Genomic DNA, 55403 nt, shown 5'->3' on the forward strand with positions numbered 1-55403 from the left:
AATTTGAAAGAAAATGATCTATTTGATTGGCATGATTGATGAAGACCTTGCTTTATGTCGATGTTTCATAGTTTATGTTTATATTTGAATAAGCTTAACTGAAGATGATCTAGCTTCTAGCTGATCGAAACCAATTTTTAGCTATATATGATTGAACTGACTCGTGTGAAAATAATTTCCTTTGCATTAGTTTTATGTTGTTGGCCTATCCGTGTCTTTGCCAAAAAGTTAGAAAAGTTGCAAAAAGTCCAAAGCACCAAATCACAGCTGAAAATGATTATCTAGATTCTAGAAAAAGGTTGAAGAAGTCAAAAAAATAATACTCACCAATAACAACATAATCTACAATAATCTTTACTATTTGACCATTTATCAAACACAAGCAGGTTTACTTTCAGGAGCAGACCAATGTAATGCAAATCTTTTGAACATTTATCATTCCCTCTTAGTGGGGTTCGATTCTCCAAGGTATTACGTCATAATTACAATTAAATTAACGATACGCTTGCAACATGTTTACAGTATCTCCTCTTGCAATATTTTTCACTACATGTTGTAACATCATATTTTTATATTAATTTACCGTATTTCTAACATAAAAAAATCTCCATCTGCTTGCAAAGGGAACTCCAATACACTTGGGAATTCAGGCTGCTATTTTGTTTTAAAGACTTTGCAGTTAATGGGAAAGCCAAGTCCAGTTGCATTAATTCTTGCAACACTGTATCGCAATGCATCCAGTCAACTTTGCCATTGGTGCTTTAAAATATGGACTTACACTGATAGTAAACAAATTGAAATAACATACTTTATTTCAAACAACGATTTGTTAGGCCTCAGTCGCTAGGCTATTGCTCGCCGTCGCTGCGTGACTGCGACGCTGCTGTTGAAAGTCTCTGATTTGTTTGTAAAATGTAATCTTCATGTTGAAAAAAATTGTAAGAACAGATCAAAACGTGATTTAGTTGGCTATTCGAAGTTGAAAGGTCAAAGCTTTCAGTCTAGACAGGGATTTGCGCTTTTGTTACCATAACTCTAAAGTCATGAAGTTGCTGCAGCTTTTTCACATCCTGTGTACTGTGTAGTGTGTATTTATGATGTTATCATTTTTCGCACAGGCAAGAAGCAATTCTTAGACAAGGCCGTGTTAACCCCCTGGCCGGAGATCGACTGCTGTCTAAGGGGCCACTCATTTCTAGTCTTCCTAGCATTTTTGGTTATTTAAAAAAAAATAAAAATACTGCTTCAAAATCTCGTAATTTAACAATTTTACATCATATCAATGGGGTTTTTATTGTCGGTAATCATTTGGTATGATTATTTCAAATCAACAAAGTATTGTTATATATATTGTTAGAGTTCATTGAAAAAATAATGTTATACTTTAAACGCTCGTGGAACGATATTTTTTGGACTGTTGAACGACTCCGATCACAATTCTTCACTAGCAAGACACAAAACAACGAATTCCTTGTTCGAGGAAAATAATTTTATTATTTTTTAAATGTTGATTCTCTGCAGTTTGTAACAGCCTTTAAATTTACTTTTATTTGTATAAATTTTTTTGTAAGCTTTTAATTATCACCACTTTGTAACAACTTGGCCTACAACAGCAATATAATAACAAATCCCAACACAGAGCAAACAAATTCCAGACATTAACTGTTTGAAGGTTGGGGGGGGGCTGTCAATTCAACTTTTTTGCATCAACAGTTGTATCTCTAAAACCACTGAGGCTGCGACTATGAGATTTCTTGACTTTTCCTAACTTTCATTCACCTCTATTGAGCTGAAATTTTGAGCGAATAAAGGTTATAAATTGAGAGATATAAGGCATTTCTCAGCACATCCTCTGAAATATTTCATATTCTATTGTTCAAAATTTTCCCACCAGCTGGATGAAAGTAATTAATTTGGCCCATGTCTCGTTAATCCTAACTGCTTCACAGCGTGAAGGAAATTGACAGTATGCGTGGACCTTTTGTTCTCACCACGGCTTATAAGCGACGTCGATACAAGAAAAGCTTCAACTTTGATACGATGAGTTACCGTCGCTTGCGGTTGAAATTGCGTAAAATTAAACATAAGACTTGGTGCCAATGCATCTAGAGCGAGAATAGTTTTTCGCAGACAATGATGTCCTTTCAATCAAACAAAGCATAGGCTACAACGTTATTGCCTACTATAGAAGCTGCTCTGTAACATATTATGATTTTGGTTTCAAATCTTTCCTTTTGTCCGACACACTATCAAAAGCAGAAAAGGCGTCGATGTTCCCAAAGCTTCTCACATATACTTGTAAACATTTATTTCCAAGTCGACATGTAAAGATTTGAAATGCAATACGCTTCTCATTTGTGTAGGATAAACCAGAACATCACGCTTTTGTGAAAAGGACGATCGTTCCACCACGTTTATACGTGATGCAGCTTAGTTGAATCAATATATTCGAGGCTTCTTGTACCAGGTTCACTGTCACTGATAAACTAAACCGCGATGCAGTACCTCGCAAAGCAATTGTAGCGTAACATTTCCATGTGCTATAACTCGTCATAAATTGTGAAAACTTGTGTATTTACTTGTCAAGTTGTCTCATGTGAAGTGATAATTACAACTTGCCTGAGTAGGCCTACAGCAAGGGACAATCAAAATAGATGAAACCGCATTCATGGTAATATAGACGTTTTGCAAACTGCTCTTTTCGTTTTCAATATAATAACAAGAATGACAGCTTATTTTCACTAAACATATAAACAAATATCAAAAATTATGAATGAACAGCGCATCTATATTTTTCGGTTTAGGTTCAACAATGCATTCTAGCCGTCAAAATGATGGAATATTTGGTAATTTTGTTGAGACATACCATTGCCCAATCGTTGAATTTACATCAGAGATAATTTTATTAGATAGATTATCAGTTTCATGCACATGGTTTCATTCAGCGTTATAATGTTGTTTTTCAAGCCACGTGGCGTTCATGGTCATAACGCAACATTGCAGAAACAGCCAATATTGATACCAGGTAGGCCTACTAATTATTACGCCGCTTTCGTCGAATCTACGTCGCTAAACGACGATATTGTGCAAACGCCTGTTGGATTTCCCTTCTACGTGTAGTTTATCATAAACGTGAAGCATTGCTCAAAAAGCTAATCTGAATCACCATAGATAACCATAGCATTCATATAGTTTCATCATCAGTAAATATGTAAAGTGCACTTCACAATTTTTAACAACGGTCTGACAATTTATTATATTGCAAAGTTTTGATTTATTCTCGATTTTTATAATTCTGTGTAACAGTTTTTTTCTAACTAGTTTCTATGGGACTAACAATTTGTTTCATTATACATTTTCTTTAGTATTTCAACGCCATTATTAAAAAAATTACGTCCTTTTCACTTTTAAATAAAACATGGCAAGGCAAGGATTCAGTGCTGAAGAAATATTGCAACATGTTTTACTGGATTCTGACGACGAAAGCCAGGTGTATGATTTGGAGGATTTATGGCACTCCGATTCAGATGAAGAAGCGGATTCTTCTCCGTCAACTTCCGCAACAGCGATTCCGATCGAGATTGACGACCAGTTACCTTCCATGGGCGATGTTCAACCGGAGTTTGCGCCATCAGGACGGATTATAACATCGAAAAGACTGGTGAACAGCATAGATTCCTATCTCGACATGAACAACTACGATGCTGTTGAGTTTTCCTGACACACTGAAGTCTTATACAACTTTTGTAGAAAAGCCAAAGAACAGACAAGAGGGCGGCGTCAGCATTACTTGGTCTAATGCGAGACCGGTGCACAATGGGAGAAGGGGCCGGGCTAACATTATATCTGGCCCGATTGGTGTTAGAGGAGAAGCCAAAGAAGCCAAGACCCCTCGGCAAGCATGGGAACTATTTTTTTCTTTAAACATTTTGAACATTATTGTTCAAGAAACAAATAGAAAAATTGCCACACTCATTTCTCAATTGCCAGAGAGAATTTTAGATGACAGCAGGTACTGCTATTTTGGCCCAACCAACAACGAGGAGATGCTGGCCTTTGTTGAATTGGAGTATTTTCGGGGGCTTTTAGGACAGGCTGGTCATTCCACGGATGTATTGTTCAATCAACTGCAAGGACATCCCGTGTTTAGTGCAACAATGAGCAAGAACCGCTTTAAATTTTTATTTTCGAACATTTCGTTCGACGACCAAAATACTAGGCCGCATCGTTGGAAGAATGACCGGTTGGCCGCATTTCGAGTCGTTTTCGAAATGTTTAACGAAAACTGCGGCAAACATGTCATTCCAGGTGACTACTTGTCGTTGGACAAAACGCTATACCCCATGAGAACACAAATTGCCTTCAAGCAATATAATCCAAACAAGCCTGCGAAATATGGCCTTCTGTTCAAGTCGGTAAACGCCAGCAGATTCCCATACACATTTGCGGCATCGGTCTATTCAGGTAAACCGAAGGAAGAGCCATTTAATTTTTACGTTTGTGGAACAGAAGAACTGGTAAAAGGAATGGTGATGAGCCTGGAACAACACGGTGACCTTCAAGGTCGGAATATTTTGTATGACCGCTTTTACACCTCTATACCACTCGCGCAGTGGTTGCTTGACAGGGGTATAACGTCAGCTGGAACTCTCAACGCTATACGTAGAGGAATACCCCTGGAAGTGAAGCAAGTGAGTGGTAGGGAGAAATCTTCGTACGAAATTTATTGGCAGACGAGTGAGGCTGATCTCAGCCTACATTCTTATGTAGTAAAAACGAAGAACTCTGGCATGCGGAATGTGTTGATGTTGACGACCATGCAACCTCTATTGGGGATTACCAAGGATGACGGCAAAAAGAAGCCAGGCTTGTATAAGCTTTACGACTTCACAAAGGGTGGCACCCATATCATCGACCAAAGGATGGGTTGGTTCATTCACGTGCAAAGCGAAGTCCCCACGGTGGACAACTACTGCGTTTGCTTATTGAGAAGGTGCCAAAGCCACAAAAAATAAACTACCAAAAAACCGTGGCCAATGTCAATGCTGTGAAAAGCCTTTATGCCCTGCACATTCCATACGAGTATGTCAAGTTTGCTTTTGCGCAGAATAAACTATTTGAATGATTGCGGTTTTATAAACTTTGGCTTCAACCACAGCCTAAATAAAACGCGGAGCTCAATGAGAGATTTTCATTTTTTCCTTTTATTAGACAGATAGCTATTTTTACGTTGATTCAACATATCAAGACGTTGAATACTTGTAAACATGTGCGGTTTTGCAATTAGATTGCTTATCAAAATCATCTATCCTTTTTTGTATAAAAAGTGGGTCATAAAACTAATCGTAATACTCGATGTAAAATTCAGCATTTTTATATGCTGAAACAGTATTGTATTCATATTTTATAAATCCATTTTCTATTTAGAAAATATCAATATAATGCGGTTTGAGCATAGCTGAATTTTAGCACGGATACAACGACTGATTTTATGACTTTTATACAAACAAGGACAGAAGAGAAGTAATCTAATTGCAAACCCGCGCATGTTTACATCGTCTTGCAATGTTGAATCCACGTCGAAATGATTGTATTAGCTTGTATTCAATTTCTCGTATTATCGAACTGTAAATGTGCAGCCACTTGTAATTTCAATGTGCCTCATTGCATATTCTTAAATATTTCTGAATTTGTGTGTACATAACCTGACAGAACACAGGTTGCTTTACCATTGAATCAAGTTGAAAAACGTTGGTGCAAGAGCCTTGTGCCAATTGCTGCAGTCCGGTATTGCTGTAACCAAATCAAAATACTTATCAATATTTTGCTGCCAAACTGACATTTTTATCGCATAAACGCCCATTAGGCAAAAAAAAAAAGGCAGCTAATTCTTTGTAAAGTATTTCTCCAGGTTCACAATGATTTGACGCATAATAAATACTACTTCGAATAAATCTAAATATTGTTTGGATTTTAGTGTGTGGCATATGAATCTTAGAGAGCTTATTGAATCCACAAGAAAATGACCCGAGGCATTACAGATTTTCCTTTTGATGAAAAGCGTTGTGACGTTCTGTTAATTAATGAACCGTAACTGTTTTATTTTGAATTTCTTTCTGACTTCTGTTTATGTAAAGCATCATCGACTTTATCGGGTAATCTTACTCCTAGTACTAGCCTTGTATGTAGCCGAGTTCACATTGAACTTACATTGAGAGACGCTGTTGCAACTACAATACATTGCATTTAAACCGCTTTTTTTGTTGCATGATCTTCCATTCGTTTCGTGGATTACATAATAGTATTTGATAAACGCCACCCTGCTTCTTCAGCTGGTCTACATTTGTTAATAAAGCGTAGGAGTTGCTGTTCTTGGAACCGAGGTCACAAGATCATAATCCAAATTGGTGTGACACGCGTTCAGAAATCTCATTACTGCATGTAATTGATGAAGCATTGTTCTTTTAGTCAAGAAGCCAGCTTTATTTTGAGCGTGGGAAAAGTTATTATTTTGCATGAAAAATATAGATTCAAATTGAGATTATGTAAAAAAAATTTAATCACAACATGGCAATGCATGTTCTTCATTACTCTACCAAAAAATAATGTGTAAACTCACGCTACAATTGCTTTAATCGCAAAATAATCCAAAAGTCATAAGTCACCTCAACATTTCAACGTCTATGAGCAGTTCTAAAATTCACATAGGTTTAATTTTCGGATATGCTCAGCGTGAATAATTTTACAAAGTGAATCCCAAAGTTTGAAGCCGTACCTTAAAAAATAACAGAGATATCACTCCTAAAGCATAAGAAGAATCGACAGCCCCCCCCCCAAACTGAGCAAGACTCTAGAGAGCCCAACCTCGTAAGGGTTAAGGCTTGGCACGTCAAGTGAGTTGCACTTGTGACGTAACAATGAATGCGGAAGAACTGAATGCGTGGGGTGAATGAGCCGCTAAATTGCGACATCATGAACAATTGTTGATACAGTAGTTTTATTAAGTTTTCGAATACTTTTGCATTTCAAATTTCTGGAAAACTTTAAGACATATTTTTCAATTTAGACAGTATCTTTTTCAAATCTTTCAACATTTTTGTATATTTGAAAACTTAAAAAGCGATAAATTTATCTGAGCTTGCATGAGGTTGGTGAAGCAGCCTACTACTTCGCTATAAAAGAATAAAATTTAAAGTTGACTCGTTATCTGCAGTATGTGTTCTTCAGCTATATTCCAATAAAAACTGGGTTAAAATAGGTATGTAAAAATAAGTCAGCTTGAAAGTTATCTAGAATATTTTGTTTGTGATGTCATAAAAAGTATTTTTCTATGTATTGTCATTGATGTCACATGACCAATGGACACGCTTGGATAAACTTGATACAACAAAACTGGGATAGGTTTTTATCCGGTCAAGCTTATTTTGTGAAAGCTGTTAAAATTATGAACACTTCTTGTCAACGTCTATAAACGTCAAAATAACTCGGAAATTGCTTTGTCGCATTAGTACTTCAAGCCTAACTTGATCTATAAAAAAAAATTCAAGTCTTTCTTTGTTATTCATCAGTACAATATTTTTGAATTCCCTCTTACTTATGGTTTGTAGGCTCTCTGACCTTTCAATAAATAAACATTTTCGGAGGCGAAGTGAACCAACAATAGTTCTGAAGCTAGTTCCGCTGTCAACATTGAAATACATCGGGGATAATTGCAACATATTTTTAATGTTTTTTGTAACATTTTAAAGCTCTTATCAAAAACTTTGTGAAAAATTAAAAAAAGGTTTGTATTATTGAAAGTAGTTCTCGAAAAGTTATAGATTTAACTTCATCAACCTTCATTCGTCTGCTATTTGAAGAGTGTACTGTAAGTTTTTTCATAATGAAACAGGTTTTGAATCTAGCTACGGACTTTCAGAGAGGTTAGCATGCTGATTGCAGGTTCAGTAGAAGACCCAAGGGGAAGAGCCGATTGGAGCAACCGCTCCAGCGCTCCCTCCCCAAAACACAGAAAAAATAACTTTATTTACAGTGTGGTGCAAGGTTAGATTAATGTGGACCTACACATCTATATGTTTTGTTAAAATTGTCCCCTTCAAGATACTTGTTGAATCTTCTCCTGAGCAGGTTTAGACAGTATACAGGATGCAAGTAATGATGGCTTGCGATTTGCATGAAAAGCTGTAGAATTGACCTTGATTGTCAGCAAAGCATTTTTTAGTTGTTTATATTAAAAGACTAAACGTTTTATTAAACGAAAAAGGTTCAACTTTGTTATTTCAATTCCTTCGTTTACAGAAAAATTCTATGCAGATGAAACTAATTTTAACAAGTGTCTAAAAAGCAAATGGCGATAATTTGTTTTTGATCTTCAATATTAAACCAAACCAGAAATGACAAAAGACCTGAGTGAATGGTTTTTGTTGTGACTGACCTTCTGAATAATAAAGTACAGACTCCGTCTCTTTCAAAGCAACACAATAAAGTGGTCTTTTCCTATTATGTTCGTCAGCAAGGATAAAACGCGACATCGATTATTTTGTCATAATCAAGTTCTATCGTACTGGAGCCTACACAGCGAAAATCTTTCATGGATGACGATTATTACATTATCGAGGAGATTAGTTATGACTAAAAATTGTGCAAAAATCTTTAAGTTTTGGTGACTTTGCAGACAAAGACCTAGTGATTTTGTTTTAGTTCAATTTGTGTAGCATATAACTTTTTTCAAATACAAGGTCTTGAAATTCATTTCGCTTTTTTCTACAAGCATAAGGCAACACGTTGGAACTTCATTAGAAAATATAATTTCTTGTAAGGTCAAATATCTAGCTATTTTTAGATGTCAAATAGTTCCCTATTCTGCCGCTCCCATGAGTAATGTAATCACTGGATCTGAAAGATTAAATGCTTTCAAACGTGAAGCCAGAGATTTATTTCTGACATTGGCTTTCAAGTATAGAAGGCTTACGCAGGAAAGCCACCGAAGGGCACAATGCTACAAAGATCATCATTCAATAAGAGTAGGGTCCACTGAATACGGTCTGAAAGAAAAAAATGAAGCAATGCAACAAAAAGTCTAGATATTAGATATGTAAGATTTAGATATAAGGAGCAAGGCAGGATATTCTTGAATTAAAATTTACTTCCAGTCAAGAGCCCAGTTGCTTCACGTTGTTAGAAAAAGTTAAATTTTAATGATTGTTGATTTTTGGTGCTGCATGGTCTTGTTCACTTAGAGCAGTATTTTAACCTGAGATAAATAATCCTTGAGGTAGATTTATAACCTTTTCTCACATACCAAAACCTTATACTTTACCATCTTTACCGCATTATGTGGCACATAAATGATGTTAGAACTAGCACACACCAAACATGCAGTTGCAAGTTGCAAGTTATGTTAGTCGCATGTTTTGTTTTTTTTTCTTTTGATTTGCTATGTCAGTCGTACGCACATGCGAGCACATGCACTATTGACACCTCGCTCGTACAAATGTAGACCTGATAATTACGTCATAATTGGTCAGACAGGCAGAAGTTTGGAGAAAGTAACCCAAGTAATTAACCTAATTTTAACCTCAGCGATTATGCATTGATAAGCAAAAGATAAGAGAAGTGCAAAAAAGTTATGGCATATAAGATTAAAGTGTGATGCCTTTGATTGTCCAGGATGCTAAACCAGTACAAGTTTCAAGTACTGGTAGCTGTATCTTTGCGGTTGGCGACATTTTGTAAGGATGATGGAAACATTTTCTCATATATATTTGCAAGCATTCAAAATTTAATTACAAAAATAAAACTCTATTGAAGTTTTTAAACTCGACAGAAAAAAATGTATCAAAACAATCATTTATACTTATACATTTATCAAAAATGGACTAGAAAGTTTAATCCTCAACACTCGACTCTTTAACAAGCTTTGTAAAGACGCGTGCCGAAAGTACCGAACACACTGCACTTTCATACAATACGAAAGTTCGTCAGCTATCAAAGGGATCCATGCTACCTCGTGGTGTTAATCTACAAGTTTACAAGAGGAAATGACATTGATTTTGATTGGGCAACAAAAAAGTAACCTTTCATAAGCATTTGGTGGGAACAGATTCGATACATAGCCTACTTAGCTTATTTTGCTGACATGTTCGAAGCATTAAATCATCTAAACAAGAAACTATAAAGTACAAGAAGCAAGATAATTGTGCATAGTGATACCATTAAATGTAATTACTATACAAAGCTAACGCTTTGGAGCCAATGAGCAAAAAATGATACTTTTGCATCACCCCACCATCCACTTTCCTGGTGGGACTGGAGGTAAGTTTAAACGAATACTAAAACAGGACATTATCAGCCACCAACAAAACTTGCAGGAGGAAGCTCATTGATATTTTTTCGAGATAAATGCTTTCAGTGTTTTAAATGAACTTAACAAGAAGACCTTTTATACAATAGGCTATATATGGTGGAGGATAATCTTGAACCAAATCGAGAAGAATTTATAGCATTAAAAAATGATTCTTTTGCCAGAGATGAGATTTTAGTTGCAATGCAGAGGAGTTTTGAAACAGAGTTATCTAGAATTGGCTCAAATATAACTGTAATTGTAATTTAATTTAATTAATTACATATTTTCTTAGAATTGTAATTGAGACTTTTGTTATTTAACGTAATCGGAATTTCAAAAAAATGGTCCAAATTACAATTACATTTCAACAACTGGAAACTTTTACTCCGCAAAAAGGAACTTACTGAGTGCAGACTAATTCGCAACCAAAATATTATATTATCAGATGCAATTCTACTGTCATGATAAAATCAAACTCTAAAAATTATTGATGAACATAAATGTTGAAAAATTTAATTTTTTGGTATTTGAAACGGGTAACTAATTTTATTTGGAAGTAGTTTTGGTCTAACTTGAAAATTTGAAAACAATGTAATCGTAATGTAATTAAAAATTTTGATGGTGTAATTGTAATGTAGGCCTAATTGAGCTGAAACTATGTAATTGAATCAACTCTGATGTTCTCCCCATTCAGGTACCAATCTTCAGAATATTCTTGGTCTTTTCTCGCCTCATTTGTTAAAGTGCGCTTTTCTTGATATGAAATCTGATATACGTTACGCAATTTGTGCTATTTCATTAGACATTGAAGAGCTGGCTGCCAAAACCAAGGGCAACCATCACATTCAATACAGCACGTTTTTTGTTGTTGTTTAGAAAGGAAATATATCTAATTTTCTGCTTAATCTTTTCTGATTAATTTCGGTTAATGTGTTAGCTTTGTTTCAATGAGTTATCACCATTGAAGTCTAGGGGAAAACCTGGTAATCTTGTTTGGAAAAAGAATAAAAATAGAACAAAAGCTTAGGAACCATTGAATTAGGGTTTTTCTTAGAATGGAAGTTTAAATTTACATTATAGTATAGACCAGGGCTTCTCAAACCTTTTTGTTCTGCAACCCCATTTTGAAAAGTATATTTTTATGCCACCCCATTATGCCCATTGCCCAGTAAACATTTTTCCTTGGCCCAACGTTGGCTGACGGTTGTTCGGGTTGGCTGAGGGTAGTGTAGTTTTGCCAACTTTTGAAATATTTTAATTGAAGATACCTTCGAAGAATTGTTTAAGTTTGCTTCATGGTATTCCTTTTACAATTGTAATGGGACAATAAAAATGCAAAAAAAACTTAGAATTAGGAAGTCGTTCTTGCCAATGTTGGTGTGCAGTTGTACAGAACGTTGGGCCAACGTCATTATTTGCGGGCGAACTACGGTAACCCCTCAATTTTTTGACGTTGGCCCAAAGATTTTAAAATAAGTTGGCCCAACTGCGACGAATGGTGCAAGATACGTTGGGTCAACGAAGGAGCACTATTTTACCAACTGTCACACTAGGTTGGGCCCAGCTACAATGTTTGCTGGGTGGGGACATCCACGTTAATGACATTAAAACGGGGTTAGTTTTTTTGTTTCAATTTGCTTTCTTAGTGCTTCCATTGTTAGCACATGAATCTACGAAACCTAACCACTGATCCATAGTCAATTAATCTTGTAACTGCTTTAAGCTTTAGTCTAGGTTCCTTCAGAAACTAGTTGCTAAGCTACTCTGAAATCATAATGCGAGCGGTAAGGTTACTTTTGGTCAGGACGTTACAGCAATGATAGCGTAACAATGCATCAATTGTTACGATTGGTTATATTTTATCGTTCGACATTTCACACCGACTGTTGCGGTCAATTGATATCATGGCAAGACTACAACCTACCGGCACTAGACTAAATTAAACTATTTCATTACGACCCCAAAATGTCATTACGTGACCCATAGTTTGAGAAGCCCTGGTATAGACGTAGGTAGCACGATCGAAAACGCATTCCAAAGTAGTTTCACAAGATTGCGATTAAGTACAAAATCAACGCTCAGTTTAGAAGCGATTACGTTCAAATGTTGTAGAAGCAAACAGAAAATGCATAGAACAAATTCAGCTAAAATATCGGAAGATCAGAGTAAGAATGTAAGATCTCGTAACGTTTCTGTTTTCACAATGCAGCGCTGAAGAACACGGAAGTCGCAGCTTTGGTGTTGTTAGATTTTTTCCAAGTTAGAAGTAAAGCGTGTTGTGGCGAGTAAAGAAATTGAAAGCTCAACAACTTTCACTTTATTTCCCTTTCATTTAATTTGTTTGTTAGTAACGATACCACAAGAAAAGCTGACATTAACTTTGTATTAAATTCACAGCTAGGTAAACGTGATAACTGTAAAGTCCTTTGCTTTTAACAAACGGTCTGTTGTGTTGCATTATGGTTGCATCTATAATACATTATACTTATGTTGTCACAATAGAGACAAACTGCCATGATTGCTGTTCTTGAAAAAAACTTTCGAGTGTTTGCAAGTGAGGCGCCTTCACTTTTCAATTATTCCGCAGTCATAGCCATTCCTTGACAGAACAAGCACCAGTAACTAAGCAGAGTATCCAGATCAGTGGCCAAGGGGTTCCGCCTTAGGCTCTAGTCCTGTCAGGTCTGGGATCGATTCTAGGTTGGGCCAAAACGGTACCGATTGTGTTCGTTCTTGCACAACTCAGTGAGGATAAGTCGAGTAATAATGTGATGACATCGTAAACCTGTTATAGAAATTAAAAATGAGCCCTGTGACTATAAAACTCTAGTAGTTGTACAGCAAGAATATTTGATGTCATTTTGAGCACATGTGGAGAGTTTGTATTTGCATACCCGAAGTGCAAATGCCAAAGAATCAATAATTTTTCAAATTTCTATGCCAGGGTTTTTCAGCCGTGCGCCTTTACAAATGTGATCAAATTGAACAAAATATTAAACTTTTGAGTGAGCTGATAGGTTCTTACTTTGTATTGAGGTGTAACTTCTTTGTTTCAAAAACAATACTTAGGGTGAATTTTTATTTTGTCATTTTTACATTGATTTCGAATCTTTGCTGTCTGGGAGAGAGTAACAGTCAGGTCGCTTATAATACAAGGAACTGCTCTCCAAAAGTGCATCAATGGTGCTTTTTAGTTGAAATTGCAAATAGAGAGCATACCAATACAACCAATGGAGATCTGCTGGTCTAAGAATGTAAGATTTAGTTGAAGGTTTAAGCAAAGTCAAAATTGAACCCCTTTAAGCCATAAGATTAAGTTGTGACGTATTTGGTACAGCCAGGTATGTGCCGCACAGGCCGATGCACTTTTGTTGGATTCAGCAATGATAGTTATACAACATCAGCAACCAGCAACGTTGAAAACATGTATGAAAGACGTACTTAAACTATTTTTGTAATCCTTGTCTAGAACCAAAGCTTCAACGACCTTACATCGTTGCTGAAGCAGAATATTCACTGTAGGTTGAAGAAATCTGTTTCGCACCTTGATATGGAAACGAAAATAGCCATGACGCAAATAGAAACAAAAGTCCAGCCAAAAGGTGAGAGGGGTTTAGGAAGAGATTGTATTCTTTCTCATTTGCTTGCTAGTTAGAAATGTACAACGACGAGGGTATAAATATTCTTATTTGTTTTGCCTGCTAAATTGATATACGACGATATACAGTGGCAAATACTGTACAATCCCTGCAAATACACTCTGGTTGATCCATTCAAAAATCCTAGGCTGCTTGAGAAGTTCCGTCCAAAGAACGACACACTTGAAAATGACTTTAGTTTAGTCATCAAGCGCTTGACTCAAGATCACGCGGCGCTGGTGCTACTCCCAGGGTGTGCGCTTGACTGCATTTCACGACTGCTCTCCATTCAGCGGCAGCTAGTCGATGGATTAATTCTCCGGCAACAACATTTCAATAAAACTACCATACCGGTCAATTGACCGGTCTCGTATTTGGCTCAGTGGTAACCATGGGCGCCGATCCCTATAGGACAGTGGGGACATGTCCCCACCATCTTTTTACATGTCCCCACCATCTTTTTAAATTATTTTTTTATAACGTAATGGTTTCTTTGAAATTCAAGCATCTGTAGCCTACTGGAATCTTTATTCTGAAGAGTCTTTGCCTCAGGCGGCATCAAAACTGAAACCAATTAGTCCCAACAAGATGGCTCACACGTGCAGCTTCTGTAAAAGCAGTGATTGATAATTATAAGTCAGTATTGGAAGTAGCCGTGAGTCAATTTTATTTAAATGTAGCAACAGCTACTAGTTGGCTTTTGAAATCTTTTTCTCGTGGGTCGAGTGTGATTAGGTTATTAGCGGCAGTGTCTGGAACGTTTTAACAAAGACTTGCAAGGTTGCACGGTGATTGTGGCTGGCATGCTTAAAGGTGCTGCACTTTGTAGTGCTAAACTCCACCATCTACGCAGTGAAGAAGAATTTCATCGTGTCTTTGTAAATGCTGAAAGGCTTGGGTTATTGAACCTGTCACGTCCCAAAAAGATCCCAAATCTTCTCCAGCATGGACATGGTCAACCTCCTCAACTTCAAACACCTGAGACGAAATATCGGTTAGAGTATTTTGCAGTCATTCACAGTGCGCAGCAAAATCTTACTGACTATTTCAATTCAACCAATCTTGAGCACTACAATATTTCTGAATTCTACAAAAATCTCCCTTTAGTGGAAAGCTACGATCACATATGGTAGACGATTATCCTGAGTTCTTTCATCCGCCGTTCGACAAATGTTTCCGCAAATGGAACTTGTTGTGCGACTTTTGCTCATTTCACCAGCCAGCTCGTGTTCAACTGAACGGTCATTTTCAACTTTGCGACGTGTCAAAACTTGGTTACGATCTACCATCACACAGAAACGGCTAAATCATGCAATGGTCTGCCATGTGCACAACACAGTTTTCAATTCGATCAACATCCATGGTCTCTCTGAGGACTTCGTTTTTAATTCGCCGGAGACTCGTTGAGGAGTGTTTGGACGTCTGCTGCCCAATGCTGACACTGACAATTAAAATATACTGTATTTGTCCGGCCGACGAACTCAGTTGTTACGCGCCCTGCTCAAGTTCGACTCTCGGGGTGTGCGCTTGAGCAACGCATTTTCATGACTGCTCTCCATTCCGCGGCACCTAGTGAATGGAATAATTCCTCGGCAACAACACTTCAACAATCGGAAAACTTCACTCTGCCAATCTCGGTAACTGGCCTGTGTCAAGAGCCTCTACAAGTATGCGAAACTACAGTACCAGGAATAACCAATCAAGGCTTTGTCAGTTCGAGGATAAAGATTCAAAACCAACCAACCAAATACAGCAGGTGTGGCCAACACGTCAATCGCAATCGATCGGTCGATCGCCAAGTCTCAATTGGTCGATCGCGTCGGGTTTTGTGTTGAAGTTACAAGATTCCTAAAAAGCACATTTTTCAAGCAAAGTGAGAAATATTGTCGATCAACTCAGACAAAATTCGATCAGTTTTTTTTTTTAAGTATGAAAACAGAATACCTGTCAGTCATACTCATACACACTTATACAACACACTTTCTTCCCACACATCTTATGGTGTCACAAAAATTGCTCAGTGACTTCATCACCGACCGGTCGATCGCTAGTAAATAAGAATTTTTTTAGTCGATCCCATTCGACGAGAAGTTGGCCACCCCTGAATACAGTATAGGCTACATCGCATTAGACTTGTACTTACTGTATTTGTTTGTTTGTCAGAACAGACCCCCAATTTTTCTAGCACGCTTCGCTCGTCGCCCCTTCCTACCTTTCCTAGTAAATGTCCCCACCAATTTTACAGAGCGATCGGCGCCCATGGTGGTAACGTGCCGGTCTCAAGATCACGCGGCGCTGGTTCGACTCTCGGAGTGTGCGCTTGAGCAACGCATTGCAGGACGGCTTTCCATTCAGCTGCACGTAGTGAATGGAATAATTCCACGACAACAACACTTCAACAGTAGGAAAACTTCACTCCACCAATCTCGGTAACCGGCCCTTCGTCAAAAGCCTGTACAAGTAGCCTATGCGAAACTGCTAGGAATAACCTATCAAGGCTTTGTCAGTCCGAGGATAAAGATTCAAAAACCAAAACAAGCCAACGGATATCACTTATTGTAGAACAACTGAACAGGCATTACGCAAAACTTCTTCTAATTAAAAAATAAAGAGTTCAAAGTGTAGATACTGAATTCTTGTTTAGCAAATGTCTTTGGTGTATTGATCTTCTCCAGCTAAAAACGTGTTATTTTTACGTATTTTAACGTCGGTAAACGTTGAAACGTTGTAAAAAGACACCTTAGTTGATCATTGGTCAGAGTAGGATAGGGTACGATTAATGTAACAGCGTTGCTTTGTGAAGGTTACACACTTCATACTTTGTATGATTAGACTGCATAAGCTCGCTGTTCTGTTGGAATCTCAATTGATCATAAATTGTGTTTTGTTTCGTTCAGGCAACATTCTAAACGATAATGATAGCGGAGTCGATCATCTCGGACACTCAATCTACGCAGAAGCCTTGTCTGAGAAGATCGATCACGTCAGCACTCCCATCACCATCGGGGTGTTCGCGAGGTGGGGGAGTGGGAAGTCCTTCCTGCTTAAACACGTCAGAAGTAAGTGAAGCGTCATAATGTAATGATGTCGTCACGATATAGGTTGTTTGTGTTCAGTACTACAAAATCATTATTGGACTATATTCAATTCGGTTTGTTTTTACCAAAAACAGTATATGCCAAACATAATAGAGGTCTAGAAATAGAAATATTTGGCATAAAAATAATAATAATCCTGCTTTTATTTGCACCCATTGCAATAACATACACTGCGATACAACAGACGACAGGAAGCAGCGAAGTTACATATAGTCTTTTAGTCAGCTGCTTCCTTTATTTTGGCTTGCCATAAAGTGTCTTTCGCCGAGACACTGCCACGTGCTCTGGAGCGGTGTCGAACCCACGTCCTTTTGAACGTCGCGCAGACGTTCTCACCACTCAGCTACGCAGCCGACAAAACGCGGACGTTATAAATTGCATGACACCAAAACAGGACAATCAGTTTAAATGTGACACACTCGCAACACCTTGTCACTCCCAACATTGTGGCGAGTGACAATAGCTTCCAAGTAGTGGTAAGCAAAAGACATGTAAGTCAGATTGAGGATTCACCTTACTGCGCGAGATGATTGCTTCGTGTCCCGTAATTTACCATACCCAGCATAGGGGCATTCCAAAGCAATTCCAATAGCAGTGCCGCGTGACAACTCGGTGACACATCCCAGCAGGCAACTTACTCGTTATTACATTGTTAGATCTCCTTGAAAGAAGACAAAAACAAGCAGAAATCGAGGAATTTCCACCTTCCGACCGATGCGAGTATTGGCCGATGAGATGCACGTTTAGATTGTTCGTGTTTCTCAGCATCAGTGCAACCATCATTATTGCGTCACTGTGGGCAGTGTCACCTCACATGTTTGTTTCGTCATCAAGATTTCAAAATGACCTCATCATACGCAACGAAACGTCATTTGATGTCACTGAACAGCAAAAAATATCATCCGCTGCACACTTTTGGTTTGATTTCTCAAGATTTGCTGCTCTAGCTATTTTACTCTTCTGTCTCATATTCGTCTGCATTGTTGTATGCGGTAACAATGACTGGTGGTCTTCGCAATTCTTCGCAAATTTTCGCCTGATTTCGTACGTGGCGTTCACCAAACTACCAATCAAAACACCTGAAAGTTCAATCATGAAGCAAGCAAGCGACAATGACGTCAAATTAAAAATGGATGTTCAGAATAATACCGAAGAAGGTTTCAGTACAAGGTAATCACATTCATCTTTCTCAACGAATGTCTTTTCTAATTGGATCACATTTGTTGCTTTTCAAAATTCTTAATGTCCTCTACTGATCTTATTCTATTGTTTCGAGACCTTCGTTTTTGCGTGCAGCTGGCAACACTCACCTTCATCTCTGAAGTGTAAACCACGAAGTGCTTTTCGTAATTCCAATCTTTTCTAAGTTACTTTACTTATGATTCTGGAGAGATGTGACGGCAAATTGTAAAAGTTTGGAGTTTCGTGTGTGTGTGTGTGTGTGTTAAAAAGTCGCTGGGCTTGAACAATTTTCATTCCAACAATCTCGAAATGAAAAGAGGAAAATAAAATAGGAAGAGCATTGTTCCCAGCTTAGATTTCAAAGACATTTACAAACTCTACTGCATCTATATGTATTTTATTGTTAATTGTTATTTTCCAGATACATTTTTGTCAATTTCAACGCTTGGGAATACGCTGGTAGCGACACCTTATGGGCTGGAATTGTTACCAACCTGTCGAACGCGATTGAAGAAGAATTTGGAAGTGTTGCGTCACGTGTCTTTCGTATGTTGAAAGTTGACGCAATATCCCGCGACGTCATCACTGATGACGTCAATTCCACGAAAACAACAATATTTGTGAAGTTTCCAAATTGTTCAAAGGATATTTCTAACGTTAAAGATTCCATGATGGAATTTGGCGTCGTTAGGTATTGTAAGACACTCGAAGACTGGAAAAATTCAAAGTCAAAGCAAAAATCTGAAAGTAATAGTTACAAGAGCTGGTGGGTGATTGACTATTCAAACTACAGAGAAGCTCAAAGAGCTCATCAAGTTCTCGAATTGAAGGGACTAGAAGTCTCTTTTGACTCCCCGAGTATTTCAGATCAACCAAAACTCAAAAATAATTTATATGATAAGCGAAATATAAAAGATGAAGAGCGTTTGATTGGAGGTGACATACCACGGACGTCATCTGGCGTGACGTCATACGACGCGTGCAAAGATCAGTACGGAAACACTCGACACAGCTTTTTCTATCATGCCATGAAACACCCGAAAACAACGTGTAATTTTCCGAATCTGCTTTGGTGGTTTCTGATCATATGCGCGATCATCACCCTGCCTGTGATAACCTATTCCCTGGCTGAAGCTTTGAATTTAGATGTATTTCGGGTACAGAGTATTCTTATTACTTCTTTTTATAATTTTTGAAATTTTTACTTGTAATTAATTTAAAACTGCCAACCTCTTATTGATCAACAAGTGCTTTCCATTTGATTTAATTTTTAGAATTGATGTCTTGGAACTTAGAAAACTTTTTGGGAAGTTCAATCTTGGCCGTTTTGCTTCTAGGTTAGAATTGTAATTTAGACTTGTAGTTTAACCATTCGCATTTGAAAGCCTCTGATTCTGTTTGTAAATACTGTGGCGCGCTCTAAACAACGTTTGTAAGTTAACTACCTGTTCATTGTTTTATCATAATCTCAATTTTGGAGGAGTTTCTTTTGCTTTTGTTTGATCTTCTCTTCATATTTTTCAGCTAAAAAAAATAAGCTATTGCTGTAATAGCCTGGTATTTTTATTAAATTTTTCAGAAAACAAATCCGTCATTTCTATATATAAAATGTAAAAATGACATATTTTGCTTTCTGGGTTTGCTGAGTTGCTTTTTGGTTGGATAAATTCCCAACTGAGCAATTGTGGTTTGTTTTCATTCCAGACTGGCAGGGCAGTCCCAGTGCTTGTACAAGCCGTATCTTGGATGCCAGCCATTGGGGCGGCCTCCTTCGTAATGCTCAACTTTGCCTGGGCTATGCTGCACTCGCAAAGGAGCCGTATACATTCGGCGCTAGATGGCACCAAAGGCAACATGGCTGCTCAGCTTGGTTTTATGGACAAAGTCAAAACAGAGGTAAAAGAAATTTGTTATTAAAAGATCTTAGATCAGGATTTTTTAACTAGGGGTGCACGCACCACTGAGGGGTGCGAGATCTGTGCCGAGGCGATGCGAGGATGCTGAATTATCAAGGTTTGTTATAATATGACGTAAGCAGCAAAGTTGTTTTTACCAGGTTCAACAAAAATTTCGAACTGTAGGCGACTATTACTTTTCAGCCAATCCTAGGATGGGTGCTAGAAGTGATTGGTAATTTCAAGTTGGGGTCGACAAGGCAAAAGGTTAAAAACCGCTGTCGTAGATCAGTTTGTGAAACATCAGCACATTCAAACCATTCATTATTCTTCAATATTGCAGGTAAAGTGCACCACAAAACTACTGAAATGCGCTGAATTCTCTCACAACAAAAAATACAAAGTTATTATTTCAATCGATGACCTCGATAGAGTCGCCTTAGAAAACGTAAGCTACCTTTGAAAGCCATTTGTTATATGGTGAAAAGTAATTTATTGACATTTCACCATTTTTAGGCTCAGAAAATACATTTTTCAACATAGTCATTAACGATTTCGTTGTTTTCAATCATAGCCTAAGTTCAATAGGCGCTACTCGTTTCAGTTGATGTTGCGACAGTTTATTGCGAAATTCAGGAAGGAATTGACATGGTGTATAATATTAATATGTAAAGTAGGCTAGTAACAATGCAAAGCAATTAAACTGCAATGAATTTGAACCAGTAGCCTCTTTTGACAATTAATCATTTAATTTAAACCATTTTTTTACGTTAATTGTTAAAACAGCTTAATACAGTTGAGCCTACAGGTAACGAAACATGCCGGCTGTGTGGCCGAGTAGTAAGTAACTTGCATGACTCTTGAAAGGGCGTTTAAGTTTTCAACCACGACAACAACAATAATCACCAGATAATCACTGTTGAAGAAACTACGCCACTTTTAAAAACATTTTTGTATAACAGGCAAGATACAACAATGCAATAGGGTTGAGCATCATAACAATATATTTTACACATTTACAAATAGTTTTGAAGTCGAACGTTTTGCCTGTCTTTGGTACAATAAAACAAACTCTCTTCGGAAACTATACAGAATTTTTTTTCATAAATCTCTTTGATTATTGGTTTGCAGATAAAGTCAGTATTAGAAGCTGTCAGTATACTTCTGAGCGACCCTTCATCTCCATTTGTTTGCCTCATCGCTGTGGATTCTCGAATTGCTGTGAAGTGCATCGAAGAAACAATAGGAGCAACTCTAGTGAAGAATCATGTTAACGGGCACGAATACTTAAAGAAAATAATCAACCTACCATTCTGTTTACCCGAGGTTGGATTTTTAACTTTAAATCTCCTTAACTTGACAGAAGTATCCCAGACAGCAAAATCCATCATTTTTACATTAATTCAACGTCTGTAGACGTTGAATCGATGTAAAAATGATGGATTTTGCTGTTTGGGATAGAACCAACCATCAAGTAATTTTCCAGATCGCTCGTCCTTGCAAAGAAACCGTTTTTGATGTTTCCTGACATTTCCCTACAAGTAATTTATATCTTTCGTTAGTATCATCATTCTTACTTGTTCACGTAAAATCAAAATGAAAGTCTCTCTGTCTCAGTTTTGACGATGCAGACGCTTAAAAACGGCCTCACACAAAGAGAAAAAATAATTACCAACGAATTTAAATAACCAAGCCGATTATTAAATTTCGTTACATCCATGTTATAAATTATGCATATGGAGAAAATATGATGAAGCAGACACTTACTATGACGCCCTGAACTTTTTAGCATATATACGGCACAATGTACATAATTGAAAGATATGTTGACAAAAAACTGTTCTCTTGCCTCATGAATACTTCCCACCGCATGGTAACGCTAGTGAGTAGTTTTCAAATTGTGCCATTTCAACAGGTGAATCATACAATGAAGAAACACTACATTGCTGGCCTCATTTCGTCAGCTGATAAAACAAACACAAAGAAAATACGAGTATATGCAGAGAAAGGCGACGTCATTGATGGTAATTGGCTCGTTGTTTGTCTTTTTCACTGTTTTAAAATATTGTTTCTTTTCAGCGGTTCCAAGGCTGTGGGTTCGAATAGCCGACTAGCACAACGTTTCGTTTTTACCTTTCAACACTAGGTTTTACTCAATCGTAGGCCTACTCGAGATGTACTGTAAAGTACTTTTTTGTTGTGCAAAGAACACTCCTCGAAACACGACAAGAAAACACATTTTTTAAGTTAGACTTCATGTGACATCACTCAGTATCGAACCCGGGCCAGTGAAGTGAGGTGCCACTCCACTAACCGCTACGCCACTCCTTGTCCAATGCGATTGTAGCCTTTTATGAGTTAAGTTAGACTTCCCGTGTCAGCACCAAGTATCGAACCTGCGCTACGCCACTCCTTGTCCAATGCGATTATAGCCTTTTACGAGTTAAGTTAGACTTCCTATGACAGCATCAAGTATCGAACCCTGGCCGGTAGAATGAGGTGCCACTCCACTAACCGCTGCGCCACTACCTGCCCAATGCAATTGTAGCCTTTTATGAGTTATGTTAGACAAAACCTCGGCTCCAGAACGAAGAAAGAAGCCAGAAGTCCCAACATCCTACAGTTTAGTGAGACTTCCTGTGACATCACTCAGTATCGAACCCTGGCCGGTGGTGTGAGGTGCCACTCCCGCTACGCCACTTCTTGCCCAATGCGGTGGTAGCCTTTTATGAGTTAATTCGTCCATTTGTTTATTTGCCAAGAAACACAGTCATACCTTGTGTCTAAGTTTTGTTAGTCTGTTAACGACAGAATCAAAAACCAATACCTTGAAACACTAGGAATAAAAGGAAGGCAAAAAAGTTATTTCATCTTTTCTTAGGAAACCCGAAGCCTGAAGCAGTGCCTGCCAAAGTGCCACAGTCGTGGGTAAGAAATTAAAATCTGTGCTTTTCATCGGTAACTTTGTGCCTTAAAAAATAATTAATCCACGTGTTCCAGGGGACGTCATAAAGCAGTCGCTGTTGAACGCTGCTAGCCTAATTGTGTATTTAATTGCGCTTGCTTTGTGCTGAAGCCATAACCACTTCGTGACGGAGCATATAAGCCTATTATAAGTGGTCAACACCATTCCTTCTTTGCTTAAAGTTTAAAAATATTTCCTGCAAACGTTGTATCTATGTAACAAAACGACTAATTTGCTGCCTGAGTCCATCCACTCACAACTGGGCAGCACGTTCCTTGTGAATAGCCAACTCTCGCCTGTAGCCAGCAAACAAAGCTTTAATGTCGTTAACGACATTAAATATTTTGTTTGAAGGAAATGAGACCTTTACATGTCAATGTACCGCAGGTGAATGGTAAGCCTCTAACGGACGTAGATGGAAAGGCGCTAACTCGCGGAAGTGCTAGAAGCACTCGTATTCAGAACAGTTTGGCCAATCGGGGAAGATCGTCTTCTGATGTTTCGTCATTAACTGATCTCACGTCATCTGAAATTTCTTGTGATGTCATCAGCAATAAACAGTTTATTTTCGAATGCAGGTGAAAGAATTCATAACAATACTAAAACTTGTGATCATTTTCTCCACACTTCTAAATAATAAAAAAAGGATTAGTTTTGAAGTTAACCGTTTATAAAATAAATAGGTAGTATTAACATATTTTTGTATTACAAAATTGGCAGGTTTATTTGTTGCAATTATTCAACCAAAATAAATTTAAATCTATTTTGACAATATGAACCTGTTGGAAGGCAAACGTCATTTAACATGACTTATAGTGCCATTGAAACGTTGTAATACAATAGTATTAAACTTTTTTGGGGGTAGCAAGGTAAAATTTTGAGGGAGCGATTGCCTTCCCGTGGCTACATCTCTGGTTTATGTTCCTCCTGCCTTAGAGTAGCCTAGTAGTTTATTTTTTCATAGTTCAATACAGTACATTGATGACTACATTGTTTAATACATTGTTACTTACTTGTTGTGACAGTTTAATTTATTTCAGACAATTTTTGTATTATGACGACATGGTGCAGCGTCACCTGGAGGGAAATCCCCGCAACATCAAGAGGATATTCAACGTCATATCTCTGACGTCATGGATCTTGTATTTTTACGAGAAACAAGTAATTATTCTGTTATTACTTAATTTGTCTGTGATGACATCATGAATAGACTTCCCGTTCATCTTGTGGTCACTTAACCTTTTTTTCAGCGTTTCAGTTTTTTAAACCAATTTTTGTATTTTCAGAGAAAAAGTCGAGATTTTCTGCAAAGAAACGCAAGAGAAGAAAGTATCATGGGATCTAGTAATACGCAATGCTTTGAGGCTGAAGGTGGTGCGTTTAAACTAGTCTGCTCCAGCTCCAATATAATCACATTGAGACCACATGCATTCAGTTCAGCAATCCATGGCCCTAAAAAGGGCAGTAGGCATTTCTCTCTAGAGCAGCTTACTGTTTGTAATCATGGACATGGGCATAATTATGGCGACGTCCACACTCATAACCATGAAAGAAATCAAGGGCTATAGTCAAAGTGGCGCCACATGCCTGTTAACCAAAGGCGTATCATCCACATGCTTTTGAGTGGTGTTGAAAGTGCGAATGATGGTGAATCTCAATGTAGCACAACGGTTGTTTCTTGATTGAGTAATAAAGTTAGAGGTTGTCGCCTTCAAGGAGCCAGAGAATTTGAAGAACCACCTCATAGTCTGTTGATGTTGTGCATTTTTTTAAAAAGTGTCTTCCTTTGGGGGCCGATGATCTCATTGGTACTGGCCCAATTATCCTCTTAACTGCCTACGTCACTCGCCAAGTCTCCAGGTTTGTCGCTCATTGATTGCATTGAATTAACATGACCTGCTTTGGGGAAATTCCCCTTTTTAGGGTTGTATAATATTGTTTGTATTGTTTTGTATGCAGTTGCAACGACAAAGTCCTTCGCACACGATTTGGTGCTGTGGGTCGTATTGACTGACCAGTGGCCATATCGGATGAGCTACTTGCTTCAAGTCATTGAAGACTCTGACCACAGACACAAGAAAGAAAATACTCATGAAAGCATCGAAGATACGGCAACGCTGGTGGATATTTATATGTAAGTTCGATTAAGTATTAGATTGAAATTTATTGATTTAAACATAAAAAATAAAGGCAAAATTCATCAATTAAAATAGTAGAATAACCCCAAGAAAATTGTTCCAGTGTTCTTAGTTTTCGGCCATTAAAAGGTTAGGTTGAGCCAGGTGGAAAAGGTAAGGAATCCAGTTTTCATTTCGAAGCATCTACGGTTTGCGAAGATATTGCAAGAATCATGAGGGCAATCCAGGCATTTACATTTCCAACCACTTTGTTCTATTTGTCAAATTGTTGCTCATTAAACCACGAAACCATTGGTTGAACAATTGAACATGTGACAAAACTTAAAGTTACTTAACCCATGGCCACCTGGAGATGCGGCCTGATTTGTCACATTTTGCAGATTTTGATTACAGCTACTGTTAGTGCTTGACTAACATTTTTAAAGATGCTCTTATTTTTTGCGGTTTCCTAATGACATAAAACTTTTTTGTTGCCTTGGGGAAGCAATAGCAAATAGAAAAAGTAAGTTGAAAAACGCTAAATCAGACTGTTATTGAAAAATTAACAGTCTGACTAAAATCTTCGAAATCTAATTTTCTTTGTTTTTCAACATGTGAAGATGTTAAAACCTATTGTGTCATCTGGGGAAAAGAGTAATAAAAGTGTAAAAATCTAATTTTTAGAAAAATTTATTTAAACGTTCACCCAAAGTTAGAAAAACCTGGAAATTTCTGCAAAATGTGACAAATCAGGCCGTGTCTTTAGGTGGCCATGGTTAACCTATAACCTATCTTAACGCAACGAGGCACAAACACTTGTCTATACTTTGTGATAGCCTATGTGACTTAATCCGCAACAAGGTGGAATTTAACTGAGCAAGCGATTTTCCATTTTTTGGCTAAACTATAACTTTTTGTATTACAGAAAATTTGTCTTGCCGGAATTGAAAGCTCTTCGACCAGAAGACGACAATGATTCTTTGTTGTCTTTGGACTTCAATCAGGAAATCTTCAAAAACTTTTTGCAAGAACTGAAGTCTTCAAAGAAGATCTTCGATAAAGCAAAAGTGAAGTTACTGAGGGAAGTCACGATAAACCTCGATCAGAGTTTGCGTCAAACAATAATTTATCAAAGAGAAACTGCAGCGGATATCATTGCAAAGGGACCTAGAAAGGATGTAACATCTTTGTCTGAACATTCCAAAGATGTCGAATGCTATAGCGACTCAGAAAAGCCAGAGCAAAGCGACTGTCGCCCTTCTCTGCCACTCAGCAATGAAGAAACGGATATAGAAGGAACGATACGTTCAGCTGACGCTGCGAAACTTTCTGCTACACCTGCTGCTCAAGTTTTGTTTGGTTGTAAAAACGCAAAATAAAATACCTTTTGTTGTTTCTTTCTCATCGTCTTTGCTGTATTTTCATCTTTGTCTTTGAAGTAATAATCTTAGGCTATAACGTATATGTTCATTCTCATCATCACCATCCAAATTTGGTTTTGTCTCCATTCGCGGGGGGTGACCGATTCTTTTCTTGCAACGATTGCCTTCACTCCTATTCTCCATCTCACCTTCTTCCTTCAGTCCAACTTTGTCTGCCTCATTCTTCACCTGTTTTTTCCATGTTCTTTTGGACGTCCCCATTTCTTATTCCCATCTCCTTTCCACCTTCAATCTATCTTCAATTAGGCCTACCTTCATTTTAAATTAATTTATTGTGAAAATTTTTGTTTTCGGACATAAAAAGGCTCCTTAGGACCTTAATTCTGGCAGTTTCACATCCTTGAATCTTTAACGCAGACCCGGTCACCAAGATAAAACAGAATGAAGTTTCCGCTTTTTGACATTATTTTAGCACTTTTAAATTATTATTGAATCTGCTGCATAGAGCTAAATAGAGTGAGTTGTCTTTGAAATGCTTTGTTCACGCACACACCCCGAGAGTTAAACCCTGTTTGCTTGGTCTTGCTATTTTTACATTCTGAGCCATATCTGGGGGATTGTCCGATGGTCTACTGAGATTCTTATTAAGCTGCTAAAAATAGTGCGAGCTGATGAAAATATATGTTTAATGTTTCCATTTATTTATTTCAAATTTTCTTTTCTTTTTGTTTCGTGCATGCTGCTGATGCCATGTCGATTTTTTTCAAAGGCTGCGAATCTTTCTTTACCAATCGAAGGGTCAGTCGAGAAGTTCTTACTTAGCCTACATATCACTCTTAAGACAATGGCAGTTACTCATGCAAGGTGTCGAGCAGCCAATGTGTTAGATCTACTTGGGCATCCAATTCAAGCAGACCAAGTAGCCTACAGGTAGCCTACACAGTTTGGCGCGCAATAAAGTGATGATATTGTCAACGGTGACTTGATTACGGTTTGTTTCCTAACTGATGTTTTTAACTTTCTTTTTTTAATTGTTTGTTCCTAATTGTTTTTTCCTAACTGTTTGTTCCTAAATCGTCGTCGTCGTCGTCTGAGCTTCTGGGGCCGAGGGTCTATCCTTTTACCACCCCAGATTCACGATGTTCCCGGACTACACTGGAAGGCTGCTAGAGAGCAGCCAGTCTTTAGTTTCATCATCCATGACGCGCAGACCTTCCACTCCGTTAGGTGGCTTGAAGATGACAGTCATTGATGATGTGGTCTGCGGTCTGTTCCTCGGCACCACATTCACAGGAGGAGGAAGAAGCCATTTAGTCCAGTCGTTGAAGGGTTTTACCTTGACTTAATTGGTGTAAAGCTGAAATTTTGCACATTGGTTCTGTTCATTATGTACAATGACCAAAAAAAAATCCCCGTCAAAATTTTTTGGTGAAAAAAAGTTATCCGCTATTTTCGAAATTCCGCCATTTTTTTCAAAATGGCGGATATACAATTACTGAATTATTCAATTTTTATGAAATTATAGTTAGTGTTGGTGCTCATTTAAAAGTAAATTTTATACTGCAATTATTTCACACTGGCAAAGTTTTGGTCCACCGTGATTGCCGGAGGAAGTTTACGGATACACGGAAAAAGAGTTCAGAAAAAATGCCTGCAAAGAAATTACCGTCTGTGACAAGGAAATTCAAGCTTCTGGAGCCTCCAGTAGGCTATACTGCGTCAAAAAGGTGCTGATAGAATTAATGCTGCTAGTACTAATAGAGGGGACAATACTGTTGCGACAGCTGGTCGAAAAGTACACATAGACTGTCGTAAACGTTATACCAACCCAATCGATATACACTGCAGCTTAAGACGAACAGAGAGGAAAGTGGGTCCTGCCTCACGGGGAAACAAAGTGTTCGAATTTTTGATGGCAATTTCCACAGTAAGACTCATTGTTTGTTTTGTGGGACTGGAGTTCTCACGGACAGACCTGGCTTTAGTTTTGTTAAAACAGATGTTTTTGCAAGGACTATATTAGAGTGTTGTGAGAGACGTTCTGACAATTGGTCATGCGCCATGAAAGGTCGTATTGAATATTACGGTAGCGATTTGCATGCTGCAGACTGTTTATACCATCATTCTTGTAGTGTTAATTTTATATGTGGATTTAACGTACCCTTGCAATGCGGCAGAGTACCTGAGGCAAAACGTCTAAAATCTGGGCGACCTAAGGATGAGGAACAGGACCAGGCATTTCTAAAGATGTGTTCCCATCTTGAACGGAATGATGAAGAACAGTTAACGATATCAGACCTCAGATCTAAAATGAAGGAGTTTTTAGCAAATGATGATTGCCTTCCTTAAGGATCAAAATATCTGAAGACCCAATTATAGAAACAGTGTGGTGAATCTATTTATATAGCTGAAGGTCAGGGCCTTCATTGCATTGTCACTATGAGAGAGAAGACATCCGAAATCCTCCGATCTCATTACCTAAAAACAAGACATGAGGATGATGAAAAGTCACAAAAGAGAGAAATAGTTAAAACTGCGGCAAGGCTCATCAATAATGGTGTTCCAACTGTTAATGATCACTATCCAAGCACAGACGCACTCCTAAATAATAATAATAATCGTGTTTCATTTGCGCCCAAGGCGATACATAACATACAATGACACTGCGATCACAGATGTGATAGCCTACAACAGACGACAGGAGGCAGCGAAGTGACATATAGGCTTAGTCTTCGAGTCAGCTTCTCTCCTTATTTTGGGTTGCCATTAAGTGTCTGTGTCTAGACACAGTCGCGTGCTCTGGAGCGGTGTCGAACCCACATCCTTTCGAACGTCGCGCAGACGTTCTCACCACTTCGCTACGCAACCGACACTCAATCTCGGTCCTGAAGACGCAGAAGACATCCTGAAGCGCAGAAGGCATCCTGAAGCGCAGAATACATCACTGGCTGGTTATGTACCTTTTTCTCAGGATCAAACCCTGAGGAATATTGTGAATGGTGTTGTGGCCGAGAATGACGTTAATGTAGGCATAAACAAACGAAAAATGATCGACTTGATCAGTAAAACACTTCGGGGTAGTCAAAAGGCTGCAAAGTGATCAATGTCCCAGGGGATGCTGATGTTCCGATTGTGAAGGCTACTGTTGTTAATGTAATGTCATACTCGACAACGTTGATTGAAGAAGACACAGATCTGTTGGTCCTGCTTCTTCATTATGCGCAACAAGCAAACAAAGATCTATATTTCCGTTCCGACAAGGAAAATGCTGACAAAGTGTATCAAATAAACGAACTGAAAATGGTGATGGGTGAAGAATTATGTTCCCAATTACTTTTTCTACATGCCTACACTGGATGTGACACAGCATCAAGAATCTTTGGTGTTGATAAGCAATTTGTCTTTCACAAGCTGGTAAAGGGTGCTGCTACTCTGAAAGACTGTGCCAATTACTTCCTTCTTCCAAAGCAGACAGCAGCATCCATTGTGAACAAAGATTGTCAAGCAATGGTTGTGATTTTTGGGGGCACGCGGACGGATTCCCTCTCGTCATTGCTACAGATTACTAATAAAAAAGTAGTCTCTTCCCAATCATTTGTGACGCCTACCAGAACGCCCAGAACGCCTACCACCTACTGAGTCATCGACAAAATTTCACTGTCTAAGGGTTTACTACCAAATAATGGTCTGGCTAGGACAGGAGGTGATATGGAAACTTACGGGTGGGGTTGGAAACTGGAAGGCAGTCAGTTTGTGACAACAGAGTCGGACATGGATGCTGACCCAGATTCCCTCTTATAGAACCTACAGCAACTGTACAACTGGCTGTAGCACTGCCAGGTGGAGCTGTAGGCAGAATAATCTACCCTGTACCGCATCATGTGGACAGTGCAACTTGATGCCTGTAACAATACGTACAATCAGTCATTACTGGATGAAGATGATGACCAGGACTAATTGATGGAGGTTTTTACGTAATTTAACGTGGAAAGTAACCGCTCACACATCATTGGCCAGTTGTTCAATTTTAAGTTATCTGTTATTTTTTCTTGCCTTCAACCGCACTACAGTATATAACCTTGTGAAGTTTTATTTTGAATGTTATTCGCTCTGAGGATGCGCGTTCTCATGGTGCGCAAAACGTCAGTAAAGCAATAAACCATCCTGTTTGTTGTAGCTTTTACTTTCAATTTCATCAGATGAACGTTGCAACTAGTACTAGAAGCGATAATTGTCCTAATGAACACCCAAACTTTTCAGTATTCAACTGAATGTAAATAACTTAATAAGTGGTCTGCCATTCCTGTACAGCCAATGTTTCACGTTATTGGTTTTGTTTCATATAAGTCTTTCCATTAAACTAATGAGTTAATTTCATTTTCAATTGTTTTAATGAATTCTTTACCACCTTAAGCTGAGGGATAGACGCCAGAATTAAAGCTCTAGCATGAATATTAAGTGAATTATTGTCATTACACTGTTTTGTCGGCCATCTTGAAAATGACAACTTTCCGGTGCTCTGATTCTCCTAGATTTTTAATATATTATTCTTGATGATAGCCTAAATAGGCCTACTAGAAAAAACCTTTTGGAAAACCTTTTGTAGAAAATTTTTTTTGTTTTTAAATTTTTGTTTGAAAAGTTTGTTTATCCGCCAGTTTGAGAAAAAAATTGGCGGATTTTCAAAAAAAGCGGATAACTTTTTTTCACCAAAAGATTTTCACGGGGATTTTTTTTTGGTCAATGTACATAATCAACAGAAGCAATGTGCAAAGTTTCAGCTTTACACCAATTAAGTCAAGGTTCGACCCTTTTTTTCGCTTCAACGACTGGACTAATTCCCCATTGGTGCATGGTTGAGCGGAAAAGCCCGACGCCCGTACGGAGACGGTTGAGGCGCACCCACGCCTGTCTCTGTAGTGTCAGGCCGATTGGGCGTGTGTCGGCGATGAATGAATGGAGTCTGGTGGTGCTTGACCTCCATTCAGAATTCCATTTATGGTCCGCCCAAGTAGCCGCAGAGATGTCTTGTTCATCAGCTTCGTTGATCAGAAGCCGAGCGGCTGGCACGAATGGGTGTCTTGATTTCAGTCGGCGGGGGTGCCCGTTTGGGAAAGCAGAGATCTTGTGGTGGAGAAGATGATTAGGCTCCAGTGCCCGTCGACCGAGGGACAGAGTGGCTTCTTCGCGACGAAGCTCAGCAGGTTGGATGCCAGCGAGAATGGGGAGATTGTCCAATGGTGTGGGACGCAGGCATCCGGTCACTGTGCGCAGGGCGCTGTTTATGGCAGTGTCGATGTTGTGGCAGTGAGCACTGCGGCACCAGACAGGTGCACAGTACTCTGCTGAAGAGTAGACAAGGGCTAAGACTGCTATTCGCAAAGTGTCAGCCCTTGCCCCCCAGCTAGAGCCTGCCAAGCGCTTCAGTAATGCAGCGCGGGATGTCAGTTTCTTGCGCAGTGACACCAAATGGTGGCGGTATGTGAGCGATCTGTCTAGTGTCACCCCAAGGTACCTTGGCTCGGGGCAGAAGGACAGAGGTTTTCCGTTGTTGTCAGTAGCTCACGATATGTTTGTAAATGTTTGTTCCTAAATGTTTGTATTTCCTAAATGTTTGTACTTAATCGTTTGTTCGTAACTGTTTTTTGCAAAGTGTTGGCTCCTAATAGTTTGTTTCTGGTTGTTTGTCTTAGTGCTTGACCTAAGTGTTTGTTCCTAATTGTTTTTCCCTAATAGCCTAGTGTGTTTCTAACTGTTTGCTTTAAATTGATAAACCGATGATTAGGTTTGTCTCTCTTGCCACATTCACAGACCACAGCAATTTTCAACCTTCCCTTGGAGATATTCAAGTTACGGCATTTCTCATTTTTTCAAACTAATCCTTCTTGCTGAATGACATATAATATCAATAATAATTTATTTCACACCAGTTGGGTGTGTAGCGGACGCTGCTTTCAGCATGTCCACCCATACACAGCCATCAGTGGGATGGCAACATTCCTGGGCAAAGTCGGCAAGGAATGATAGGACACGAGGTCGATTACGCTGCTGTATTGCTTACTAACTCAACTCAGAAGATCAATGCTTGCTCACAACGTAATTGTTTATAGTTTTTAATCTTCGATCCAGCAACACAGAAAGTAAAGGAAAACACCGGAATATTAAAGCTCCACCACCAAACAACTGGATACGAAATGTCGTCGCTGCTACATTAACAATAAACTGATCCAAACGTCATCCTGGCAGTGCCAAAAATAGAAAACGGTAGCAACAACGAAACTGAGATATTGCTTTAGAATTACCAAGACTGATTTCTTGATACTGGTTTTAAGTTCTGACTTTTGATATTGCATTCAACTGATTTCCATATTGAAAGAACCGACTTTTCATATTGAACAAAAACTCAACAAACTATTGATTTTCACATAGCAAAAACTTAACACACTCTGATTTTTACATGTTGTAGAACTCTACAAAAGACTAAATTTCACATAGCAAACGACTGATTGATTTAAAATCATGAGCTTAACTTCTTTAAGAAGGTACTAGTGTGAGATTGCGAGTTTTACATATGATCACACAACGCAACACGACTGCAATTCTACATAACGATGAACCAAGGTAGGAGTTCGGCATAGTGACGTTGATTACAGAAGTTGAATTCCCGATTGCTGAATTGAATTCCCGAGACGTGCAGTTATGCGCTCAAGGCGGAGTCTTCTGGAAGATTCTAGTGACGTGTACGTGTGACGTCAGAGACGACAGAGCTCTCTGGCGCTACAGGTGCAAAGTAGCGTCAATAAAAAGTTCCCATAATTGGCGATTTTCAGGCAAATGTCGCAGATCTTTCAGGTTGTGCTTGCTGGTGAGAGATCGAACCCTTCGCATGAATGTTTCTTCTGGTCTTCCTTGATTTCTTTCCCTTTGATCAGTTTTGATAGGCTAATAGAAGAGAAAGAGACAAAAATTTTTTATTTGTCTGTTGTGAAAATGATACGGTACAAACTTAAAATAATCAGTGCGAGAAAAAAGAGCACCTTGAAAACTAAATTCCACAACAGACAGGAAGCAGCGAAAGACTATATCAGTATTCGAGTCAGCGGCTCCCCTTGTTCTTAATGTAGCCTAAGTTAACAGATGCCAGGCATCGGTAAACATACCTTTAAAATACACACAAACAAACAAACAAACAAACAATAATAAACTGTCTAATTTTTGCAATGCAAAAAGCATGCTTGCGTCAGGAAAACACAGCATAAGCAAAATACATAGAAACAACCGCACTTCAGGCTCCTCCATCAACCTGCAGAAACATTACGATGACACAGTTTGACAAATCACGAGCTTGACATGAGTTAGTTCATAACTAGTTTAACCCAGGCAGCTCAGACGACCTGCCTGCAGTGGCGCCGGCAGGGGGGGGGCAGGCGGGGCAGCTGCCCCCCCAATGTTTTGGGCATCATCTTTTTAATTTTTTTTTCTTTTTTAATACATATTAATATTATTTTTTTAATATTTGGATCCCAACCTCAAGTAAGTCAACTCAAGTTGCAAGGGGGGGGGGGGGGGGGGGGGGGGGGGGGGTAAAAGCTCTCTCTTTAAAAAAACGTATGGAAAACCTTGATGACTAAAGTGTACAGTAGATAAAAAGATTTTCTACAGAAGCAAAGATATAGACTTTTTAAATTTTTAACTAACGTCACATTGATGTAGAAAAATAACAACCTGTTAAATTTTTGATACCTCACACTCCCATGACTTCTTCCGCGTGCATTTTGGCATTGGTTGCTGCAGTGATTCTTTCACTTAAATAAAACGTTTGTTTTAGCAGTTTTGAGTTGTTCGATTCTTAAGTTGTAAAGGAGACTCAATTTCTCCAATATTTATCATTTATGTTTCTTCTTTAATCTCAGCAGAGTATAAAACTTGTAAAAGTTTTTCATCCATACGACGTCATGAATGAAATTATATCTCAAATCGGCGTAATGACGTGACATCATCTAAACATTTTACCGAATAATAAATTAACAAATTCGATCGTCAAAAGTGGTTTGGTGGTGGTAAATATTACGTAATGAAAAAAATGTGATAAGGTTGGAAGACATTACGTCATGTATTTTCAATACAAATATGAAGTTTAAAATTTATTCTTTTGTTCATAGTCGTAATCCTCCTTCAAAGTGGTACTACAAAGAACAATTTTCGATAAGGGGGGCATCAAGAATAAGTCGACATGGCTTTTAACCCTTAAAAGGTCGGACCCCTGGAGTCTTGCTCAGTTTGGGGGGGGGCTGTCAATTCTTCTTATGGTTTAGGAGTGATATCTCTGTTATTTTGGCACGGTTTCAAAATTTGGGACTCACTTTGTAAAATTATTCACGCTGAGCATATCCGAAAATTAAAACTATGTGAATTTTAGAACTGCTCATATACGTTGAAATGTTGAGGTCACTTATGAGTGTAATTTGTAGCGTGAGTTTACACATTATTTTTTGGTAGAGTAATGAAGAACGTGCATAGTAATGTTGTGATTAATTTTTTTTTATGTGAAACAGTTAGGATTAACGAGACATGGACCAAATTAATTACTTTCATCCAGCTGGTGGGAAAATGTTTCACAATAGAATATGAAATATTTCAGAGGATGTGCTGAGAAATGCCTTATATCTTTCAATTTATAATCTTTATTCGCTCAAAATTTCAGCTCAATAGAGGTGAATAAAAGTTAGGAAAAGTCAAGAAATCCCGTAGTCGCAGCCTCAGTGGTTTTAGAGATACAACTGTTGATACAAAAAAGTTGAATTGACAGCCCCCCCCCAACCTTCAAAGGGTTTGCATTGAGTCAACAGATCTATGCCTTAAGGTTTACGCCAGCTCCGGAGATCAGTAAAATATAAGGTTGTCATCTTCAGTGCAACAGGACCATTGATTGATTGGTTTAGTGAGGATTCGTAGTCCCATTGCTTTCATTTTGAGTGGTCATACTGATTTTCAATTTATTTCTACAAGACGTTACGTAATAAAAAAATATATAACTAAGGTTGGAGGACATTACGTCATGTCTTTTCAATTCAAAATGAAGTTTAAAATTTATTCTTTTGTTCATAGTCGTAATCCTCCTTCAAAGCGGTACCAAAGCGCTGCACAAGACCTTCTGGCAGCCTCTGGTGGAAGCCCTAGCAAACAGTGGTACCACGCGGCGTGGTGTGAACAATGGTCAAGCAGCACGTCCCCACTTCGCCAAGTATTCAGATCCCCGTCCGAAAACCAGATGGGACATGGCCTCTCTAGACTTGCCTCATCAAGGCGTAACCGTTTGCTCACTGGTGTTGGACGCTATGGTGCAGACATGTTGCGTTGGGGCTTGGCAGAGAGTGCTGCTTGTGAGTGTGGCGAAATGCAGACGGCAGCCCACATTATCAAGGATTGCCGGCTATATAGACCACCCCATGGTATGGAAGGCCTAATTTCCATCGATGACGACACCAGGCAGTGGCTAACCAACGGATGCCTTAACATATAGCGACAATACGAGAGAAGAAGAAAGCGGTACCGTATTACAAAGAACAATTTTCGATAAGGGGGGCATCAAGAATATGTCGACATGACTTTTAAGGTTTACGTCAGCTCCGGAGATCAGTAAAATGTTAAGGTTCTCATTATCGTGATTGTAAGCCGCGGGAAATTTTTTCTCTAAAAAACAGATTCCCGGGAAGCTAAACAGTTTTTCCAGCCCTGGTAGAAAACAAGAGAAATTAAATAATATACCACTGTCTTGCACCAGTGGCGTAGCCAAGGGAGGGGGGTTCTGGGGTTTCAACCTTTCAAATTGAATTTACGGATGTTAATACATTGTTTACAAGAAAAGTTTTAGCCTATGATGTAATTTCTCGTCAAACTGTGCAAGGACTTTTTCAACTCAACTTTTTCAACTCAATAACTTACTTCGATCACAAGCACGTTTTAACGTTCGCGTTTTGTCGCTTCTACCTTTTTCTTGACCTTTGCTATGTTGATGTGTATTGTTTTGATATGATGGTCAGAAATAAAAAAACAACTGAACTGAGATCGCTTGTTCGATCTAGATTAACATCTAAACAGCTATTCGTTATACAAAACTTGAATATATCAGAAATAGCCTAAAGTAACTTCATTGTCTCAAAGCTTTTTGTTTGACACTCATCAAGATGTATGACCTCTATGACGTTACATTTTCTAAACTTTGGGTTGACTTCAGAGCATAAAAGCTAGTGACTTACCTGAATAAGATCGTTTTTTTGAATCAACCAAGGAGAAAATTGATAAATAATAAAAGTGTAATAATCTCGCAAAAAAAAGCAATCAACCTATGTCTCAAAAACAAAGTTTGCCTAATTTTAAACGAAACTGCATTAAAAGAGCGAGTTTTGCCAATACCAAACATTTAAATGTCTCAGTCTGGAATTAGCAACAAGAAAACATAGAGACTTAGCTTTATTTCCGAAAAATGCCGAAGAAAACATGATCTTATCCTTTTGCTATGCCACCGGACAGCACCATTTTACAGAAATATTCATATACCCACAATTTTGTTGAAAATGCTCTCAAAATGCACCAAACTGAAAGTAATTTTTCAAAATTTTCTGGGGGAGGCCCCCCAGACCCCCCGCCACTAAGTGTCGCCTTCGGCAAACACGCCATCGGACTTCGCCCGCCGGCTGTCAACATCCCCCCTTTCAAAATTTTTTACATTGTTTGCACTGTCACTGCTACTGTCTGTCACTTGCACTGTCAATATTTTGCCCCCCCAATGTTGAAGGTCTGGCGGCGCCACTGCCTGCCTGCTGTGGGTAGCATACGGTTGAATCGCTTCCGCACGGGTGTTGGGCGCTTCGCTTCCTTGATGCACAAATGGAGCCTATCAACATCTGCGGCATGCAACTGTGGTGCTGAGGAACAGACAACAGATTACATTCTCTACCACTGCCCGACGTTTACTCCTCCAAGGGCAGTTGGCCTGTTAACACTGGAGGACTTTACAATCAAGTGGCTGCTCGAAGAATGCCCGGACGTTTGACCCCAATGAAATGTAGTCCAAAAAACCAACCACTCACACGAAAGAAGAAGACTATTAGTTTGTTATTTTCAGTTTGACATCGTAGCGTTGCCCGTGGTAGGATTTCTCCGTGGGGTTTTATTTGCCTGGATTGCTCTCCTTTGCTAAATGAGCTACAGTAAACGCATCAAGATGTGTTCCCCTTACGACCATCCAGTGGCGTAGCCAGGAAAAAAATTTGGGGGGGGCCAAATATTTGATGAATTGAAAAGAACGACAAAGTGTTTGATTTATGTGCAGTGGCGCATGCACGTATGTGCACCTGATGTGCAGTAGCGTATCCTGGTGGCTTGAGCAAGGGGAAGCAATGAAACTGGTGGGGGTTAAAGCGTGCCGAAGGCACGCGTTTTCTAGGGGGGTCCGGGGGCATGCACCCCCGGAAAATTTTTGCAAAATTACACTTGAATATTGGATTATAGCGCTTTCTGGAAACACTTTTAGGGTAATATTTGTATGAAATTTATTAGCAGATAAACAGCTATTAACTTATTAAAGGTAGCTCTTACACACGAACGGGCAACATCTGCGGCTAAAATTAGAGAACACCAAAAACTCAGCTACAGAAAAACCTAACAGAGTAAGCCATTCTGAAATTGCTTCCACAAATTAGTTAAAAGAAACGTAAATCCAGTAAATTTTGCGCGATTTACGATTTGCAAAATTTATTGGTGTCTTTCTGTGTGTCTAAAACAAGTCTTTGGGGTGTTAATAGCCAGATGTTTTGGAAAACGTTATAAATTTCTACAAATTTGATTATATTTTCAACAAAGGGCTCAACTTCGGAATCCAAACTTCGAAAATTTGGGGGGGGGCCATGGCCCCTTTCGCCCCCCCCTGGCTACGCCTATGCGACCATCAGCACTCTTGATAACGCACCATGGCCTATTTTCATAGCAAATGTTTATTTATACGATTCTTGAAAAAATCAGCAAACGCTATAGCCTAATATTGTGGGCTGTTGTTGTTTTTTTTTGTAACATTTTCTTTCACTTCCCTTTCTATCTTAAATTTTTCTGAAGGTGTTGCAACCGTGCCAAATTTCTTTCAACTTAATAACTTACTTTGGTCACAAGCACGTTTTAACATTCGCGTTTTGTTGCTTCTACCTTTTTCTTGACCTTTGCTATGTTGACGTGTAATGTTTTTGCTGTGATGGTCAGAATTAAAAACAGCTGAAGTAAACTGAACAGTTTGACATATATAGGCGAGGTTACTAATTAAACGATAAATACTATTAATTGTAAGTTACAAAGTGTTCAATGCCAAGCAAAAAACCAAGCAGAGCAACCTACATCAAACAGCCTACAGTTATTACTTTCAGAAACTTTCACAATTGTAGAATTCTATCTGAATAAGGACCTTCTAATGATCCCCTTTTTAGGGTGAAACAGGCTGTAGAATTTTTAAGAAGTAAAAACTATATTTGATATAGGCTCCTAACACCTAATAGACTCCCCGTCAAACTGAAATCAAAAATTTTCAACACCTACGTTTTACCAGTCGTGCTGTAGGCTAGCTAACAATCTAGATTTGTGTAAATTGGACATCATCAACAATGAAAAAACTCACTACCTTTCAAAATCACATCATGAGAAGCATATGACCAACAAAAGGCTACTTGACCACACGAAAACAGAAGATCTTTTAACTATGACAAAACTATACATCCAATTGCAGCAATAATAAAATCAAAAGTTTTAAAACTGTTCGGCCACACTAAAAGATCACAATTCGGAATCAGCAAAGTTTGCACAGAAGGCAAAGTAGAAGGAAAAAGAAAACGTGGCAGACAACCAAAACGATGGCAAGACAACATTCAATTATGGACACGGCCGGATATCGTGCCGCGAAGAGAAAAAATTAGAGGGGTAACTTTTCTGCACAAAGTTGCATATACTAACAGCTTTACAATGGTTAACAGACAAAATATTTTATATTTCTGAGCAATTTATGGACATAATGATGCGTTAAAAAGCATTCAACATAAAATTGTAATCATACGCTGATAGGCTTGGTTCAATTGCTAATCTGGTCAGTCAAAACTTGAAAATTCGATGTGGCAAAGTATCGCAGCTACCGTCATTGTCACTTTCATCTTCTTCTTCAGAACTCGATGGTACTTCAATGACCTTGCGTTTCTTGCCTCTCTGACTACTGGTACTTTCAGATCCTGTTCCAGATGGCATCTTCGACATTTCTTTCTGTGCAGCTATGTCTTCAGACGTATATGCCTTCCCTGCTGCTACTTTGGGGCCACGTTTTTGACGTGTTGTTGCTGGTGGAGACAGGTGCTCCTTCAACATGTTTGCCACAACTTCTCCCAAGGCCTCTTGGACTGTCTCAGTTGGATTGTTATTTGCATCAGGGAGACGCTTAAGCACCTGCTGCTCATCCTGAGGTACTAGACCGCAACCCTTGAATCCAGCTGCAAGGTTTTCCTTTTTCTCCTCCATCTGGTTACACAGTCATTTCAAAAGTGATGGAAACACTGTCTTTGGTATGCTGCCCCTCACTCTGCTCTCCTTTCTCCAGTCCTCCAATATCATTCTCCACATCTTCTTTACTGGCCCAAATACAGCAACATCCAGTGGTTGAAGTAGATGGGTTGCATTGGGTACTAAACTGATAAACTTGATATCATTTTCTTCACAATCAGCTATCACCTGTGTACTGAAATGCATATTGCATAGGCGCCGACTTTTATTTTTGCACGGGGTGGCGGATAGCACAATATGGCAACCTAAAAACTTTAGCCAAGGGAATTCGCTCTCCCACGATTTTTGATAGCTTCTCCCTTCAATAGCGATTATCCTGCTCGTGCACGGTTCTTCCACCTCCTTGATTGTGCTAACGCCTTTTGGCAGTGGCACACTTTCGTTTCGTTCAGGCGTTTGGTCACTTTTCATGCTGGCTGAAATCCTGACTAGAAGCAACAAAAAATGACTCAATGGAGGGCCGCAATTTTGAACACTTTTTCGGTGGCATCTTTAAGCTGAATAAAACTGGAATGTCGGCGAAAACTTTTACTGGACTTTTCGTAATTTTTTCTATGATGTAACAAGCAACTCCTATGTCAGACCAATAAATTCCAGCCTCAGACTTTTACTGGACGACTTTTCGTAATTTTTTCTATGATGTAACAAGCAACTCTTATGTCAGACCAATAAATTCCCGCCTCACAGTTTGTCACGCATTGACACGCAATATTACTGCATGAAGTAGAAGAAGTTCAAATTGAAGTCGGCAGCAGTGGCCGAGTGGTTTAGCGCGTTGGGCTCGCAGTCGAGAGCCTGCATGTTCGACTCCAGCCACCCGCACTTGCTGTTGTTTCTCTGGGCAAGAAACTTTACGATAATTGCCCAATGATCGCTTTTGAGTAATGAGTAGTACCAATTTTAAGTCATAAGTAGAGTAGACAACCGGAAACAGACATTGCCGTCGGCTGCAGCGTGGGTCAGGTGTACGTCGGAAGGCGTACACCGATGCATAGCGCTCAAGTCCGCTTTCCCGCAATGCAGGTTAAAGATAATAAAACAAACAAACAAGTAGATAACAAAGTAGAAATTAAAGCATGAAGTAGATGACAGTACACTCCAATTGAAATCGAAAAATAATTCAAAAAATCTTGAGTAATTGAAAAAGGTTGCTTTTATTATTAGGAATTGGCAGGGGGCGTAGCTTTCCTCGAATAGAATCATGTAAACGTGTAAATTTGCAGAACGTTAAAACTGCTACTTTACTAAGTGCACTTTTTAAATGAAACTTAAAAAGTTTTGAAAATTGCATTTTTTTAATGAAATTTGAAAATAGATATTCATTTAGGGCAGGGTTGTCCAAACTTTATGGGACGCGGGACGCATTCGGCAAGGAAATTAGATCGCGGGCCGCAGTTGACATTTTTCCTCTTATACACTGTCTCACTGTACCAGATGTAAAGTAAAACACGTACATGTGTAAATGAATCTTTATATTTATCATAAAAACATATTGGGGAATAGATTAAAGAAGCTAAGATGTGAATACTACGAATAAGAGAGTTTTGGAAATTTTAAGCAACGTCAGTAGACCAGGAAACCTTATAAATAACTGACAAGTATGAATAAGAATAAACCATAAATTTATTCGTAAAAAATATTTAAGGAAGTACGTAAAACGGTACAGTTTACTTAAAATTCAGTGAGATGGGTGTGCCTGCATTTTGGAAGCCAGCTCCTTTGTGTCAATGTCAACTGAGGTTAAGGCTAAACGAAGGCAGGCTTCGAGAGATGTTTGTTTAAGTAGATTCCTCTCTTTGGATTTAATCGACTTCATTGCAGAAAATGCTGCTTCACAAAGGTAGGTACTGCCAAACATTGACAGCAAGTGCAATCCAAAACGGCGTAAATTAGGATAATGCTCTTCAGAAAAAAGAGGCCAAAATTGAGTGATTGGCAGTGTAGCTTTGCTTAATAAAAACTGGTCACTTTGCAAGTCACACAATTCAAGCTGCAAATCGTCATCGGCTTCTGATATAGTTATAGTCAGCGGAGCATTGAATACATTGAAGTTTTTTGGATTTAGCCATCAAAAGTGATACATCATAAGCAATGGTTGTAGAAGACGAAGGCTTCACTAATTGAAACATGTTTTCTTGACGCTTACGCAGGTTTGATTTGAGATCATTGAGTAGGGCTCGCCGCGCCTCACCAGTGTATTTATCATAGCCAGTGACATGAAGAGTGCTGTAGTGTCGTTGTACATTGTACTCTTTCATAACAGATATCATTTCATTACAAATTAAACATAAAACTTATATGCGGATTTTTATAAATTTACCATTTTAAGGTTGTTTTTCTAGGGTCGGCTTATATGCGAGGATATACGGTAATTTTTAAAAGTTTTCTAGAAGAGGCGGCGGGCCGCATTGAAAGAGGTCGCGGGCCGCATGCGGCCCGCGGGCCAGGCTTTGGACAACCCTGATTTAGGGGATGGAGCTATCAATCATCGAGATAGTTTTATTTCCAAGTATTTTATAGCTGTCATAATTTATAGCCATATTATAAGCAGTTTAAAAATTTTCAAAAATAATTTTTGGGGAGGCAATGGAAAGATCGTATTTTATTGATTAATAAATCCCATTGTAAACCTAACAAATGTAACAATGACTTATGACAAGTAACAAATAAAACGATATTAACAACAACAAGGAAAAAACTCGTAGCCACGTGTTGCGTAATCTTCACGTAGCTTGCTTGATGTTACGCGAGTATCATGCTTGTGACAAAAACAATCATTTTCTTCGCAATACTGTATTGGGTCACCTCTTGCTTTACGTTGACTTGAAGCGAAAACCAATGATCAAAAAAAGATTTAAACGTCCGTTCAAACTACATTTATTTGCAATAAGTAATGTATCCCAAACGGGGTGGCTGCCACCCCGCCACAGCGGTTACGGGGTGGCGTGGCCACCCCGTAACCCCGTAAGTCGGCGCCAGTGCTGAAATGTGATGCCAAATTATCCCCAATAAGCACTTTCTTCCCAGGCTTCTCCTTTACATGGTCCAGAAACAACTTGAACCACTCCTCAAACGTAGTGGAATCAAACCAACCACTAACTGAGTGATTGTATAATGCACCAGGTGGGCCACCTTCCGTCCAACCAGCATAGAGATTCCTTGATTGATGCACGACCATCGGAGGGAGATACTCTCCTACTGCATTTCCGCAAAACATCATGCTAACGGCTTGCTTGGAGTGTGATGTCTTTCCACTCTTCGAAGTCCTCTTCTCACAATGCACTGTTTAGCCCCTGGATTGTCTGTTACATTGGTTTCGTCATAATTGTACACGTTTTGGGGCTCTACCCCATTCAGTTCCTCATAAATGTTTTTGAAATATTCTTTCACGATAGTTGAACTAATTTCAGCACGGCTTAGCTTCACATTGTCAGCAAGTCGTTGTGTAAGATGTTGACGTTCCTTAAATTTTTTTAGCCAGTCCCAACCAGGCAGGTTTTCCCGGAAGATTTTTATGGTTTTACCTTGTCGATTAACATCTTGTACAAGGTAACGAATGTCAGAAGACGATAATAGAAATTTCCAATCAGTTAGGTGGTTGATGACTTTTACGAGTGCTGTCTCTTCAGCAGCCAATAACACTGATTGTCCACCTGGTTTTCCTGCATGTTTCACTGTTGGACGTGTCTTGTTCCAAACCGTTCCATATGATATTTTGAACTGCTTCGATGCAGCATGAATGGTCAATCGTCCATTCTGCACCTGCCGCACAGCATTTTCTAGGTCTACTTGAGTATATGCAGTTTGATACCCCCTCGACCCAGCTTTCCGTTTGTAGACTCATGGCATAATTGTTACAGTATAGTATCAAACTTAATCAGTATCTACAAAGACAACACAAAATACAAATTTACTATCATGAAAACACAACTATACAGAATCTTGGACACCATTGTTCAATTTTGACGTTCAGTGTGACTTTGATAACCAATGTCAAAGTCACACTGACTGTCAAAAGTCACCCTGATTAACGGTATTCCAAATATTGCTAAAGCTACAAACATATTTTATAATTAATATGTACAATTACAGTATAAGCACATAAACTATCTAAACGAAGGCTGTAGCTATATTGACGAAAATGAGGCACTTGACTTCCACAGAAAAAATTTAATGTGCATGATTATGTCTGTTCAACCTTGTGACATTTGACAAATATAGACTGGTTATAACCAAGTGGTTTTTGGAATATCAGCCAAAATTTCCTCTAGTTTGGTTGCTTCTGGGCTTTGTACGAGGATATTTTTCAAAAATTCGACATCAAATTACTAAATGTTAATAAAAAAATTTTTGGAAAAAATGCAAACTATTTAATTGCTGCTCTCGATCCTGACTACGGCCTAGATCACATCACAAAACTGAATAATCTAATGACTAATAATGTAATGCCTACCCATTATTGCAGATTATAACATAGAGCATAACTTAGTACTGCAGCACAATATACGTCTACCCTGTGATGTCATCACTGCACTAAAACCTTTACCTGTTAGTCACTATTGCTAAGTAATATTTTCTGTGCAAAAAGTTATCGCTATATTATTGTTATTGTTTATCTTCAAGCATTAACAAGCTGCTCCAATCAGCAATTCAAACTAGATTAGATATGGATCAATAGCATTGCCAGATAAGAAATTCTGCCCTAATTTGAGAAAAGTTCAAAGCTGTTGAAAACAAAAGTTGTATTTTGGAAATTTTTTTAGTCCTGGGCAAAGATCCTTAGCTTAACCCATCCTAACTTTAATCCTAACTCTGGCAAAACCTGATTGTGACCATGGCAATATGTGGGTAAAAATAGCCACTCCGAATTACATTTGCTGTTTTGTCAGCAAAATTGATACTGCTTGCTACAGCAAAGTTTTTAACAAGACCAAAGATGTTAAATGGTGTATGATTACTGGTGCTACCTAGTGCCTACTCTTGCAACAGATACCATTTTAAAAGCTTTGGTTTTATAGGAGCTGTTCTGCAACAGCAACACTTTACATTTAGGCTACAGTTTAGTAACTTCAGAGAATGAAATTAAATGGTGAAAATTGAACTGACAGTGTTGCCAGACGCAAAGCGTTACCCCTCTAATTTTTTCTCTTCGCGGCATGATATCCGGCCGTGTTATATCGTAGGCCACGACCGGACTCAACTTGGCGACACTGAGCGAGTTGGCTCAAAATCGCCACTCTTGGAAGCAAATAACCCATGTTAATTGATGCGCAATCTGCTACAGGCGGAGATGACGACTGATGAATGACTAATTATTATTTTGAATTTTTAGTCTCACAAATATTGACTTTTCATGAAAGTACTTGAATTAATCAATTGAAAAACTCCAAACTCCTTGTGTTGTAGTCAGAGGTGGGCACCCGCTACTTTTAAAGTAGCGCCCTACCCGCTTCCGCTACTTGGGCCAAAGTAGCGCGCGCTACCGCTACCCGCTACCAATTTACAAAAGTAGCGCGCTACCCGCTACCGCTACTCAGACCAAAGTAGCGCGCGCTACCGCTACTTTTGTTTAAAATGACACTAAGAAACACTCTTCAAGTCCCTAGTGACGCAAAAATGACCTTGAAAACGAATGTTATCATTCGTTCACGCTGTCATTTTAACGTCGTTATGGAAAACACATTCTAAGGGAAAATTATTGTTACGCATCTTTCAGAAACACAAGCATTTCAAAATGAGAGTCACCAAGTCCTACCCGCTTTCGCTTAAGCACATCTTTTCCAACAGAGAAAAGTCTCTCCACCGCAGTAAAAAAATTGGGGTGTTCCATTTAATGAACAGATGTTTTAACTCGGTATTCGAAGAGCTCAAGGTTTTGCTCTTGTCAGAAAAAAAGACGTCCACAATTGCTGCTTCCTTCTGCATAGACGTTTCACGGGATGGCGCAAACACTCCAAAAAATACATCCTCGGAGTCATGACTGGTGTTGGTTACACTCTTCTTGGTATCAAACTGGCTTGATGTCTCCCGCAACAGTCGAATTACATCTGTCTTGACTTTTTCTCGCAGTGCGTCAGCATCATCCGTAGAAACGTAGTGCAGAAATTGTAGCCACAACGTCTTGAAGAAGGGATGAAGACATGATGCCATAACGCATTTCATGTCGTTGAAGCACTTGTTGAATCGTTTCGTCACCCCTTCAAGGACTTTCACTTTCAACTCCTCACAGGTCACAAGATCACTGATCTCGGTCAACTTCTTCCCGCAAATTGTGATGGTTGGAAACAATACTCCGTAGTCCGTAATACACTTCGACTCGCCCTGTAGAATGTCTAAAGCCTGGCTCTGGCAGATAGGCTTCATCACACGGACATATTTGCAGAAGAAGTTGACGTCAGCTGGAAAAGATCGTAAGTTTGCAACCAAACCGATTATATAGCTGCTTGACCACGCCAGTATTGCAAAAAAAACAATCACTTTTTTCAATTTAAATTAAAAAGTAGCGGGTAGCGGGAGTGCGACTGAAAAAAAGTAGCGCCTCTCCGCTACCGCTACTTTGGAAAAAAAATAACGCCCCTACTGCAGCCGCTACTCCAACTAAAAAGTAGCGCCGCTACCGCTACTTTTACAAAAAAAGTAGCGCCGTTGCGGCGCTACAAAAGTAACGCGCTACTGCCCACCTCTGGTTGTAGTGTTATACATAGGCCTACATAGGCCTACCGGAAACAGACATTGCTGTAGGCTGCAGCGTGGGTCAGGTGTATGTCGGAAGGCGTACACCGATGCATAGCGCTCAAGTCCGCTTTCCCGCAATGCAGGATAAAGATAAACAAACAAACAAAACTAAAATTTTGCTATTTTTTTTACTGTGTTTGGCTATTCTTGGTTAAAGTTTGGCTACAAATTATTTTGTATCTGGCAACTCTGGAACTAAACAAAACAGCCAAACTGCCAAACCAAAGTGCCAAACTGATTACCGTATGTTACGGACCATAAGGCGCACCGGTCTATAAGGCGCACTGTCAATAAATTGCTTTGATTAGTTTTTTGTTCATACATAAGGCGCACCGGACCATATATAATAGTATATCGGTACTGGTTTTGAGTGTAGGCAATAAAGCACTACGGTACCGCACTTGATCCATACATAAGGCGCATCGGACCATAAGGCGCACGATCAATTTATGAGGAAAAAAAAGAATTTAAAGTGCGCCTTATGGTCCGTAAAATACGGTAGTTACTTTTTCCTGACTATTCATTCATTTTAGGTATTTTTTGTTATTAATGAGTCCGGGGCGAAAAAGATGCTACTGACTACAATAGTGGGTGCTCTTCCACAAGACGCCGGAAATTGTCTCCCATTCATTCATTTCTTGTTCAATTTCAACAAATTTGCTATTGTTGGAAAGCACAAGCATAGATCTAACCAACTAAATTAATACCAAGTCCTAAAATACTACTAGCTCCATCTGGTGGCCACCTAAACTTGACCAAATTCAAACCATCACCAAAACTTCATTTTAAATGATAAACAATCTAAATCAAATCTAATTAAAAGAACATGTTACTGTTTATTGAAGTGCTAACTTTCATTGTTATATCTTATTGAATATGCGCGCAATCGTTGTTCGAAGACAGCCCCCCAACGAAGCTTTTGCCCTATGCATTTCAATGGCGAATCGATCGTCTTCCAGTTCACGCCCTGCATGTTCACGATAATTAATTGTCTCCCATTTATTCATTTCTTGCTCAATTTCAACAGATTTAGTATCGTTGAAAAGCACAAGCATAGATCTAACCAACTAAATTAATACCAAGTCCCAAAATACTACTAGCTCCATCTGGTGGCCACCTAAACTTGACCAAATTCAAACCATCACCAAAACTTCATTTTAAATGATAAACAATCTAAATCAAATCTAATTAAAAGAACATGTTACTGTTTATTGAAGTGCTAACTTTCATTGTTATATCTTATTCAATATGCGCGCAATCGTTGTTCGAAGACAGCCCCCTAACGAAGCTTTTGCCCAATGCATTTCAATGGCGAATCGATCGTCTTCCAATTCACGCCCTGCATGATCACGATAATTAATTGTCTCCCATTTATTCATTTCTTGCTCAATTTTAACAGATTTGCTATCGTTAAAAAGCACAAGCATAGATCTAACCAACTAAATTAATACCAAGTCCCAAAATACTACTAGCTCCATCTGGTGGCCACCTAAACTTGACCAAATTCAAACCATTATCAAAAGTTTATTTGCAATGATAAAAACATTAAACGACAACCAATTAAAAGAACTTGTTACTGTTTATTGAAGTGATAACTTTCATTTTTATACCTTATTTAATATATGAGCAATCGTTGTTCGAAGACAGCCCCCCAACGAAGCTTTTGCCCAATGCATTTCAATGGCGAATCGATCCTCTTCCAGTTCACGCCCTGCGTGATCAATGGTGAATCGATCGTCTTCCAGTTCACGCCCTGCATGTTCACGATAATTAATTGTCTCCCATTTATTCATTTCTTGCTCAATTTCAACAGATTTGCTATCGTTGAAAAGCACAAGCAGGGATCTAACCAACTAAGTTATAACCAAGTCCCAAAATACTACTAGCTCCATCTGGTGGCCACCTAAACTTGACCAAAATCAAACCATTATCAAAAGTTTATTTGCAATGATAAAAACATTAAACGACAACCAATTAAAAGAACATGTTACTGTTTATTGAAGTGCTAACTTTCATTTTTATACCTTAATTAATATATGAGCAATCGTTGTTCGAAGACAGTCCCCCAACGAAGCTTTTGCCCAATGCATTTCAATGGCGAATCGTTCGTCTTCCAGTTCACGCCCTGCGTGATCAATAGCGAATCGATCGTCTTCCAGTTCAAGCCCTGCATGTTCACGATAATTAATTGTCTCCCATTCATTCATTTCTTGCTCAATTTCAACAGATTTGCTATCGTTGAAAAGCACAAGCATAGATCTAACCAACTAAGTTAATACCAAGTCCCAAAATGCTAATAGCTCCATCTGGTGGCCACCTAAACTTGACCACATGCAAACCATCACCAAAACTTCATTTTAAATGATAAACAATCTAAATTAAATCCAATTAAAAGAACATGTTACTGTTTATTGAAGTGCTAACTTTCATTTTTGTATCTTATTCAATATGCGCGCAATCGTTGTTCGAAGACAGCCCCCCAACGAAGCTTTTGCCCAATGCATTTCAATGGCGAATCGATCGTCTTCCAGTTCACGCCCTGCATGTTCACGATAATTAATTGTCTCCCATTTATTCATTTTTTGCTCAATTTCAACAGATTTGCTATCGTTAAAAAGCACAAGCATAGATCTAACCAACTAAATTAATACCAAGTCCCAAAATACTACTAGCTCCATCTGGTGGCCACCTAAACTTGACCAAATTCAAACCATTATCAAAAGTTTATTTGGAAGGATAGGAACATTAAACGACAGCCATTTAAAAGAACATGTTACTGTTTATTGAAGTGCTAACTTTCATTTTTGTATCTTATTCAATATGCGCGCAATCGTTGTTCGAAGACAGCCCCCCAACGAAGCTTTTGCCCAATGCATTTCAATAGCGAATCGATCCTCTTCCAGTTCACGCCCTGCATGTTCACGATAATTAATTGTCTCCCATTTATTCATTTTTTGCTCAATTTCAACAGATTTGCTATCGTTAAAAAGCACAAGCATAGATCTAACCAACTAAATTAATACCAAGTCCCAAAATACTACTAGCTCCATCTGGTGGCCACCTAAACTTGACCAAATTCAAACCATCACCAAAACTTCATTTTAAATGATAAACAATCTAAATTAAATCCAATTAAAAGAACATGTTACTGTTTATTGAAGTGCTAACTTTCATTTTTGTTTCTTATTCAATATGCGCGCAATCGTTGTTCGAAGACAGCCCCCCAACAAAGCTTTTGCCCAATGCATTTCAATGGCGAATCGATCGTCTTCCAGTTCACGCCCTGCATGTTCACGATAATTAATTGTCTCCCATTTATTCATTTTTTGCTCAATTTCAACAGATTTGCTATCGTTAAAAAGCACAAGCATAGATCTAACCAACTAAATTAATACCAAGTCCCAAAATACTACTAGCTCCATCTGGTGGCCACCTAAACTTGACCAAATTCAAACCATTATCAAAAGTTTATTTGGAAGGATAGGAACATTAAACGACAGCCATTTAAAAGAACATGTTACTGTTTATTGAAGTGCTAACTTTCATTTTTGTATCTTATTCAATATGCGCGCAATCGTTGTTCGAAGACAGCCCCCCAACGAAGCTTTTGCCCAATGCATTTCAATAGCGAATCGATCCTCTTCCAGTTCACGCCCTGCATGTTCACGATAATTAATTGTCTCCCATTTATTCATTTTTTGCTCAATTTCAACAGATTTGCTATCGTTAAAAAGCACAAGCATAGATCTAACCAACTAAATTAATACCAAGTCCCAAAATACTACTAGCTCCATCTGGTGGCCACCTAAACTTGACCAAATTCAAACCATCACCAAAACTTCATTTTAAATGATAAACAATCTAAATTAAATCCAATTAAAAGAACATGTTACTGTTGATTGAAGTGCTAACTTTCATTGTTATATCTTATTTAATATGCGCGCAATCGTTGTTCGAAGACAGCCCCCCAACGAAGATTTTGCCCAATGCATTTCAATCGCGAATCGATCCTCTTCCAGTTCACGCCCTGCGTGTTCACGATAATTAATTGTCTCCCACTTATTCATTTCTTGCTCAATTTCAACAGATTTGCTATCGTTAAAAAGCACAAGCATAGATCTAACCAACTAAATTAATACCAAGTCCCAAAATACTACTAGCTCCATCTGGTGGCCACCTAAACTTGACCAAATTCAAACCATTATCAAAAGTTTATTTGCAATGATAAAAACATTAAACGACAAACAATTAAAAGAACATGTTACTGTTTATTGAAGTGATAACTTTCATTTTTATACCTTATTTAATATATGAGCAATCGTTGTTCGAAGACAGCCCCCCAACGAAGCTTTTGCCCAATGCATTTCAATGGCGAATCGTTCGTCTTCCAGTTCACGCCCTGCGTGATCAATAGCGAATCGATCGTCTTCCAGTTCAAGCCCTGCATGTTCACGATAATTAATTGTCTCCCATTCATTCATTTCTTGCTCAATTTCAACAGATTTGCTATCGTTAAAAAGCACAAGCATAGATCTAACCAACTAAATTAATACCAAGTCCCAAAATACTACTAGCTCCATCTGGTGGCCACCTAAACTTGACCAAATTCAAACCATCACCAAAACTTCATTTTAAATGATAAACAATCTAAATCAAATCCAATTAAAAGAACATGTTACTGTTTATTGAAGGGCTAACTTTCATTTTTGTATCTTATTCAATATGCGCGCAATCGTTGTTCGAAGACAGCCCCCCAACGAAGCTTTTGCCCAATGCATTTCAATGGCGAATCGATCGTCTTCCAGTTCACGCCCTGCATGTTCACGATAATTAATTGTCTCCCATTTATTCATTTTTTGCTCAATTTCAACAGATTTGCTATCGTTAAAAAGCACAAGCATAGATCTAACCAACTAAATTAATACCAAGTCCCAAAATACTACTAGCTCCATCTGGTGGCCACCTAAACTTGACCAAATTCAAACCATTATCAAAAGTTTATTTGGAAGGATAGGAACATTAAACGACAGCCATTTAAAAGAACATGTTACTGTTTATTGAAGTGATAACTTCCATTTTTGTATCTTATTCAATATGCGCGCAATCGTTGTTCGAAGACAGCCCCCCAACAAAGCTTTTGCCCAATGCATTTCAATAGCGAATCGATCCTCTTCCAGTTCACGCCCTGCATGTTCACGATAATTAATTGTCTCCCATTTATTCATTTTTTGCTCAATTTCAACAGATTTGCTATCGTTAAAAAGCACAAGCATAGATCTAACCAACTAAATTAATACCAAGTCCCAAAATACTACTAGCTCCATCTGGTGGCCACCTAAACTTGACCAAATTCAAACCATTATCAAAAGTTTATTTGCAATGATAGAAACATTAAACGACAGCCAATTAAAAGAACATGTTACTGTTTATTGAAGGGCTAACTTTCATTTTTATACCTTATTTAATATGCGCGCAATCGTTGTTCGTAGACAGCCCCCCAACGAAGCTTTTGCCCAATGCATTTCAATGCTCGTTGTAGGACCAATTCTAGGTTTGCTTTTTTGTGTGGGGAAATTGAGAGAACATCTAATTTTAAAAACACATTTTGATGGTAAAGCAACTTGCAATAGATTGAGTTTCGCTTTTAGCAGCATGATCGTTGTTAAAGATCGAACAAGGTAAACAGCTTGATTAATCTTTCTGTTGATATCAACAGTTTATCAACAGTTTTTCAACAGTGATCTCAACACGCACAGCTTTGCTAAGGCGTCTGGCCGGCTCTGGCTGGGGAGCCGGAGTTGATACCCTGCGCATTGCCACCATCGCGCTAGTTTACGCTCCAGCAGAATACTGTGCACCTGTCTGGAGCCGCAGTGCCCACTGCCATCAAATCGACACTGCCATAAACGACGCCCTGCGTATCGTGACAGGATGCCTGCGACCTACACCATCGGAAAATCTCCCTGTCCTTGCAGGCATCCAACCAGCTGAGCTTCGTCGTGAAGAAGCCATCCTGTCTCTCTCTCGTCGAGCTACGAACCCCAACCACTTACTCTACTCAAGTCTCTACGAGTCTGTGAACGAGAAACCTCGGCGACTGAAATCGAGACACCCATTTGTACGTGCCGCACAACTCCTGATGAAAAGTGCTGAAGACCAATCCATCAGTGCGGCAACCTGGGCGGACCACCAATGGAGCTCGGAGTGGAAAAAGAACTCCTCAAGACTCCAAAGTTTCATCTCCGACACCAGCCACCATCCAACCGGAATGCATTTGCCCAGGAAGGCCTGGGTGCGGCTCAACCGCCTTCGTACTGGCGTCGGACTATTTCGCTTCAACATGCACAAATGGGGGATGGCTCCATCCGCGATCTGTGAGTGTGGCATGGAGGAACAAACCGCAGACCACACCATCTGTAACTGCGCCATCTACCATGCGCCAAATGGTGTGCGTGGACTGCGTGAACTGGATGACGAATCAATTCAATGGCTGCTCGACACCTGCCCAAACATTTAAACCGCGTCGCCGCCACTGCCCAAGGGTGGTAAAAGGCAGAGCCCCTCGACCCTTGAAGTGGCGAAGAACAAGGTTCAAACGAAGAAGAAGAAGAAGAACAGTTTTTCTTTTCATGTCACTTCAAAGACATCATGCAGCTCTCTTCCTAATATGACATCACAACCTACAAAAAATTTTTGAAACTTTAAATACTAAAGTTCGAGACTCTAATTCACTTGTGTTACTTGTTGGACGGCGCGATCATGGCTTTTCCCAATTTTAGTAATATTACGTATGACGAAATGCACGAAAGTGGAGTGTTTTTAAGCACTACCAGTGCAATTGGTTGGTTGAGGCAGCATGGGTTACTTTCGACACGACGTACTTGTGGTAAGTGTGGAAGCGATATGGCGGAAGGAGTAAAGACAAGCCTGGTGGATGGGAAACTTTGGCGATGCAAAGAACAGGTAGCGCATGTTCAATTGATTTAAAAAATGGAAAAAATTAGTTGAGCTGTTCGAAACGAAACGAAATCCTTCTAAAAGATGTTTTATTTCGAAACGAAACCAATATAAATTATATTTTCGGTCTAAACGATTTTTCGGCTGTTTCAAATGAATGCTGCTGCAGAAGCTCGATATTCAATAGATTACATCAATAAAGTTTTGTTTATTGGCGGTCATCATTTGCATGCAAAGCGTACTTTACCTCAGCCTTGTACTTCCTCTGGGATGGGGTATTTAACTTCAGACAGTAGCCTACTTGAGTGATTAAATGTAGTGGTAAGAGGCATACTTTTGTTTAGGAAAACTGCATTGACCAAGTTCCGTTACCAGCGCAACTCTTCTACTAACTTTAAATATGCATCGATATCCAAGCTTGATAGGCTATCATGTGATTGAACGAGTAAAAGGAGGAGACAACTTGACAAAAATATAAAACAAATTGCACTGCTTTAGGGTGGACGCGTGACTAAGCTCCCCTTTGGCCTGATACTGAGTAGGTCATGAAATTGTTTCAGCTCCAGATCACGTAACTTACTTAATGTGAATTGAGATCAATGGACTTATTTCTGTGGGCCTGTGGCTGCAGCCTTTTTACATCTCGCCTTGATCCTGCAACAAGTTGTGATATCACATTTTTATGGCGAATGTTTCAGCAAGCATTTGAAATTGTAACAATTTCATCAGCCGTTCCTACATATGTTTCGTGTAGACCTGCAGAACAACAACATCACTTCGGAAAGGCTCCTTCTTCGAAAAATCTCATTTAGATCTCAAAACGGGAATCAAATTAATTTTTCATTGGGCAAAAGACGCTTTACCGCAAAGAGGAATTCAGGAGTACACGAAAGTTGGTCATACAACAATTGTGCAATGGATGGCGTTTCTACGCGAGGTTTGTCAGTTAATGTAGCTTTTACATGTTTCCCATTGCAAGGACGTGATCTCAATAGCAATAATGTGTAAACAGGGGCGCCGGAAGCGGGGGGGCAGGGGGGCAGATGCTTCCCTTGCCCTCAATTTTTCTGCAGATGGAGGGACAGGGGGGCAATGGCGCCCTTTTAAATTCATGTAAGCTACTGCACATATTGCAATATAACAATTTCTGCTATTCGCTTTTAGCCTAATTATAATCTTTCATTTTTGCCTTAAAATAATATAGCCTATACGGCACAAAATTTTGCAACACAGTTAAGAGGTCTTAAAACTCTTTTTTTTTCCGAAAGCCATCGTGGCCTATCGGGAGCACCTTCTCGGCGGCCAAATCTGCGTGCTTGGAGGCCAAAATACAAAATAAAAATAACGATAGCACAAGTAAATAGAATTAAACTTGAAACAATGCAAAAATGATCACTTAGCGTTGTTGAAGTCTGGGCCTGGGCGACGTCCTAAAATTGAATCGTTGCACCACGTAATAACTGCTTTATCGGGATTGTAATCCAGTACTGCGGGACCAT

At 38.9% G+C, this 55403-nt stretch overlaps 1 protein-coding gene and 1 pseudogene across 2 annotated transcripts; one reads left to right on the forward strand and one right to left on the reverse strand.

The window, feature by feature from the left end:
- The first annotated feature begins 13899 nt into the window (after positions 1-13899).
- On the forward strand, positions 13900-33466 carry LOC145777704 (uncharacterized). 2 transcript variants are annotated; one of them, XM_082589140.1, is made up of 16 exons: positions 13900-13947; positions 16881-17042; positions 17738-18251; positions 18685-19420; positions 19968-20159; positions 20502-20606; positions 21290-21484; positions 22074-22182; positions 23040-23086; positions 23511-23701; positions 24164-24284; positions 24410-24497; positions 25083-25257; positions 26166-27698; positions 32364-32556; positions 33406-33466. In XM_082589140.1, the coding sequence occupies exons 1-14, from the start codon at positions 13914-13916 to the stop codon at positions 26617-26619; spliced, it is 3123 nt and encodes a 1040-aa protein (XP_082445266.1). In that variant the 5' UTR covers positions 13900-13913; the 3' UTR covers positions 26620-27698; positions 32364-32556; positions 33406-33466. The 2 variants fall into 2 exon arrangements, with proteins under 2 accessions (XP_082445266.1, XP_082445267.1); XM_082589141.1 differs by having other exon boundaries at positions 24410-24494.
- Positions 33467-39272: 5806 nt separating this feature from the next.
- On the reverse strand, positions 39273-44276 carry LOC145777415 (uncharacterized; annotated as a pseudogene).
- Positions 44277-55403: the final 11127 nt, after the last annotated feature.

Source organism: Aplidium turbinatum, chromosome 9 (genome assembly GCF_918807975.1).
Source record: "Aplidium turbinatum chromosome 9, kaAplTurb1.1, whole genome shotgun sequence".
In the NCBI taxonomy this organism is placed as follows: domain Eukaryota; kingdom Metazoa; phylum Chordata; class Ascidiacea; order Aplousobranchia; family Polyclinidae; genus Aplidium; species Aplidium turbinatum.

Excerpts from the sequence above, each read along its gene's own strand:
- LOC145777704 (XM_082589140.1), top strand. The coding sequence starts at position 13,914 with ATGACGCAAATAGAAACAAAAGTCCAGCCAAAAG. Across the intron at positions 23,702-24,163 it reads CAGTTTATTTTCGAATGCAG|ACAATTTTTGTATTATGACG; the intron begins GTGAAAGAATTC and ends AATTTATTTCAG. Across the intron at positions 24,285-24,409 it reads TGTATTTTTACGAGAAACAA|AGAAAAAGTCGAGATTTTCT; the intron begins GTAATTATTCTG and ends TTGTATTTTCAG.